The sequence below is a fragment of the Thamnophis sirtalis genome, unplaced genomic scaffold (genome assembly GCF_051295495.1).
Source record: "Thamnophis sirtalis isolate CommonGarterSnake01/CBP01778 unplaced genomic scaffold, rThaSir2_p1.2 scaffold_1, whole genome shotgun sequence".
NCBI classification, from domain to species: domain Eukaryota; kingdom Metazoa; phylum Chordata; class Lepidosauria; order Squamata; family Natricidae; genus Thamnophis; species Thamnophis sirtalis.
This window is the reverse complement of record NW_028261381.1, coordinates 131,952,173-132,024,261: the sequence shown is the minus strand read 5'-3', so window position 1 is coordinate 132,024,261 and position 72,089 is coordinate 131,952,173.

The window sequence follows — 72,089 nt, the reverse complement described above, 5'->3', positions numbered from 1 at the left end:
CAACAACAACAACAACATCATCATCATCATCATCATCATCATCATCATCATCATCATCAATGATAATAATAATAAACCTTTGAAATCTCCAACTCCAGAGAATCAGATTGCTGTATGTTTTTAAAAATAATCAACAAATGATAATGATGTGTGATAGCCATTGTGGATAAAAAACAACAACAAATGAAGTGGAAACAATGATTGAATCATATTCCGAGCATGAAAATGAGCATGTTATGTCAAATGGAAGCTAAATACCCATTATTTATGTCAGAACTAAGGTATGTTTTCCTCATATTCCACACATATATAAAATAATCTTGTCATAACTTTTCAGATTGAAAATTACCCTTAAGGAGCAAAGAATAAGATGAAATAAGGAAAGTTCCCCATTCTCCCCATCCCTCATGCAAGCAATCCATTTTCATTCTTTGGTGTCTTCTTTTCTTCTCCAGGAGATAGTCTCTAGGGCTGTTATTTGGGAACACTTCTGGGAAATGAAAGTTGACGCCCTGCAGGAGTCATCATTTTACATCTGATGTAAGGTAAATATTCTCAAATGTAAGCTGGCAATTGAGCTGGATGATTCAAGACAAGATTTGAAGGATTCAAACTCTTGCATTCTTTTAAAGTAATTTTCAATAACCAGTTGCCTCCTGAAAAATTAAAAATGGAGAAACAAATTTATCAGTGATTGATTAAAGTAGTGTAGTTACTACTGAAAAGACAGAATAATACAGTGGAAATATGATGATTGGAAATGTCCAAGATGAACAGGGATCCATCTACTACTATGACTGCATTTAACCTCGTGAGTCTCAAAGACTTACATAGCTAAGGCATATTCAGTCTCGTTCATCAGTTTCTGTCTTTCCTATATAAAATTTATGATGAAACAATTTTGGTGCTTACATGATCATTCAAATGGAGTGTTCCAAAGAGGGAGACTCTATAGGGAAAGGAGATAAAATGCTATCAGGCTTGCAAGATTGATGTTCAGCTTTCAGGGTAAACCAGATTAGAAAACAGACTTCATACGATGACTAGAACTATATTTTACGGAGCTATCTGGCCAAACCAATGAACTAATATTATATTATATATAGGAAGGAAAAGGAAGGAGATAAATTATTAATTTTCTTCAATATATTTTATCAGTCAGGCTCCATGTTCAATGTCATTTGTGTCCCTTTAGTGTTCTTTGTATGATTCTATTCTGCCTGTCAGGTTTCCTTTTTGCAGCTAAGCATGCCCAGAGGAAGTTTAAGTTACCTTTATTAATAAATCAATGTCTCTTCCTTTCTTTTTTCACTTGTCAATCTCTGTATGAAAGCATGCGGTAAGCCTTTAAAATACTTGTTCAGATGAGATTTTTGCTCTCTGGTGTTTCATGTACAGTTTGACAAATTATAGCTTTGTATTTTTTTTCCTTTTACTGAAAAGATTCCACAATAAGATTTAAAGCCTTATGTATAGTTTGCAGACTATAGTGCTTATGCCTCATTTGATGGATTCTCAAAATAATGGACAATAGGTCTTTGGACAGACCCATCATGACCTTCCTTTCTTAAAAGGAATACTGACAGACCTAGTATGTACTAATTTAATTGCATATTGTTAATTGCTTTACAACTATTACCTTCTAACATAATTGTCATCCCATACAATAAAAGTCATTAAGTTGAAAGAATAAATCACAAACAAATCATGCAGCTGGCCTTAAGATGATTTGTATACTTAAAAATCAATTCAGTGCTATTGTGAATTCTCAGTAATTACTAAGAAAGTCCATTTTTAAAACATATAATCTGTACATTTTTACAAGACCAGAATAGAAACTCTTATGTATGAAAGGAGCTATAACTAGGTTTCTATATTCCTTGGAAACATCCATGAAAACAAAGGGAGGGATGAAGAAAAATGGATTAAAAGACCTTGCTAAACATCACTGTGATCAAGTGATCACGGAATCTGTAACTGAAGATTATTTTATTGACAGAAATGGAGAGAATGTCACAGAAACAATATAGTCCTCTTGTTTCTTAGCCAGTATGAAGCATCAAAGCAATTTTAGTACAGGGGGGGGGGGAACAGCCTTTTCAGGATTGTGGCAGATTTGGAAATATGGAAGCATGTGATAGGTAAAATAACAAAATGGTTACCATGGGATTCTTGCCTACTCTGTTCACAAAATATTTGGCATAATGTGAGTACGCATTTTTAAGAGAATATAAACTAAACCCATGTAATCACTTTTATCAACCTAGTGGGGTCTAGGGTTTTCTGATACCTAAATAAATATGATGCTACAAACTGATACCTTTCTTTCAAGCATATGTATGTATGTATATATGTATGTATGTATGTATGTATGTATGTATGTATGTATGTATGTACGTACGTACGTAATAAATTTATTATGTATTTACTTATGTATTTACTTATGTATTTACTTCTGCTGATTGCTGGCTTTCTGCAATTTGGCAGTTCGAATCTCACAGGGATTAAGGTTGACTCAGCCTTCCATTCTTCCAAGGTGGGTAAAATGAGGACCCAGATTGTTGGATGCAATAGGCTGACTCTGTAAATCCTCTTAGACAGGGCTGTAAAAGCACTATGAAGTAGCATATAAGTCTAAGTGCTGTCTAAGTGCTGTTGTTATTTACAGCTAGTCCTTGAGTAACAACCACAATTGAGTCCAAAATTTATGTTGCTAAGTGAAACATTTGTTAAGTGAATTTTGACCCATTTTTTTACTTTTATTACCACAGGTGTTAAGTGAATCATTGTATTTGTTAAATTAGTAACATGGCTGTTAAATGAATCTGGATTCCCCATTGATTCTGATTGTCACAAGGTTGCAAAAGATGATCACATGACCCGGGGTCAGTGCAACCATCATAAATATGAAGCAGTTGCCAAGCATCTGAATGTTGATCATGTGACCATGGATATGCTGCAACGGTCGTAAGTGTGAAAAATGGTCATAGTTCATGCCGCTGTAACTTTGAACAGTTACTAAATAAACTGTTGTATGTTGAGGACTACCTGTATTTAGGTATTTATTTATATATTTATTTAACATGATTTAGGATCCACCTGGCTCTCGGCGGCTCACAATGCAGCAAAAGTGTAAAGTACAATATAGTTCAACCACAAATCAATGAAAATATAAGAAGGGAGGTTACACAATTTAAAAAGATGGTTAAACAAGAGGCTCTGACCACTTTTGTTCAATGGCTGCCTTCAAAGCACTCCCTAATCCCCTCAGGTTAAGAGCTTTCTGGATTTCAAGGAGAACTTCATGCAACAATATGACAGGGCCGTTTCTCTGACATGTGGACCCAGAAGGTGTCCCTCTTGGGTTCCAAAATATGAACCTCTTTAATTGAAGGGAGTGGAAATGCATCAAACCTATCAGCTGCTGTCTGCCATACAGGTACCAAGTGAGATAGACAGTTCCTCAAACAATTATACCTTTTAAAAGTATATTAAAAGCCAGCAAGAAGTTTTATGGAACTATGGGAAGTATATTAAAACATTATATTGCTTATTCTTATGGTATTTTATGTCTGTTGCCGCTGCCTAAAACATGGAGTCTAACACTAATAGTTAAGAATAGAACCAATTATTTCATTTTCTGCATTTGTGATATCAGGTTTTTGAACAGCTTTTAAAACAAAGAAAAACAACAACACATGAGCAGTGAGAACCACAGGGCATCATTAGAGAAGCAAAATATAATCAGCTTTGTAGTAAACTCTGTATTAACCTTCTTACCATCGGGAAAATAAGCATCAGATTTCAACAAGTAAAGGTTAGAACCTGCACTTTCTTATGTAGCAATTTATCTGGGCAATGTGCCCAGTATTAATTCTGTGGGGATAAGTGTGTTATTATCTACTGAAACAGTAGCATTATTATCTATAGCAACATTAGATTTTAAGGTGGAATTCCACATGAAATATTGACTATTTCTTCTACCTTCTTAGGCTGTCAAGTTAAAATAAGAGCAGAGTTCTAGTGATTGGTATTTTAAAAAAGAAATATCTGGTCTCTCTCTGTCCCTCTTTCTCTTTTCCTGCGCCTTGAGTAAAACATTAAAGTGCACATACAGTACATATGCATGTGTAGGATTATTTTTAATTACCAACCCCCCCCCCCCAAAAAAAAACAAATGCAAAACACTACCAGACAAGAGTAACTATTATAGCTATTCTGAAATACATCTAAATGAGTTTATTGGAACTTAAGCTCATAAATGTATAATTAATAAATTTTTCTGGATTGTTACTTTCTAGTGACGATGGGATTTGTATGTATCAATGATGCTATGTGCTATATATATATTATAAGCATAATCTCCCTGAAAAGTCACTCAATATGGGCCGGCCATAGAAGAGAGGTCAGATTAAATATGAACTGGAACAGGAAACAGAAACCAAGTCCAATATTCTTCCAAGAATATGAAATTGACACTGACAGAACAGAATGAACACAATTCTACAAAATGAATCCTCAGACGGTCAGAAAGGATCCAATAAGAGTGGAAATTTGATCAAGTGGGACAACAGGAACAAAATCCTGTTGCTGCATCAACTCGGATCCCAAATTGCTTAACTAAAACAAAAGAATCAGAGCAACACAATATGATCTTATTCCACATGATTATGTGTTGAGGATAAATAGATTAAATGGATTGGAGTAGATGGATGGATGGATGAATGAATAGATGATAGATAGACAGAAATAGATAAACAGATAGAGCTAGAGATAGAGGGAGATAGATGGATGGATGGATAGATGGCTAGACAGACAGACAGATAGATGATAGACAGACAGATAGTCATAGACAGACAGTAGCTATAGATATATAGATTATAAATATAGATATATGCATTTGTAAGTTAACCTCTAGAGCTCTTTACAAACTTTTAAAAAAGAAAATGTTAGAATTAATTACATCATTGGAGGGTCTGGGGAAAATGTACTCTATATTGTACTCCTAAAGTAATTTCTGGAAAAAGTAATTAGAGCCTAGTTGCAAGTAACACAGCAGGCTAATGACAAGGTCAATAGAATGTGTTCAAGAGCCAGCAGGGTACATAGAATTTGACTTAAAATGGAATTATCACTATTTCTCTTAGGTATTTATAGGAGGGCCTGTGCAAGAAGAAAAGAGATGCCACCAGACTTTGATTATGTTTTATGACTCGTCTGGGGATAGACAGTTTTATGGTGAGGGACAATCTGTCCAAATGGAAACATGCATAAGTGGATAGTTAGATATTTAATAACTGAAAAACAAGATGTAAAAAGTGATCAGCCATTAAAAATTGAATTTCCATATGCCAGTCAACAGAATGTAAACATGTTTTGAAAAAAAATCTCTCTTAATAATAAAGTATAAGTAGTCATGAGTTGCGAGGCAGTTGTAAATAGCTGTTAAAAGAAGAGTTACACTATTCCTTTGTGGTGCCGAGGTTAAACTGCAGTATTGCAGGCTAACTCACTGCTCACTACGAGATTTTCTGAAGTTCATAAAATGAAACGAGGACCCAGATTGTTAGCAGCAATAGGCTGACTCTGTAAACCATTTAAAGAGGGCTACAAAGCACTATGAAATGGTATAGAAGTTTAAGAATTATTGCTATTCATTCATCTATCTATTATTAATTCATTTGTAAAGAGCTTCTTGAACTGGAGTAAGAATTATAGGAATGGATGTTCTACTTACTATAAATAATAATTCATTATCTGAAATATCTTTCAGAAAAGAGATAGGGACACACATTTATTTATTTATTTTATTTGTTTATTAGACTTATATACTGCTTCATAGGGCTTTCAGCCCTCTCTAAGTGGTTTACAATTTTTTTTAGCAAATTGAGTCAGCCCCCACAGTCCAGGTCCTCATTTCATCCACCTCAGAAGGATGGAAGGCTGAGTCGACCTTGAACCGGTGAGATTTGAACCACTGAACTGCAGATCACAGCCAGCTGAAGTGGCCTGCAGTACTGCACCCTAACCACTGCGCCACCTCAGCTCTTTCAATATAACTTTGATCTATAGACAATAAAATTATTTTAAACATTAATATTAATAGAAAGGGATAAAATATCTTATAGCTATTTGCTGGACCTTTCTGCCTTGCTTGCCACACAAACCTCAAGAACTGCTTCTGAATACTCTATTTGGCCATGTATACTGAATAATATTTAATAGTAGTTCTGCTCTACATGGAAGAACCAGTTTATCTTAATCCTCTTGTCTGCATCTAAAAAATCCTGAATTTCCTTAATAATCAAAAAGAGAACCTGTTAGATCTTTAGTTAATAACAATCTGAGAGTTGAGGACATAAAGTAAGAGCTTTAAATTTCAGAAAGGAACATGTAACTGCATTTTACTGGGGGTAATAATGAGAGCAAAGAGATAATAGAACCAATTACTAGGATCAGGGGTAGGATTCAGCCAGTTTGGATTGGTTCGGGCAAACCAGTAGCTCCAATGATCAGCTGGGGAGCAAACCAGTTCACTCCAACTATCAGGTGGGCCCACCCGCCCTCCCCTCTTCTCTACTTACCTATATCCTCTTAGCTGATTCATGCAGCAGAGCAGATTGCTGCACGTCAACTGTGTTACTCTCCAGAAGTAACATGGGAGGTAAGTTTTGTTAAAACTGTAGGCGTGGGCACGTGCACGCATGTGAAGCACACAATTACTGAACCAGTTATTAAACCAGCAGGATCCCACCACTGACTAGGATGGTAACTTCCATTCATCAAGTATATTCAAGTAGAGGTCCATCTATCATAGAAACTTTTATTTGGATTCTCAAGCTGAACAGAGGATAGCCTTTGGCTTACATTTCCCCTTCCAATTCTATCATTCTAAGATTCTACCTAAACTATAGTGACTATACATATAGTCTTGAAGTATTATAATAAAGCTTTTATGATGTGAGCAACTTCTGGCCGGGTCTTGATGTCTGAAAGGAAATATGAGTTTCTGTAGTCCACAACCTCCTCCAAACTGTCCCAAAGAGGTTAATAAGATGGTTGCTGTCTATAGCAACTTCTTCAAATGGTTCTACAGGTAAGAGTTCAAATTGCTTGCTTGTATGATCCCTTTCAGATTTAATCTGAGATTGTTTCTGTGGAGGTCTGACCCGTTACTAAAAATCTAAGAAGTTCTTTTAAGAACTCAGTCCAGGATAGGCAAGGCCATAAAAAGCCTAGCAATAAAAGACAAAAACATAGCAAGACTGCCTAATCCAGTTAATGTGATATATTATTATTTCCTTTTTAAACATTATCTCATTAAAGCAAATATTCAGATTCTCATGATAGACACATCCTTGTATATTTAGATGTTAGTGTCAAAGGATCTGGCATCCACATAAGAACTCTGAAATATATATGGATTGCATATTTTAAGAACAAGCAAATTCAATCTGAGAAGATTCTGAGGCCCAAGTAAGTTATTGTTACTGAATGTTATTCTGTCCTTGGTTATTCATTAGGCATATGGGACCAGGTTATCTGAGGGACTGTCTCTTGATGGTCACATCCACCTGACCCACTACAGCAGAAAGGCAAGAAATGTTGTGGGCCCCATCCCCTAAGGACATACATCTGGTGGGGCCCAGAAGATGGGCCTTCTCTGTGGTGGCTCCCTCTCTCTGGAACATTATTCCTCTGGAAATTAGACTAGCCCTCCCCTTCTAACACTCCTTCAGAAGATCCTGAAGATAGGGTTTTGCCAGCAGACCAGGGAAACCAAAGTGGGATGAAGACCATTAAATGGCTAGTATGAGGTGTGCTGTCAACAGGTGAGGGGTGGGGTGGTTATTATTATATTTATTATTATTTTTAGTTTTTATATTGAAGGTTTTTTTCCCCTTCAAGCTGCCTTGAGTTTTTGTGAGGCAGCAATATAAATTTTCCAAATAAATAAAAACATTATTTTGGCTACTAGGATGGTCAAGGGGGAATAAAATGTAATTAGCTATGTCTCGGGAGGAAGAATGCATTCTGTTGAAATCAGTAATATTAATGGTTTATCATAACCATAAAATGACCATAGATTCAGTTCCACAATGTGGTGCAGATTAAGAGTACCAGTTTATCCAGCAGAAAAACAAGCCAATGCACTTGACCTCGTGGCCACACATGTAGCTTCTCCTGCTTCAAGTTGTTTTTACACTGATCTAATATTGAATGAAATGACAATTGTGCAGTCCATACAAACAATATATCTATAACAATAAAAATAAATGATGATGAAAAAATGGGGGAAGGAGGGAGAAGGATGTGCAGACAGGAGATGAGATCTGCTATTAGTCCATCAGTCACATCCATATTGAAACACTTCCATTAGGGCTCTGTCAACTGGCGGAGCCATGTCTTCAGGCCCTTACTGAAGGTCAGCATGGTGGGAGCAGACCTTATTCCTCTTATCTACCTATCCTGGCCCATGGACTGTCTTTAGATCACTAGTATTAGAAACACAGAAACTGCCAATGGTACTTCTGCCAATGAGAAAGATCTTCAAGAAAAGAATACCCAAAAGTCATATAAAAGTGTGCCCTGAAATAGCTTTGTGGGTTACCTGAAATCATACAAGGGATCAGGACAAGTCATCTGTCAATTTCCTTTTATTTTTTAATTATGCATAGTCATATTATCATTCCCACATCATTCCCACTGGCATAAAAAGAGTTAGCATGTTTCTTGATGCTTTGGATATACTTAATGGTCTTTTAAAGATTCTGATATTTTCCTTCTAGGATTACAGTATTGGTCATATTACTAGAGGTTTGTAGAATAAAAGAGTCTTTGGGGAGTTTTAAAACCATTTCATGATTGTGTCTTTAAGCATTTTATGATGGATACTTATGATGCTTATGATGGATGAAGGACAGTGCCATTAATGTATGAGCACACTAGCCAGCCTATACAAACAGCACTTTTTATTTCCTTAATTTTCAAGAGCATTTGCATGTGCCTGCTTTTCCTCAAGTGTTCCAAAGCTCACTTCTAAGGTTTTGCTGGGAAACAGAGCAATTAAAAATGAAAACATCTTGAAACACTCTGGCACACAGGTTTCTGAGTTTCACATTGCTAACTGCAATTACACAAATCATAAGATGCACAAGAATTTTCAGTTTTGTGGGGAGCGGATAGGATAAGAAGGGATTTTTTTTTGTTCTCTGTTGTCACTTAATGGCCCACACAGAAGGATCTGGAATTGCTCTAGGGAGTACATAATGTTTGAACATAGACAACATGCCAAGATAGGATGAATTGCTGTAATTCTCTGTGGATTACACTGTTTGAAGAAAACAGATCTTTTCTCACCGCTGCATTCCAAATGTGTTGCTACAATAGCAGCGGAACAGAAATTATTTGTGCATGGAGATAAGCAAAAATGAAATGCAGTGTAAAAATGAAGGTAGACTTACTGTATAATAGGAAAAAAGAGAAGAATTTTTAAAAAAAATCATTTTTGATGAACAAAAAAGCTTCTATTTTATTAAATGTATGAATAAAAAACCAGGATGGTTTGTACCTGGTAAGAAGACATTTGATTACAGATAATCCTCAATTTATTATCACAATTTAGCCCCAAATTTATGTTGCTAAGTGAGATATTTGTTAAACAAATTTTTCCTCATCTTGCCACAATTGTTAAGTGAATCATTCTAGTTTTTAAATTAGTAACATGGTTGTTAAGTGAGTCTGACTTCCCCATTGACTTTGCTTGTCAGAAGATCACAAGCTGTTCACATGACCCTGGGATACTTCATCCATCATAAATATGAATCAGTTGCAAAAGCATCTGAATTTTGGTAATGTGTCCCTAGGGAATGCTGAAATGGTCTAAGTGTGGAAAATCATCAAAAGTCACTTTTTTCAATGCCATTGTAACTTTGAATGGTCCCTAAATGAACTGTTATAAGTTGAGGACTATCTGTATCTCTTTATTTAGAATATTTTCATGGGTACAACTCAGTGTTAATGGTAATCAGAAACTAAGCAGGCCTTCAATCTCACCAAATAGTAATTTTACTTATATTGACCCATGCACTAGGGAAAAAGACAGATTTTAACTGTCTTTTAAAGGCTTGCAGAGTTGGGCTAAGATTGTTACAAAAAGCAAGAATGGCCACTGAGAAGATATACTTTCTAGGTCCCGCAAGGTGGCATTTCTTTAAAGAAGGGATCTGGAATGTGTGTTTCCAGCTCGAGTTGTGGGATGGGCAGAGTCCACTGGCAAAATGCAGTCCTGAAGGTAACAGAACAGAGGTGGCATTCAGCAGGTCCTGACCAGTTCTGAAGAACTGGTAGTGGAAATTTTGAGTAGTTCAGAGAACCAGTAAATACCACCTCTGACTGCCCCTGCCCCTATCTATTCTCTGCCTCCCGAGTCCCAGCTGATGGGCAGGAAATGGGAATTTTGCAGTAACCTTCCCCTGGAATGGGGGAGGGAATGGAGATTTTACAGTATCCTTCTCCTGCCATGCCCACCAAGCCATGCCCACTGAACCAGTAGTAAAAAAAAATGAATCCCACCACTGTAACACAGCCCTGGAACAGATTATCTACAAACTTTTTTAGGGTTTGTATATACTTCCCTTCTTCCCTGAAGGTTTGTTAACCTGGAAGCACCTGCATATTAGTATTGGGGCAAAAGCAATAGATGGCCGAGATCCCTGAAGGGGTGTGTGTGTGTGTGTGTTATAATTAATAAACTGTTAAAATCTTAGAGACAGAAATCAAGATTTGGACAAAAGAATTAGATACACACCCATAATGAAGAAAGTATATGAGGAATTATCTGACAATGGGGTAGCTAGAATGAGTAATATATAACAAATAATATTTAGGTCTGCTTACAGTATTATCCTGTATCACACCAATCACAAGCCTATTTGCAAATGAATTCACAATGTGATGTCCCAGCAGGGATCCTAATTTCAGGCAAATATCAATTTCAGGCAAATAACCTTGGTTTAATTAGTTTACATTTCCCCATATCTGTTCTGGTTGGGTAATATGTTTGTCCCACAGGGAGTGACATTCATCCTCCATGAGGCACTATGTGTGTACAAATGTCCATCTCCACAAAATTAGGAATGAAAAACAAGTGTTCTCTATAACTTCCTGAACCACAATTGCCATCATCCTTCCCACACAACTGGAGTATTCTATAATTGAAGTCCACATCTTAGATTTGCCAAGTTTGAAAAACACTGCAATTGTCTCTTTCTAGCAACAAAGAAGAAATTAAGGATTTTTAAGTTTATATGGTAACCTTCTGAGTAGGAGCTACAGCTTATGTTAAGAGAACCATTGACAAAATCACTATTAAGTCTTCAGTTCCTAACAATGTTTCATAAGTGTTCAAGTTCATAAGTTGAAGACTGCAGAACTCTCAGAAGCTACATTCCCTGGAATATAACTAGAAAGATTCAAAAGTTTGTAGTGCTGATTTCTAGGAGCAGAAACATTGTTAATGCTTATTGGAACACCTCCTACTATGCTTGAAGAGTTCTGCCTTTCTTCTTCACAACCATTTCACTTTGTCTATTCACCAAATCCGCAGATTTAAATTGCTTCTCTAGAAGAAAACTGCTGATACAAAGAGCAATGAAACTAAAATATATGCAAAATCCTTAGTGGGTTTAATTGAACAAGGAGGAGGCAAAAAGTCACTTCCTTGTTCCTTTCATGGAGGCAGCAAAAGTCCCGTGTCAACTCTGAAGTGAAAAATTGGCCGTGTATGGCTATCTCTCAGGCTGGGGGGTGAAATTTTACGCCCCTCAGACAGGGTTCGCAATTTGGGAGTCCTTCTGGACCCACAGCTGACTTTAGAACATCATCTGTTGGCTGTGACCAGGGGGCCATTTGCCCAGGTTCGCCTGGTGCACCAATTGCGTCCCTACCTGAACCGGGAGGCTCTCGCAACAGTCACTCACGCCCTTGTGACCTCAAGACTGGACTACTGCAATGCGCTCTACATGGGGCAGCCCCTGAAGAGCATTCGGAGACTTCAGCTTGTCCAGAATGCAGCCACGCGAGCGATTGTGGGTGCACCTCGGTACACCCACGTTACACCTATCCTCTGCAAGCTGCACTGGCTGCCTATTGGTCTCTGGATACGCTTCAAGGTGCTAGTCGTCACTTATAAAGCCCTTCATGGTATTGGACCTGGGTACTTGAGAGACCGCCTGCTGCCAATCACCTCCCACAGACCCATCAGATCCCACAGACTTGGCATCCTCCAAATTCCATCTGCCGGCCAATGCCGGTTGTCGACCACCCGGAGGAGGGCCTTCTCTGTGGCTGCTCCGGTCCTTTGGAATGAGCTCCCCGCGGAGATCTGGACCCTGACCACCCTCCAGGCTTTCCGTAAAGCCATTAAAACCTGGCTGTTCCGACAGGCCTGGGGTTGACGAGTTCCCTTCCTCGCTCGAATTGGGTGACTGTTGATCGTTTTTAAACCCTTTTTGTATCTTGTCTGTTGGTTGCTTTTTGTTTTGTATTACTCCCTCCCTTGGGTTTGTTAGCCGCCCTGAGTCCCTCCGAGGAATAGGGCGGCATATAAATGTAATAAACCTAAACCTATAACCTATAACCTGGCTGAAGCCATCTTGCCCTGCCTCACGTTTGCCATGAAGCCTGAGAAAAAAAGGGGAGGGGAGAAGTAGATAGCCCAGCTTACAGTCAAAATAAAAAGTTTTCCTGTGGGAACCAAGGTCATCGTAATAGGTGGCTGGTGAAGGAGGAAAAAAGCCTGTCAGCCATTTTCATTGGACAATGCTACTGATGATCCTGGGGGAGAGGGAAGTATTAATCTTTTAATTAGGTGAAAACCGTGGGAACTTTCAGAGTTGGTTTTCACTGGCTGTGCAATATGATGTATCTAATAAACTTGTTCTTAGAGGAATCTATCTGACACGGAGTTCTGCTTTCAATGGGTGCATTACTCGGAACGCTTACTAGATAGTAACAAAGAGATGCTCCATTTCTTTAAAGTCGTCTTTTTTTCCCCAAATCAGATTTGTAGTTTCTGTAACTGTGACAAAACTGAAAATGAACATATTATTTATAAAAAGTTGGAAAAAGGATTGAATTGCTATGTCACAGTGTTGAGAACTTTATAAGGCATGCCTTTTAAAAAGATCCACTTGCTAGGAATAGAATCATGTGTTGTATAGAAGTTTCTCAGTTGCAAAGGTGGTGGCTTCAAAGGAACAATTTTATAGTAGGCAGATCCTGTGGGCTAATACATCTATAGGAATGGAAGGAAGATGGGGGGGGGGGAGAGAATAAAAACACAAACAAATCAAAGCAGGAAAAAGTGAACCAGAATTCTTCATCCATTATGAGCTACTTTTCTTATGGTAATTAGAATGAGAAAAATGACTAAGTAAGCCAACAGTATAGACAATGCCTGACACTAAACTATTTTCATGGTGTGTGTAGAGGAAAATAAAGCAAGACACAGAGGGATGGACGGGGCTGTACCCTGCACAGATATGCAGAAGGATAAAGAGATTATGACAGGTTTCATGAGTTTCATCCCATATCCAGTCCAGACTCTGCAAGCACCACCATCCAATGGGACCATTTATATTAATACTGCTGTGAGTTTTGGACAAATTCCCCTTAATTATTTTATTTTATTTTAAAGTTTAAATTAAACTCTAAAAGAATCATCAAACAGAGCAGCCACAACAGGAAGTTGTTGTCTTGACACTTACAAATTCCAGAAACAGCCAAATTTATCAGTTTGCATTTTTAAGGAACACAGGCAACATAACTATCCAAGCAATAGATAGCAAAGGGATTGATTAGAATGCACCATGGAGATATCTCTGTTCAAGACCAAAAAAATTTCCCAAACCTGGAACTTATTCTGGACAATTATGTAGTGCTTTTAAAAAGTTGGCTAGATTTTTGCTTGCCACAGGAACTGTCTACCACGTTATATGAACTATTCATATATATTTTTTTTGCAGATAAGGAAATATTGCACTTCATACTAAGCAGCAAGCTTGTACTAAAAAAGCCATCAAGTTATCTACAGATTTAAATCACACCAAGTCATTAAATCTGACAGTTAAATATATTATCCCATGCTTTCTGTTGCCGATATCCTGCCGGATCTTTGTAAAATTCAAATTTTCACTAATTGTGATGCCAGCAATGTCTTCCATGTGAAGTGGAATGAAAAATCAAATTAATAAAATTTCTGTACTTTATCTACACTACAGATAGTTACATCTTCCAATGTATCTGAAGTATTTCAGAGAAAACTAAACCAGGCACTTAAGAGTTTGCCTGGTGTGAGGATAATTGTAGTTGAAATCCTGCTTACTGGAGAAGCAGCAACTGATACGGAAATGAAAAAGGCTATGACATTAAATCCAAAGAAAATGAAACTTGAACAAAAAGATATCATATTTAGGTCATGTACTCTCAGCTGACAGGACAAGCACCTGATCCTAGCAAGTCAGTTCAAATAAGCCTCCAGCCAAGACTGGATCCAAGGTACAGGACTTTAAGAGAGTCAGAAATGCCTTTGATAAATTCTAGCAACATTTAGCAACAAGTCTGAGTGTACGAGTCAACAAAAATGGTGGAAAAGTGGTCCTGACCATGGCTTAAGGCATTTAAGGAATTAAAGCAGTTTATCACCGATATTCTTGTACTGCAAATACTATCAGAGAAAGCAGCAGCTGATTCTACAGTATGATGAATAGGGTGGAGGAATAGCCAATTCAGAAAATAAGCAGAATATTTTAGAACACAGCTATGAATGGGGGGGGGGACGTTTTTAGTAGTGGTGTTTGAAGCAGCATGTTTAATGTTTTTGACCATAATAATAGTGTTCTAATCACAACCATTAAAGGCAATTCTAAAACATAGCACTCTGTCTGCCAATAACAAACCAAAATCAGGTACTGTATTACCCAAGAAAAGTACTAGTGCTGGCAGCCATATTAAATTGTGCCAATCTCCTAGTGCTGAGGAAACTATCCAGAGAGATGAGGACATTAAGTCAATTAACATGCTGTACTAACTCCCAATTAAAACAGCAAAGATGCAGGAAATTAAGTAGGCTATATAACAGGATGCACAGCTTCAAGTGTTCGAGTGAGTAATTTTGGAAGGCTTGCCTGAAAATCACAGGCCAACTGCCTGTGGAATGAGAAACATATTTTCAGTTTAAAAATGAACTCAATGTCCAAGGATAGACTTACATATTTTAGGCAGATAATTATTTCACCCCAATTGCATAAGATAGTTATGGAAAAGACTCAATGCTCACATATGGAAACTGATGACTGCTTGCAATGGACTCAATAATATGCATGTGGGCCTGAGATGAAGAAAGCATATATAGAACAATGTAATTTCTTTACATTTTATGATAACTATCAACAAAAAACAGGTCTTGCCATATGACCTGCCCATAAGGCCATGAAAAAACATTCAGTTTCTTACCAGGTCACTTCTACATCCTTGAAATATCCAAGGAGGCATGTTGAAGATAGTATCTCTCCAGATGTCATAGCCCATTGGAGGGCAGTTCAGAGCTGGAGAGCTGGAATTGGGACTATCAAACAGGGATGGCATGCCTGCCTTGACATTTTGGAGAGACCAGGGGCTGATACTGATGCTGTCCCAGGCCCCACAGGCATTGGAGGAGGTGGTCGACCAGACTAAGAGCTGCCTGCCTGCATAGACACAGTGGAAGATCTGTTGCTGACAGGCAGTGGTGCTGATAGGCAGCAGATTTCCTCTGATGAGGAACAGCTGCCTCCTCCACTAATCCAAGGGCATGGAGACCAAAGTGTAAGCAAGCCCAGAGAAGTATTGCAAGGCTACTCAGGAGGAGGTAACTTCACCCCTCCTCACAAAAAATACCTGGAGGAACTTAAGGAGAAGCCCTGGGGAGTTAGTCTTTGCCAGGAACAATTGTTTGCTTGGACATACCTTCCCTTGGCTTCAACTCATGCCTATTGCTGTTTGCCTTGCCTTGCTTCAAAAATTGCACTATGCCTTTTGTCCTATGGAATTGTTTCTTGCCTTGGACCTTTTCATTGCCCCGAGGACTGCCATTGTCTTGTGCCTGGACTTTGCCTTGTGGACTAAACTTGGAATCTTGGATCTTGCCCTATGAGCATGCTCCTACTCTGAGGGCTTTATTGGCACAGTAGGGGCTGATGTTTGTAGGATTGAGGGTGTCTGCCTTCATGGTAGCATGGGGTGGAGACTTACTAGTTGTTGGAGGGCCATTTTGTGGACTATTTGTTAAGAGAAATAAAGTATTCTCCGGAAGCATGCCTTACCTTGACCACCTGAGTTGTAACATCAGTACTTACTGTCCTGGAGTTGATTTTCAGGAGCTTCGGGTTGCTAATTATATTAATGCTACAAAATGGGAAGAATGTATGTTCCTTGTAGCAATGCCCTCATAGCATTCCCTTCATGCACCTCTGAATTTAGGACAATAGAAAACCAGCAGTTCTCTGCTGTTGTTGCTCTCAGGGAAGAAGTACAGTCAAGTGGAGGCAACCCTTTTCTGCTGGTTACCCCTGTTCTCCTCATCAGGCCAAGCACAATTTTTCTGCTTTTCCTGGTTCTCTCGCCTTTGCTGCCCTTCATTTATCTCCATGCTTGTTAGAGAGCACCAACACCTGCTGTGATAGCCTAAACAGCAGCATCAGGTCAGCATTGCACCTATGCCAAGCATGGCTCCTTATTGGGTGATATATAATTGCTGCTATCAGGGATGGTGAGTTATCTGCAGCAAGTGAGGACATAGACAAAGAATCAGTGAAGAGAAAAAAGCAGAGAAGCAGCAAACAGAGGCTCAGTTTTGAGACAATAAACCTCCTTAAAGACTGTAAGGAGGTTATCTTGCTGTGGGGACAAGGAAGGGGGTGAAGTCATAAGCACTATGACTATTCAATATTGATAAAGTTAACCTTTGCCTATTACATTTAACATATTAATTTCTTTTTATGTATTTAATAATGTATTTATATAATTGTATATTATGTAAGATGAGAAAACCTTGTAAGATGAGAAAACTTTTAAATATATTGCATATATTTTATCAGGAACCTGTTTTCCATTTCTTTCTTATGCATTTCTGCACTCTCTTTTAATCAGTTTGTTTTCGAGCAATATAGTGCATTATGCAAACAATTGTCTACTAGAAAGAAATTTTCATTAACATGGCCTCAAAGTGTGCTAGCAAAAAAAGGCAACCTTTTGAGGAATTAGCATAAATGATTACTATTAAAGGAATAAGGTCATCCATTGATAGCATGTGATTCCCTACATGCTTGCCCAGATACTCATATACAAAGCTTATTCAATCCATTAACAAACAAATATACGTACGTTTATGTAATGTAGCAGGTTAAATATGAATCATACAAGCATATACGTAGATACAATCACTCCCTTGATTTTTTTGATGCCAATAGTCCACTGGGCTTGAGAAGCTTTTCTTTCTTAAGACAATCACCATTTTAGATCTGAAACATCCTCTTTATCACTTGACCGCCACACTCTAAGTTGCCTAGCTTTATTTAAGCTGATATCCGCAGAGCAGGAGGAACCTTGACTGCCTCATTCATAGTCAAGCAGCTTCAGAGGTTTAAAAATCAGAAGAATTAATAAGCGCAAACCTTGGGCAGTCAGTTTTCTTCCATATACTTTATAGGATGGAAAAACTTGCAAGTTGACGTGGGAAATTTGTCAATGTGAAAATTTGTCAGTGCTGTTATCATGATGCACGGGTGTCCCTGACCTCGGTGAATGTTTAACGGAAATGAATGCAGAAAGACAAGGCTGTGCATAATTGTCCATTCTTTTCACACTAATCAGCAACTGATTTACAAGACAGAGACCAAGAAACAGGAAAAGGAATGTTAGAATAGAACTACCCTCAACCCTGACTACTGTAAGTTAATAAGTAATTTAAAAAGGGGGCGGGGGGAAAGTGGAAGATTGAATATGGATAAAATACTTATTATTAAAGGACATTTCTATGATACAGAAGATAAAATATATGAGATGGGGGGTGAAAAAGACTGAGAAATGCAAATTTGAAGTCTGACATTTGTGGTCTGTGAAGTGAAGGTGGCTGTAATAGCAATAAGATTTGCAGAAGCAAATACCAACATTGGAGGATGAGTAGCACGCTGACCAAGAGAATATTTCATATTAATCTAAAGATTGGATTATATCATAAAACTATATGAATGTATCATCATATAAAGCAGAGATTGGCTAGCTGACAATGGGAAATTATATATACATATATACATATACACATATATACATATACATATGCATATAAGCATATCAGCATATCAGCATATCAGCATATCAGCATATCAGCATATCAGCATATCAGCATATCAGCATATCAGCATATCAGCATATCAGCATATAAGCATATAAGCATATAAGCATATAAGCATATAAGCATATGCACATATACACATATACACATATACACATATACATACATGCTTGTATGCATGCATGAATGCTACAAAGTGGGAGATTTTGAATTCTAGCCCCTTAGAATTAGAACTCTGATGGGTCCTTGGTGCTCTCTGAGCTTGTTTGTTTTCTTGAAGATATCTCATTACCCAAAGTAGGTAATATCATCAGTGCATTGATGATGTTATCTAGTTTGGGTATTGAAAAGTCTTCAAGAAAAGAAGCAAGCCCAGAGTGCACCAAGCACTCCTCATATCAACTGTGAGCTAAAAATATTTTCCTCTATTAATTAGAGCTCTGTCAAAGAGTGACTCTGTCTAAAGCAGGTTGAATTTCTGTCCTTATTTCCCCAAAAGTTTAATTAATATTTATTTTCAATCTGCATAGAGTTCATGATCATTGTTAAGTTTAAACTTATTCATAATTATAATGTAAATAATGTAAATAAATTTATAGTGTCTCCAGACAAAAGAATGGGGGGAAATTAATAAGGTTTTTTATTATATATTTTTATTATTATACTTTTTAGAATAGAATAGAATAGAATAGAATAACAGAGTTGGAAGGGACCTTGGAGGACTTCTAATCCAACATGCTGCTTAGGCAGGAAACCCCACACCACTTAGATAGTAAGGTATCTAAATACTTTTTGAATATAATTTTCTTTTTCTTTCAAATTTGGGAAGGCAAGGGAAACATTCAACTACCAAATATTGATGTTCTTTACATTTAATTGGCAGCTTGTTAGATTTAGCTTATTCTTCCTTTTTACTCCAACTCTTTCTATTTTTAGTCAGCTGGAAAAAAAAGCATGTGGGCAATACTCTTCCTCTTATCCCAGCACTGAAATGTTTTTACTGCTGTTTTATTTAGCTCTGTTCATTTTCCTCTTTCCAGGTAACATTTCAAACTATGGAACATCTTTCTCCTACATATTCTCCTCAGAGATGGTATTCAGCAGGTTCTGGCCAGAACCGGTCATGGAAACTTTGAATAGTTCAGAGAACAAGTAAATACACCTCTGACTAACCCCGCCCCCATCTATTCTCTGCCTCCCGAATCCAAGCTGATCCGGAGAGAATGGGGATTTTGCAGTAACCTTCCTCTGGAGTGGGGAGAGAATGGAGATTTTAGAGTATTCTTCCCCTTCCATGCCCACCAAGCCACATCCACCAAGCCACACCATGCCCGTCAAGCCATTCCCACAGAACCAGTAATAAAAATTTTTGAATCCCACCACTGATTCTCCTACCCAGCAATCATATTCGTTCATGATTCACACTGTTCTTTTTATGCCTTTCTTTCCATTACAAAGGCTAGCATAACAAAAAATTTCATCAAGTAGTATAAACATTTCATGGTTTGCATTTTTCTCCTCATAATATAAATATAGTCCCACTCGTACAGTATATTAATCTCCTGTTGGCCAGAAACAAAAATTTGCAAGCGTATACTGCAAATGAGTTCAATTAGCTATCTTTCAACACTCTTTCCTACCCTAGAGACATAAGTTAAAAGAAAACTGTCTTTAGAATAATGGAGGATGAAAAAGGTTTTCATACTTCTCAGTTAGAAGTAAAAACGTCACTTTCAAGCAAGTTCATGCAGTCAGTAATAATACAATTACATTGTGTGGATCTTTCTGAGAAACAAGGAGGGATTCGCTCTTGATGTGTACTACTGGCTAGACAAGGCCACCTCTAACAGATAACAGAGATTCTACAGTTACATTGAGGAATAGAAGAAGAATAAGCAAACACTCTTGTGTTGAAATAGCTTAAATACAATTTTTTAGATGCAAAAACTTCGGAAATGCCATCTCACTGATTATGCCTTCCATCACAATTAGTTCAGTCTGTTGTTTGTATATTTTATTCTATTTTCATAACTGTAGCTTTATAAACAAGGAATCAAGAAAAATATATTTATCTATCTGCCTATGCCTCTGTGTGTCATTGGTGCATTCAGCTATCTAATTTTCACACTAAACATTGACCATTTACATTTTAAACTGTCAATAATAATAACAATTCCCTCCATCAATACCCTCTTGTCAAGGGGCAGATTTTTGTGATGCTCTTATGTGGGTGAATATATGCTACCAGAAGGGTTATCCATGGCAGACAGATCTTAGCAGAAGAGCCACAGTAAGTGTATCCATCAATCCATTTTTATATGGTAAGAAACAGGAAAAGAATCCTATATCAGATTGGTCATTGCCCAGGTCAACAAAGACCATGTCAGGAGAGTTCCTGGGCATCTGCTGAGAAGTAAGCAATGGAATTCGAGAACTGTGGTTGGGCAATGGCTAGAACAACAACCAAAGGGGGGGGGGGTATTTTATTTGAAATTTGTGCATTTCAATCTGTCAATTTCTACCAAAGATTGAGGGGAAAGTAGATAAAGATAAAACCTGTTAATGCCTTACCACTGGAACATTTAAAAAAAAAAAGATCTGAAGGCTTGAATTTGGTTGCTCAAAATGTTTCCCCATGTTTGCTATTCTCATGCATTGTTCTAAACTACAGTGTTCATACTTAAGCAGGGGCTGTCAAAACATGTGGAGCAGAGATATATTAAGTATGTATATAAAGCGGCCAGGGTTTCTAAATGTGGTCACAGCCATATCACTTCCTGCAGGCACAGAAAAGAAGCCTTGCAGGCACAATGTTTCTAGGGTCTTGCATGGCTTTTGATAATATTTCTAAAATTGTGCTTGTTGGCTGACAGCCAACATGTGCTTTCTCCAAAGAAGCAAGCCTCAGTCCAACATATTGTGAAATTTATCTTTAAGTTGAACTTGAAACATTTGTGTAATGCTTTCCTCAGGCAGAGGGGATTGTTATAAAGAAATAAGATAAGCCATTCAATTTACTTATTTCTTTCTTTTAAATTAAAGTTTCAATGGGGAATAAATTAAAAAAAAATAATAAAGCCTCCCATGTATCCTTAGCAGAGCAAAGGGAAAGCAGAAGAATGTTTTGCTTGCATGGTGTATTCTGCAGCTTTCACCATGAAAAAAAAAAACTGGTTTCCAGCAGTTACCAGTAAGTTACCCATCTCATTACTTGCCTTTTGTGCAACCTTTAATCCTTCAACATTTTGTCCTCTAAGAGAATTCTGAATTTGTTGGTTGAGTAGTTAGTTGTTGTTTTAAAGAATAAATCTCACATACTGATACGACTTTGCTCACATACTGAAAACCTTGCTCCAAGATTAGTTTAAAATAAAGCATAAGTATTTCATATGGCACCATTTGAAGCATTACAATTTTTCCAAATTCAGGGAATTGCCTTTTGGTTACCTTTTTCTAAAGTTTACAATTCATGTAGGTTCCATGTGTATGGTCTTTTGTATGCAAATAGTGCAAAGTTGCTGTATATTGTGTGTGTGCAACAAACACAGACAAGCATTATGTCAACACACTCTATGCTTATACCTTAAATCCTTGGTAGCAGCATCCCTCTTCCTTTGAGAGATTTCCCATTCTGATTTCCTTGAAGGCTGCATGTTGTCTGCCAAACATCCCCTTGTTCTTTTCTTAAGATCTATTTTCTGTTAGTTCCTCCCACTTATTTTTAAGTTGTGAGGATTCTATTTTCTATACTTCTGATTTTTTCCAATTACCAATGTGGCAATGGTGGGATTGAAATAATGCAACAACCGGTTCACTGCCCTAATGAACAGCAGGGCTTGGTGGTCATGTGACTGGGTGGGCGTGGCCAACTCAACATCACTCATGTCGATGGGCACTTCACCATAGCTGTTACAATGTAATAAGGGTTAACTGGAGAGACAGCTTCTGTAAGTAGGGCAATAAAGATTAGGCTAAGAACAACACCAGAATATTTTCTTCCTGCCTTTCTTACAGGATTAGCCCTATAAAGTGGGGAAAAAATAAAATGAGATTTCTTCCAACAACCAGCTCTCCGAACTGCTTAGTAAGTTAACAGCCGGTTCTTCCGAATAGGTGTGAACTGGCTGAATCCCACCACTGCAATGTGGGCACCCACATTTCTATTTTTTTTAAAAAAAAAAATAGAAGAACCCCCCCCCCCCCCAAGGTCCCTTCCAACTCTGTTATCCTGTATTAAGTTACTAGTGTTTCATGATAAATACCTATTCAGTAACGACAGAGGAAGGGAAACAAGGGGAGGCAAATAATGAAACTGCATTGTGATGATATGATGCAAACTATTCCTTTTTTGAATGTGCATGCAGTAGTGGAGCTTGTGTTCCACTGGTGTCACACTATTTGCATCACCTGTCAAAAGTGGTGGATCTTGGCGCTACCATAATGAACTAAAGTTATTCCACACCCCAATTTTACTGCAGCATTCTGGGTTGTATAACCAGATACAAACCTACATCTGGTGATGCCCCTGGTTGAACTGATTTTCCCCATTTAGGGCAAGTTGAATCACAAAGTAAATCTTTTCATTCACCCTAACTCTTTTTTTTCCAGACTATTTGCTTTCAGTTTAGCTTCTCCTTTCCCTAGAGTCTAGCTTCTTGCAATTTTCCTTTCAATTAAATGGCTACTTGTCAACTTCACTTATGTATGTTTTTCCCAATCCCACTGCCCACTTATTAAACAGCTAAAAATACAGATAGCAAGTTCAATGGTTCTCACCTGGATCCAAACTAGTGGAAAACAAAATATTGAAAACCTTTCCTCCCAATCCTTCTCTCAAATCCCAAGCTGTATCAACCCCTCCTCTGTGTCTGCCAAGTATTTAATATCCAGAAATTATGAAGTTTTGATGACTTAACAACCATGTTACTAGTGGTTAGAGTGCAGTACTGCAGGCTACTTCTGCTGACTGCCTGAAATATGACAGTTCTAATCTCACCAGGCTTAAGGTTAACTCAGCCTTCCATCCTTCTGAGGTGGGTAAAATGAGGACCCACATTGTTGGGGGCAATATGTTGATTCTGTAAACTGCTTAGAGATGGCTGTAAAGCACTATGAAGCAGTATATAAGTCTTAATGCTATTGCTATTGTTAGGGTACTAACTTAACAACTGCAGTGATTCACTCAACAACTGTGAGAAAAAAGATTGTAAAATAGGGCAAAACTCACTTAACAAATACCTCACATAGCAGCAGAAATTTAGGGCTCAACTGTGATCGTAAGTCAAGGACTACATGTAGAGGTACAGTATGAGTCAGCAAAGCATGCATCATGATTCATAATGCAAGTTTCTTCATTACGAATTCACTGTGATTAGATACAGAACCTATGAATTAAAATCCAAATCTCACTTTAAATGATATGATGTTATATGATTATTGCAAGTTGGTTTTTAACACATCCATCACAAGGATATCCATTTTCTCACCATTAGTTGCATGATTTGAGTGTAAACATACATTTATTTATTTATTAGATTTTTATCCCAGCTTTATTTTTTATGAATAAATTCAAGCAGCAAAAATACATAAATTAAATAAATAAATATAAATATAATTTGGTGCTTTTAAAAGTAATATTTTTGTATGTTAATGTTAATGGAAAGCAATGAGGATAGAGGAGGAGGAGATCTTTCTGTGCATTTGTAGAAGAAAGAATGGCTTTTTAAATGTATACCATTTAAGTGTATCCATCTGGAATATAGATGGAGAGTAGAACACAACTCTCTTATAAAATTGTTTACAGAACAGTAGACCTCTCATAAATGGTTAGGATGGACTTTTACAAGATCTTCATGCCTAGAAGAAAAGTGAATCTGGCATTTTCCAAGGATGTGCATTATTGTCTTTTGCTTGCTGTACTATATTAATACAAAAAAGTCCAGGCTAAAAATTCAGACCCAATCTCAAAATAATTTTCCTCTGGTCAGAATTATTGCCCAACTGCTCATTTTATTGCTTATGAGCAAACATTAGCAAATTATGAAACCAGTTTATTTGCTGCAAAACCTACATAAATAAACCAAAACTGCTGTTTTTATGGTAAGTATGGTGTCAGTCACACTAATGATAAATTGGCACACTCATTGGCAATAAAACCTGATGTTCTGAAACTATATAGCTATTTCTCTTATACTGTCATTGCTTGTCTGTCAGGTTTAAGAGTATGAGAGTTGAGAATGAACGAAAGTTGTCACTTTACATGAATGGAAGAGAAAAAGATTCTGGCACTGATTCCATCAGAACCTTTATTGAATGACAGATTTTTAATATCAAGAAAGAGGAATGATATATCTGCTCAGGTTTCGCTGCTTAAGAATTCCATAATCATATTGAAATGATACATAGCATTATACATGTAATATCAACTAATCTTTAGAGGGTTTTTTCTTTTAATAAAAGTATACATTCATAAAGGGAGAAGTCTTTATGGGCTGGAGTCAAACTTTCTTTTGCAATGGCTTAGTTTTGGATGTCTCTTTCAGCCAAACTACACCCAAATAAAAAGTAGGAATTAGTACTATGAGTGCTGGCCATAAAACCAGTTATTGTTTGTTAAAATTTAAAGGTAAATTGGAAGAATAAATTCTGAAATGATAAGAATGGGGAGAAGGTTTGAACTAATTTATGCCTATTTAAATTATCTTGGACTTAAATAAGACCTCATGGTTAATTAACAATGAAAATAATGTACTCTATAATTCAACCTTAAAAAATAATTTACTCTACAAATCAACCTTAAGAGCTGTGGTAGTGCAGTGGTTAGAATGCAGTACTCCCAGGGACATGCAGTCACTAGAGGCAGGGGAGGCATGGCCTCACCAGTCATGAGGAAAAGGAAAGAATTTTAAAAATTTTTAAAAAAATAATTAAAGCCAAGGTAGTTGCTGCCAGATTCCAAGTCACAGTGACTTGGAGTCTGATTAGTGTTAACTATAGGAGGAGGTGAGAAAACTATGGGCCTCCAGTGCATAAGCAATTTTTCGTCTTTTAAGAGTTAAGCAAGGGTTAAAAAGTGAAAAAATTCATATGCAAAGGAGGCACGTGTTCTCTCGCCTCCTGTAGAGGGCATTTTAAGAGGCTTTTTAGAGTTCTCTGGGAGCAACTAGCTCAGTCTGATTCAGAGCTCTGGCCTTTCATGAGGGCAGGCAAAAGCAGAGTTGAAATCCTCTCTGAAACAGCTGGAAAAGGTACGTGTGTGGGGAGGGGGGAGGAATTCAAAAAGTTTGATTGCATGCAGAACCACGTTGCTTTTTCAAACACACACACACACACACAGCTGTATAAAAGTATATGCAATCAAAGGCTCTGATTGGAAGGCAGCAGGGGAAGGGAGGGTATGGCAGAGGAGCTGCTTTCAAGCCTTTGGAAAATATATCCAATCCAACTTCTGTGTTTGTGTTTGTTTGAGAGTGAGTGAGTGAGAGAGGGATCCAATTTCTCTGTGTGCGTGTGTCTGTTTGAGAGAGGGAGGAGGGAGGGAGAGAGGGAGGAAGGAGAGGGAGGGAGAAGAAAAAGAATGGGAAAACCTATTTTGCAAGGGGGGGAAATGCTGTTGCTTTAAATCGGAACTGAGCATGCCTGGCTGTGGAATTCTGGGATCTGAAGTCCACAAGTCTAAAAAAATTGCTGCCTCACCAGCCATAAAGCTCACCGCACATCACTGAGTACTCCGGACTACTTTTGTTGATCAATGGCTGCCAGCAGTTTGGCAGTTCGGGTCTCATCAGCTCAAGGTTGACTCAGCTTTCTATCCTTCCAGGGTTAGTAAAATGAGGACCCAGACTATTGGGGGCAAGATGCTGACTCTGTAAACTGCTTAGAGAGGGCTGTAAGGCACTATGAAGTGGTATATAAGTCTAAGTATATTGCTATTGTTTACATGGAAGTTGAATTTACAGTTGTTAGAATTTAGTAGCCCATGATTCCTTACATTCAGGCCATATTCTAGAGCCTTTGGAAAATCCTCCTAAATCTTGCTGTCCCCATAGCATTCCCAATACCAAATAGCCAGAATGAGGTTTGTGCTTTAATGTGCAACATTCCAAGAGTTATGAGTGGTATTTCCTTCAGCTGAAATCCCAGCCCTACACAATGTCATCTACCACATTAAAAAGCCTCCTCTAATTGGAATGTGCAATCCTATGTGGCATTCTGAAATAGATATTGCAGAGGTAGGTAGGATTCAAAACATAGGCAGGGTAAGTTAAAGATATCCTCTTGATTTTGGGTGCATTAAAAGAACTCTAAATTACCCCCTAAAGATCAAGGCATTGGTTTAGATCATGATGGAACACAGTTCTAGTAATGCATGACAGTCATTGTCATTATCAATAGCAATCTATAGCACTTATATACCACTTTACAATGCTTTACAGCTCTCTCTAAGCAGTTTAAAGAGTCAGCATATTGTCCCCAATAATCTGGGCCCTCATTTTACCCACCTTGGAAGGATGGAAGGCTGAGTCAACCTTGAGCCTGGTGAGATTTGAACTTCCAAATTGCAGTCAGCCAGTAGTCAGCACAAATAGCCTGCAGTACTGCATTCTAACCACTGCGCCACCATGGCTCATGTGGGCCAATTTTGTCATTGTTATTGTGCGACGAGTCAGGCTGTCAACTGGAGAGTAGACCTTCACAGGCTTTGACCTTACGACTCAGGAGATAGATGGTATTTCAGACATCTGGAGATGAAACACAGAAAGAGAAGGACCTGTTGCAGGATGAGTCTACAGATCAGCAACAATAAGATAATCGGCCATCTGCTGCAGAAGGATAACAGTAGACTAAGCCGCTTTAGACCTCTGACCTGAGGAGGAAAAGATTCTCAGACCTTTTATAGACTAAAATAGAAAGTGAATACAACAGATATGTTTAATGAGAACCCTTGAAATAAAGAGACATGTCTCAGCAAAATTGGCATATCTGAGTGAATGCTATAAAGTGGGTGGGCATCTTTCTCTTAGCTAGCAACTTTCTAACCTGGGCTATGATATCTGAATATTAATAATAATTTTTCCATAAATGTGTACTGCTTCTGATTTCTTGGCCGAACTCTCAATTAGTACAAGACTACACTCAGTTTTGATGTATGGATCTTGGATTTGGCTGCCGGGAACTTCAGTTTCTGAAATATGACCCCTTCTATGCCTATACCACAGTGGGATTTACAGCTGACATAAATATCTGTATCTATATTTGACCTCTGCACTTGCAATTGCTGGCAGTGATTACAAGTAATTAAGAAAAATCCTGAATAAATACATTTGACCTGAGAGTTTCAAATGGTAGGAGATGATCAATAATAAGTGTTCCATGACCTATGGACAAATAATTAAGCTACAGCTTCAAGGTACCCTCCCCTGCCAGGTAAATATACAATAAGCTTTAAACTACAAGTAGACAAAAAACATGTCAGGGTCTTCTGGAAGAGATTTTTCTGAAACAGGTATCTAGTTTTCAATATTATACAACAACTGAGATGCTTATTTGGTCCAAAAATTGTCCTCCGTCCAGCATGATTTATAAATGAAAACAGTTTCAATAAATTTAAAACAGCATAGGAAAAGAGAAAATTACAAACTATACAAAAACGCTATGTTAGAAAAATCTAAGCCTGATAACTTAACTACAGAAAATCAAATTGTAATTTTAAAATATTTTCATCTTGTTGCTAATTTTATGCTAATCTTTGAGCACTCAGCTTCTGTGATCCTCAATTATAAAATATGGATGTTATTAAGGTTGCATTTAACAAGAACTCTGTGCTGCTCTTTTTGTTAATATGGGGGGGGGGGTGTCAGAATTTCCAATCATCTCCCTTCTGAATTCAAAGTGATGGATGCTCATTCAGCATGAAACTGAATTTTTTATTTCTCTCTTTCTCATATGTTGGTCCTAACTTCAGTTAGGCAGCTGAGGAAAAGACAAGGAAATCAACTCTCTGTCTTCCATGATTATTTCATGCTCTGAAAAACAGCAAGTGTCAAAGCAACTTCAGGACCAATTGTTCGAAAAATCTGTAGTATTTTCTATAAACTTGTTTAAAGTACAGCTTTTCACATGATTGGTTCCAAAGGAATGCAGTTGTTTAGTGTCTTCTGTTGGCAGGTGAAAATCAGAAAAGAATAGCAGAATGTTTTAGTAGCCTGTTTAGGCATCTCGTCAAACAAGTCCTGCTTCCTCAGTATGGCATACCTTCAACCCCCAAGTTGAGTCAATCAAATGTCAGTTCAGCAGTGTACCAGCTTCATACAGTAGGATTAACAAAGATGACACAGCTCAGAAATCTTTGGGGACAAATGTGGACTTGGTTTTCAACTGAATGCAAGTTTTAAAACATGTAAATTAAAAGAAAGCTGGCACATTCCTTCTATCAGAGCTTCTGGGAAAGGAGAAGGAAGGGGCACCAAATATGCAAATGCAAACCTGGTTTTTAAATTGCCTTTTGTCGCCTGTTGCAAAGAGTGAATAAAATCTGGTAATTATGTTATATTGATAGGCACACTCAAATAGCAAGAGTTATTTTCAGAAGGTTAATTATTTACATAACCTCTTTCTCTCCAGCTCATCATACCCTAACTCTGCAAAGAAAATGGCATTATCTTTGCTTGTTTTTCCGGTGCAGAAAGATTATTACCCCCACCCAAGGTCTGGTAGAATAGCTAAAAAGTTTCATTTATGAATCTCATTCTGAATATCTATCTATTGTGACTATTGCGTTGTGTATGTTTTAAATTTTTAACAATAGATTTTTAAACTTGACATTTAAATAAAAGCCCTAAACATACATTATACCCTCTTTTCCTACATTAAGCCTAGTTTAAACATGTGAAGAAGCAATAAAACTAGAAATGCATACAAATGTTCTGTCTCTGACTAGTTCAGTTAGTTTTGGAGACCCAAAGCAACATTTGTTGTGTAAAACGCCAGAAACAATTTCTTCTTGGAACATTTTATATGCTTAGTTTGCCACCATTTCCATTCTTTTTCACTTTTTATGGATAGATAAAAATTGGAGCAATTCTTATTGTGCTTTCAGCATGGATATAGAAATGAACTGATGTGAGAGAAAATTCTAAAACCCTTCAGATAGTTACCAAGATAAAGCAGAAGCAAAGTTAGGAGGAACATGGGCTTCGCTGATGAAGGATTGGTAAAGCACAAAAATTCACTCTTCCAGAAAAGCACATAACCCAGAAAGGGCCTAGGCAAAGAATAGCTAAATAACAAATCCACGTCTTGAGTCATTGTTAATTAATGGGGGAAGGGCAAATATACTCTATATATGAAATTACCTCCCTAATGTTTAAAAACTAGCAATACTATACAGGTAGTCCTCAACTTACAACAGTTCATTTAGTGACTGTTCTGTTGTGGCCTGCCACCAACCAGCAGATTTGGCAGCAGATATGGACAGTGGGGAAGTTGGGGAGACTTGGGAGTAAAGTCATAGGTGGACGGTGAATGGCCTCTCCCATAGGGAATAAAGGGGAATGAAAGGGAGTGGAGTTTGCAGGAGACAATTAGTTCAATTCATTAGAGTGAAGATCTGTTCTTGACTTCTTGCCAAATATTGTCTGCTACAGAATAGCATTTGGAAAATATTGGCTTGGCACCTCTCCAAGCCTGATAAAGGTCTGTAGTTGTGAAATCTCTTGAAAAATTGTTAGCCAAGACTTCGCTGGAGAGGAATTCACTTTAAACTAATAAAAGGAGTTTTATCAGGACGAGAAGTCGGCTTTGTGCTTTTGGAAAGCTTAGGTCAGAATACATTCAAAGTTACAATGGCACTGAATAAAGTGGCTTATGACCATTTTTCACAGTTGCAACTTTTGCAGTATTCCCATGGTCATGTGACTCAGGGTGTTTTGTGATCTTCTGACAAGCAAAGGTAATCAGGAAGCCAGATTAATTTAATAACTGGGTTATACTAACCTAACATCTTCCGTGACTGACTTAACAACAGTGGCAAGAAATGTCATAAAATGGGACAACACTCACTTAACAAATGTCTCACTTAAGAACAAAATTTGTGACCTCAATTGTGGCTGTAAGTCAAGGACTATACCTGTAGTGCATTCTTTTTTTCCAATTTCTTGGACATCTCTTCTATGCAATAAAAAAGTTCTTCAAACTACTTTTACTTAGAGAACATTTTTGAGCTAACGTTGCATTACAAAAAAAGAGATTTTCTTCTTCCTTGTACTTTTCACTATCATCAAAATTGCTCTGCTTCCTAATCTTAAAAAAGAAAGGGGGCAAGGAGAATCTCTCTCAACATCTTCCCCTGAGGTTTGTTGAATGAAGAGAATTTTTTTAAAAAAAGCTTCAGAATGCTAAAGGGATGATACAAAACACTAAAATACATCCCTCAATATCTTTGTACTGAAAATGAAGGTGGTATGAGAACCTAACTATGCTTTCCATCTGGGTTTCCTTTTTATTTCCTCTTTTGCAAAAAGAAAACAAAACAAAAATGTTTTTCATTAAAGCAAATGAGAATGGGTGAGAGAGAGAAAAAATATTTCCAGCACGATGCTTAAAATAAAACATTATTTTGGATTTGTTGAAATCACTATGGTTGACGTTATTGTTGTAGTCTGTGTGCAACAGAGGCTGTATTCTCCTTCATCCTCTTCTACTGAAGTGGAACTAACTACCATAGTGTCATCCCTTTTTTTAATGCTATTAGAAGATTCAACCTACAGAGGTCAACTCTATCTTTGTAAGCACTTTTAGCTGTAAACCTGTCCAGATAGTGATTTCCCTCGGCATCAATCTGTATTTAGTTATAGCTTGTTTTAGTTTGTTGTTTGATTATAATCAAGTATTCCTTAAATTGGAGTTATGATTCACTAATTATATCTAGAGATGCTGCAAATATCCATGATTTCCTGTTCTTATAAAAAAACAACCTTGTCTATAATAAACATATTGCTTTTAAGTTCCTTGGCCTTGGGATTTTCATTGTCCTGCAGCAACAAATTTCATGGCTAGCAGTTTGAAGCTCTGAATTTATTGTTATTCATAATTGTGATGAACAGAGAGATGATTGGGGGAGTATGTATAAATATGTACATTATAGATATATCATGTATCAAATTATGTTCTTGTATTTATTTATTTAAAACATTTGTATGGCCATTTTATATTGAACTCTGGGGAGCCAGATTTAAAACATCACTAATAAAACCAAATGACACATATAACTACTAAAACCTTAAACATTAGAAACATGGCACCAAAGTGAAGGTTCCTTGTGCATTTCTTGTTAAATCTTCTCTTCCACCTCACCCTATCTCTTCAGAGGTGGAAAATAGAAATAGAACATTTATTTGGATGTCCCTGCTATATAGGCTGCAGTTAAATAAAGTACAGGTTGCAACTGTTATACATTACCTTTAGATTATCTGGACTGGTAGTTTAAAATGTCCATTAAAAGTATCAGAAGAATCATGGAGACTATCTGCTCCACTACTCTGTGCCAAAGATGAGGGGTGTCAAACTCAAGGCCCCCGGGGCCAGATCCAGCCCTTGAGGTACTTAGATCTAGCTGGCAGGGTTGCCCTGGAAGCAGCAAAGGCCTGGCCCGTGGTGCTTCTGCCAGTGGAAATGGGCTCCTGAGCTCTGTTTTCGGCTGCCAAGGCCTCCTGCAACACTCTGCCCATGAAAATGGAGCTCGGGAGGGCCACAGGCACCCCTGACATGTGTGATGTTGACCTAGTCATGCCCATCCCGGCCCCCCAAGGTCCCCCTGATGTGGCCCTCAAAGAAATCGAGTTTGACAGCCCTGCCATAGATGATAGGAAACTCATAAGCAGGATTCAATAAAGTAGCACAATCTCACGGAGTTTCTTGAATAATTGGATGTATTCCTTTCATAACTAATAGCCTTAATTCTAGGAATTTGTCCAATCTCTTTTTGAAATTGTACCTGTTGGTGTAAATCTGTATTTTAGCTGCCATTATTTGACTTCGCTGGATGAACCTGAGTGTTTGTATTAAAGAAAAGAAGAATCAGTATTCTCTGTGAATTTTCTCCTTAATCTGTGATCTAATATACAGTAAACATCTCATGTCCCTTGTTGCTCATATTTTAAGATGAAATAGTGTCAAATCTTGTAAACTTTCCATATAGAATAGAATAACAGAGTTGGAAGGGACCTTGGAAGTCTTCTAGTCCAACCCCCTGCTTGGGCAGGAAATCCTACACCACTTTAGACAAATGGTTATCTAATCTCTTCTTAAAAACTTCCAGTTTGGAGCATTTACAACTTCTGGAGGCAAGTTGAATTGTAGTAGAACTTCAATCATTCTGATTGTTCTTATCTACTCTGTTTCCAATTTAAAATATATGTATTTTTGAATGTGTACAATTTAGCTATCATTAGATGAATCCACAAGTACTTTTTTCAGTAATGAAAATATATATGTATAAAATTTAATATATGCCCCAAAACACTGAAAGGAAATCAAAGGACATAAAACAAGCATTTAAAAACATAGTGAAAAGAGCCATTTACTTTCATCATGTTCAATTATTATGACTTCCTTGTGTGAAGCTGCTGTAAAACATATTAGCCCACAAAAGGCAAATTCTTCTTTTCATCCAAGAGAGCAGGAAAAAATGTATCTTATTTAGTTTGAAACTCCATCTGAAGTTATTTCAAAAAGAGCACCTGGTGCTTCCCCAACATACAATTCCTCTTTAAAGCAGTCTCCAAAAAGCTTTTAGGCATGTGCAGAAAACAGTTCTGCCAAAACTGCTGCTGAAAAGAAACAATCTACTTCATCTGAGATATCCAGGTGGAACACTTCACTTTTCGTCAAGTCAGTCTGCCTGGAGCAGTTCTGCAGCGCAAATTGGTGCTATTTTGCATAGCATAATAATTGATGATAGATAGATAGATATAGATGATAGATAGATAGATAGATAGATAGATAGATGGATGGATGGATGGATGGATGGATGGATGGATGGATGGATGGATGGATGGATGGATGGATGGATGATAGGTAGGTAGGTAGGTAGGTAGGTAGGTAGGTAGATAGATAGATAGGTAGATTTATTTTTAAAATAAGATATATATATATATATATATATGTGTGTGTGTGTGTGTGTGTGTGTGTGTGTGTGTGTGTGTGTGTGTAAAAATCTAATAGATACCTTTCACCCTGGCTTCGCTGATAAACGGATAAGAGCCTGTGGCCTAATGGCTAAGATCTCCGCCTAGTGTGCCTAGTATGCCATATAGCCCAGGTTCAAATCCCAGTAAGGGTGTGGCTAGCTGATGAGAGCTAAATAGCTTGAAATAGATCTATACTAGTCTCCCTTTATTTATTTATCAGCCCAAATTTAAAAAAACACAAATATAACAAAGGCAACAGTAAAAATATTGGGTTTCTGTCGTGATGGACTCTTGTGACGAGCCGAAGGACAGATGATGGAAGCAGTTAGCTTCCTCCCATAATTGGGGCTTACCAGGGGTTGTAAAAATCTAATAGATACCTTTCACCCTGGCTTCGCTGATAAATGGATAAGAGCCTGTGGCCTAATGGCTAAGATCTCCGCCTAGTGTGCCTAGTATGCCATATAGCCCAGGTTCAAATCCCAGTAAGGGTGTGGCTAGCTGATGAGAGCTAAATAGCTTGAAATAGATCTATACTAGTCTCCCTTTATTTATTTATCAGCCCAAATTTAAAAAAACACAAATATAACAAAGGCAACAGTAAAAATATTGGGTTTCTGTCGTGATGGACTCTTGTGACGAGCCGAAGGACAGATGATGGAAGCAGTTAGCTTCCTCCCATAATTGGGGCTTACCAGGGGTTGTAAAAATCTAATAGATACCTTTCACCCTGGCTTCGCTGATAAACGGATAAGAGCCTGTGGCCTAATGGCTAAGATCTCCGCCTAGTGTGACTAGTATGCCATATAGCCCAGGTTCAAATCCCAGTAAGGGTGTGGCTAGCTGATGAGAGCTAAATAGCTTGAAATAGATCTATACTAGTCTCCCTTTATTTATTTATCAGCCCAAATTTAAAAAAACACAAATATAACAAAGGCAACAGTAAAAATATTGGGTTTCTGTCGTGATGGACTCTTGTGACGAGCCGAAGGACAGATGATGGAAGCAGTTAGCTTCCTCCCATAATTGGGGCTTACCAGGGGTTGTAAAAATCTAATAGATACCTTTCACCCTGGCTTCGCTGATAAACGGATAAGAGCCTGTGGCCTAATGGCTAAGATCTCCGCCTAGTGTGCCTCGTATGCCATATAGCCCAGGTTCAAATCCCAGTAAGGGTGTGGCTAGCTGATGAGAGCTAAATAGCTTGAAATAGATCTATACTAGTCTCCCTTTATTTATTTATCAGCCCAAATTTAAAAAAACACAAATATAACAAAGGCAACAGTAAAAATATTGGGTTTCTGTCGTGATGGACTCTTGTGACGAGCCGAAGGACAGATGATGGAAGCAGTTAGCTTCCTCCCATAATTGGGGCTTACCAGGGGTTGTAAAAATCTAATAGATACCTTTCACCCTGGCTTCGCTGATAAACGGATAAGAGCCTGTGGCCTAATGGCTAAGATCTCCGCCTAGTGTGACTAGTATGCCATATAGCCCAGGTTCAAATCCCAGTAAGGGTGTGGCTAGCTGATGAGAGCTAAACAGCTTGAAATAGATCTATACTAGTCTCCCTTTATTTATTTATCAGCCCAAATTTAAAAAAAACACAAATATAACAAAGGCAACAGTAAAAATATTGGGTTTCTGTCGTGATGGACTCTTGTGACGAGCCGAAGGACAGATGATGGAAGCAGTTAGCTTCCTCCCATAATTGGGGCTTACCAGGGGTTGTAAAAATCTAATAGATACCTTTCACCCTGGCTTCGCTGATAAACGGATAAGAGCCTGTGGCCTAATGGCTAAGATCTCCGCCTAGTGTGCCTAGTATGCCATATAGCCCAGGTTCAAATCCCAGTAAGGGTGTGGCTAGCTGATGAGAGCTAAATAGCTTGAAATAGATCTATACTAGTCTCCCTTTATTTATTTATCAGCCCAAATTTAAAAAAACACAAATATAACAAAGGCAACAGTAAAAATATTGGGTTTCTGTCGTGATGGACTCTTGTGACGAGCCGAAGGACAGATGATGGAAGCAGTTAGCTTCCTCCCATAATTGGGGCTTACCAGGGGTTGTAAAAATCTAATAGATACCTTTCACCCTGGCTTCGCTGATAAACGGATAAGAGCCTGTGGCCTAATGGCTAAGATCTCCGCCTAGTGTGACTAGTATGCCATATAGCCCAGGTTCAAATCCCAGTAAGGGTGTGGCTAGCTGATGAGAGCTAAATAGCTTGAAATAGATCTATACTAGTCTCCCTTTATTTATTTATCAGCCCAAATTTAAAAAAACACAAATATAACAAAGGCAACAGTAAAAATATTGGGTTTCTGTCGTGATGGACTCTTGTGACGAGCCGAAGGACAGATGATGGAAGCAGTTAGCTTCCTCCCATAATTGGGGCTTACCAGGGGTTGTAAAAATCTAATAGATACCTTTCACCCTGGCTTCGCTGATAAACGGATAAGAGCCTGTGGCCTAATGGCTAAGATCTCCGCCTAGTGTGCCTCGTATGCCATATAGCCCAGGTTCAAATCCCAGTAAGGGTGTGGCTAGCTGATGAGAGCTAAATAGCTTGAAATAGATCTATACTAGTCTCCCTTTATTTATTTATCAGCCCAAATTTAAAAAAACACAAATATAACAAAGGCAACAGTAAAAATATTGGGTTTCTGTCGTGATGGACTCTTGTGACGAGCCGAAGGACAGATGATGGAAGCAGTTAGCTTCCTCCCATAATTGGGGCTTACCAGGGGTTGTAAAAATCTAATAGATACCTTTCACCCTGGCTTCGCTGATAAACGGATAAGAGCCTGTGGCCTAATGGCTAAGATCTCCGCCTAGTGTGACTAGTATGCCATATAGCCCAGGTTCAAATCCCAGTAAGGGTGTGGCTAGCTGATGAGAGCTAAACAGCTTGAAATAGATCTATACTAGTCTCCCTTTATTTATTTATCAGCCCAAATTTAAAAAAAACACAAATATAACAAAGGCAACAGTAAAAATATTGGGTTTCTGTCGTGATGGACTCTTGTGACGAGCCGAAGGACAGATGATGGAAGCAGTTAGCTTCCTCCCATAATTGGGGCTTACCAGGGGTTGTAAAAATCTAATAGATACCTTTCACCCTGGCTTCGCTGATAAACGGATAAGAGCCTGTGGCCTAATGGCTAAGATCTCCGCCTAGTGTGCCTAGTATGCCATATAGCCCAGGTTCAAATCCCAGTAAGGGTGTGGCTAGCTGATGAGAGCTAAATAGCTTGAAATAGATCTATACTAGTCTCCCTTTATTTATTTATCAGCCCAAATTTAAAAAAACACAAATATAACAAAGGCAACAGTAAAAATATTGGGTTTCTGTCGTGATGGACTCTTGTGACGAGCCGAAGGACAGATGATGGAAGCAGTTAGCTTCCTCCCATAATTGGGGCTTACCAGGGGTTGTAAAAATCTAATAGATACCTTTCACCCTGGCTTCGCTGATAAACGGATAAGAGCCTGTGGCCTAATGGCTAAGATCTCCGCCTAGTGTGACTAGTATGCCATATAGCCCAGGTTCAAATCCCAGTAAGGGTGTGGCTAGCTGATGAGAGCTAAATAGCTTGAAATAGATCTATACTAGTCTCCCTTTATTTATTTATCAGCCCAAATTTAAAAAAACACAAATATAACAAAGGCAACAGTAAAAATATTGGGTTTCTGTCGTGATGGACTCTTGTGACGAGCCGAAGGACAGATGATGGAAGCAGTTAGCTTCCTCCCATAATTGGGGCTTACCAGGGGTTGTAAAAATCTAATAGATACCTTTCACCCTGGCTTCGCTGATAAACGGATAAGAGCCTGTGGCCTAATGGCTAAGATCTCCGCCTAGTGTGCCTCGTATGCCATATAGCCCAGGTTCAAATCCCAGTAAGGGTGTGGCTAGCTGATGAGAGCTAAATAGCTTGAAATAGATCTATACTAGTCTCCCTTTATTTATTTATCAGCCCAAATTTAAAAAAACACAAATATAACAAAGGCAACAGTAAAAATATTGGGTTTCTGTCGTGATGGACTCTTGTGACGAGCCGAAGGACAGATGATGGAAGCAGTTAGCTTCCTCCCATAATTGGGGCTTACCAGGGGTTGTAAAAATCTAATAGATACCTTTCACCCTGGCTTCGCTGATAAACGGATAAGAGCCTGTGGCCTAATGGCTAAGATCTCCGCCTAGTGTGACTAGTATGCCATATAGCCCAGGTTCAAATCCCAGTAAGGGTGTGGCTAGCTGATGAGAGCTAAACAGCTTGAAATAGATCTATACTAGTCTCCCTTTATTTATTTATCAGCCCAAATTTAAAAAAAACACAAATATAACAAAGGCAACAGTAAAAATATTGGGTTTCTGTCGTGATGGACTCTTGTGACGAGCCGAAGGACAGATGATGGAAGCAGTTAGCTTCCTCCCATAATTGGGGCTTACCAGGGGTTGTAAAAATCTTATATATATATATATATATATATATATATATATATATATATATATATATATATATATATATATATATATATATATATATATATATATATATATATATATATATATATATATATATATATATAATTTTCAAAGAGAAAATAGTCTTATTCAGTGCCTCCTTCATCCAGGTTTAACTAAAGATATTTGGCAGATATTTCACATTGAAAAGTGGAATATTTACCAGATATGCCACACTGAACACAATGAGAATAGTTTACTTATGTCTGGGGGGAACGTTAGAATACAATTTGTTTTCCATTGTATACGGAAAGAAAGAATAAGAGTGAGAGTGAGAAAGTAAGAGTGAGAATGAGGGTGTGTGTATGTGTGTGAGAGAAACAGAGAGTTACTTACTTCAAGGTATGTTTGGCCAATTTCTTAGAAGACATACTTAGGGAATAGTAATCATTGCTATGCCTGCAATCAATATAGGAAAAGCCATTTTTCCCATCTTGCTTTGGAGGGAACGAAGCTCAGTAAATCATGACAATAAGAACAAAGGAAAATCAAATATCAAAATCAACCAGTAGCTCAAAATATTTTAAAAGAGCCTTTGTACTACTATTTCTCTACAAGGAGAAACATAATTTTGTTCAAGAACCAACAATGCTTTCATTTCCACAAAGATCTCAGTTCATCTCACACTTTTTCTCTCCCCCCAATTTCTTTGAAGAAAAAAATAATAATGGAACGTAATACAGGCAATAAAAAGTCATTACAAAAGTTATTACATAGGCTTAACTCCCCCAAGTATATTGAAGCTGGGAGAATATGAGGACTGCATTTGTGAACACAAGTAAGAATCTGAAGGAACATCTAGTATATTGACTTTGTGCAATCCCTGCATTTTATATTACTGTCTGGTTCCTGGAAGCAATCTCAAACCTAGGTTATCACAAATTGCTTGTAACCGCAGAGTCATATCAGTGCCTAGCTAAGGGACAGAGCTCATGCTTTACATACAAAAAGGTCCTTAGCTTGATGTTGGCCAGGATTATGAGGGACATCTGAAATTTAAAGCAAAGTTGCTAAACACCGCAGCCTTGTTTCCCATTGGGCCAGCTCTGGAAATATAGAATTTGCCACATGGGAATAACTACAGCATTATTAAGCCTGAAGCAAATGATACTATAACAGTGATGGTGAATCTTTTACACACTGAGTGCCTAAACTGAAAGGTGCATGCATGTGCAAACACATGCATGCAGTAACATGCATATGCGTGGATATATGCACACGAGCACAGGCAGGCACACATGCACAGCAAAGACCCAATGATCAACTGACCAGTGGGAGACAGGGCATCCCAACAACACCAGCAGCGCAGTAAGAGATAATATCTTTTTCTTTCGTGAGCTTCTGTTTCGGCTTTTGCAGGGAAACAGAAGCTCATGAAAGAAATACCACAGAGATCTTACCTAGGACAACAGTGCGCGTGCCAGCAGAGTGGGCTCTGTGTGCCACCTCTGCCACATGTGTCATAGGTTCAGCAATACGGTATTATATCAATCAATAGCTTGACCTATTATAAGATAGTTTTTAGTTTTTTATGATCCTTTTCTGCATTATGTCATATATTTTCTCTCCATGTGTTGCCTTTTATTTCAATAGTGAAAGGAGGAAGTGTTAATAAAAATGTTTTATACCAAAAAGATAGGGTACAAAGCAGAAATATTGAGAAACTAAGTACTGCTTACTTAGGTAAAGCTGCCCACAGGTTTTTCATATGAATATGGCTGGTTCAGAATGGCCTCCAGAAGCTAATGCAGGCAGCTTAATTGTCCCATCCCAAATTTGGAGAAGGGTGTTTGAGAGAATGGAAGACATTAATTCATTCTTTCTTCCATGAAAATCCTTCAGGCTTTCTGCACTTGTAAAAGCTGTTCCTTCTTATTCATTTCCCTCAGCCAACAAAAAGGACAAATGGTGTGATTCCTAAAAATATATACACAGAGGAAACTAGAGTAATAAAAGTGTTTATTATTTGGCAGCATGAGGAATGAATGTAAAAAGATCTCTGTTCAAGCATAACTGCATTCCCGAGTGAACAGCTATGGCGAATCTAGGGATGAAATGAAAAATTAATTGACTATGATTGCTGTTGGACAACCACAAGTTACTGCTGATTGGCCAGGCTGATAATAGCATTTGGGTTTTTATGAGTTTTATAGACAATCAAGCCCCTTATACACATGGAAATCCCACACTCAACCATTCACATATACAGAATTCAGATACTAAAGTGGTGACAGATTCAGCCATATCACAATATCTGGTTTGGGGCCTGGAATAAAAGACATCCAGATTATATCTTGCATGTACTGTATACTCTTCTTTTTTGGGAAAAGATAAAATCTTCATTGGGCATTATGTTTTTTTCCCCTCTAGGTAACCCTAAGGGCTCTATGTAGAAATTCTCAGTCATACAGGTTATCCCAAAGGTGCTTTTTCAGAAGGCAACTGGACTTTCTTGTTTTTTCTTTGAAGACATTTCGCTTCTCACCCAGAAAGCTTCTTCAGCTCGACAGGATAGTGGGGAATGGAAGGATTTATACTCCTTGCAGGCAGCTGGTCATTTGGATCTTTTTAAAGGGTCATTGAAGGACTTGGAGGTTTATCTGGGGTCACCTGAGTAGTGTTCCTGGTTCCTGTAGTCTGCAATTTTTCCCCTCTGGAAATCCTAAGGTCTGTAAAGTTGGGAAGAGAAGAGAATGGCCTGAAATGGATGGATTCAGTTACAGTGGCCATGAATGCACCATTGGGAGATCTGAAAGAAGTTGCTAGGAATCAAAAATGGCCTGATGACATATAATTAATTACCACTCCAAATGATTAACTTTTGAAATCTCTCCCCACCTCAACTTTCTGTAGCTGTTTAGACACATTTGTTTCCTCAAGGATCAGCCATTTTTTCCCTTCCTTTATTAGGCCTAGCAGCAGAATAATGTGGGTATCTCTTTAGTCTCATTTAACTGGATCTGTATGTAGCAGAGATATTGCAAAAGCAGAATTTGTATAATTTTCTTAAACTATTATTTAACTGAATTGATGAGCAAATGGGGAATGTCTATATGATTGGGCTTTCTCACACTGATCCTATAGTGATTATGGCCCATGTAATCGAATTCTATGAAATTAAATGCCACTATTAAAGCCATGTATGAGGCATGCTCCTCATTTGGGTAAGAAAATAAAAAAATAAAAAGGAAAACCAGTATTAAGCAACTCTGTCTTTCAGGTTGCCTTCAGAGGTTATGGCTGCTCCATCACTGGAGGTTTTTAAGAAGGGACTGGACAACCACTTGTCTGGAATGATATAGTCTCCTTGAGCAGAGGATTGGAGTAGCAGACCTCCAAGGTCCCTTCCAACTCTGTTATTCTATCCCCTTTGAACCTCAAATGGTTGTATTTGAAGATACTACAAATAGCATGCAAAAAAAATTGTTGGATAAGCAAAAGAAAGGAAAACCAAAAAGTCTGCAAACAGCTTTTTACTGCCTTCCTCTTGTTCTTGAAGAACATTGTACAGACTGCTAAAGGGTCTTCCTGCTTCAGAGAATGTGCAGAGCTGATAAACACTGGAGGTGAAAGTGTAATTAGAAGATGCAAAGCAAAAGGTTATGGAGTTAAAGCCATTTCAATTCCTTCTGTCTGAGAAGATTAAGGAAATCGCACAGAATTTTTCAAAAAGGTTTTGAAGAGGAGAAGATTAGCCTGGGCACTTGACTTGTTTCTCTTCAATTTATTTAGTGGCATGAAATTATTGGTTCCTTTTCTTTGAGAATTGGTCCAATGTCAACAACACTCTAATAGACAGGAACATGCTTTGCTTTCTTTCATCTTTTACCATTTTGATTTTCCTGACTCAGAAGGGGATGATCTGACAGATCGTTTAATAGTGTGCTTCCTCATTTTCTGGCAGCAGCATAAGGAGGGGCAACTTGCAGTGTTTTCTTCCATTCAGCTCTGCTGCCTAGCCCCAAAGAATGTGACTATTCTGGCAGGTTGAGTGATTAAAACCCCGTGAAATAAATCAAAGAAGGACTGACTTCCTATTCTTAAGATCAAGTTTCTTAAGATCAATCCTTCATATATTTCTGTATCCTCTCTGTCATCTTTAAGTTAGTGCTCCACATGCTGGCCTATTTAGTGTGCTGTAAGCAATAAATTGTTTGAGAACTCACAAGGTTTCATAATGGATCCATGGTGCTCATTCATCTGTCTAAACAAGTGATTTCCATGCATCAAAAAAACTTTACTGCTCTTTGGCTAAAAAAAAAAAAGTAAAAATCATAATGTTTTATAATTTCTGCTATTTTCCATTGCTTACCCTTGTGGGAGAAACATTTACATTGTTGTTGACTTATCTTTCGGTAAACTACTGCTGAATTTTTCATTAGCTAATGATATCATGAATAATAATAATAGACTATTCATAACTTGGGTTGTAGATTTAGGCAGAGGTTTGTCTTCTGAGCATGTTGCTTGGCTCCTGGATGTTTCATTACCAAACTCAGTAACATCTTCAAGTGGAAGTTGGGTGAAGTGTCTTCTTCATTGAAATAAGTCCTGGGTGGTTGGGTGGTCTTGTGACTAGTTGAATTACAAGACTGGTTCAACAAGGCACGTTATCCAAAACTCCACTGAAATTGTTACCTAGTTTGGTAATGGTCTGGAAACCAAGCTGCAAGCTTGGATAACAAACCTCTGCCTAAATAATAATGATTTTCTTTTCTTTTTTTTAATAAATGTTTTTTTAATTTTAATTAAAACAAGTACAACATCTTTCTTTACATCTGTAGAAAATGTATCAATCGATTACAGATCCTCCACAATCAACAAACATAACTCATATTACCTCAAGCATTATTATATATCCATTTTCATTTGACTGTAATTATTATTTAAAAATATTAATACAAGTAATAATCTTAATAATAATGATTTTCCTTGACATTGTTGACAATTAAATGTTTTTGATATGAAGGAATTAATTATTTTTCAAATATAATCAGTTCAATTCTTGGTTATGATGTTTTTCTAAGTTTTATTTCTTTATGGTGCCATAATCTTCCTTCATTTTGAAAACCTTATTCTGTGTATATCATTCTGTTTTTAGTAGTTAGGACATCATTTTAATTATATAAATGAAAGATTCCTTTAAAGCTAACTTTTAGGGAGGGATAAATAGATACATAGATTTAAAAGGCTACTTGATTCCAAAATTATTTTGAGCAACTGATCATGATCTGTCTATATCCTACTCAAACTCTCATTATCAAGTCTAACTGGGCAAACCAGTGTGACATAGAGCAACAATTTTTGAAGCAAGGTACGTCAAATCAGCTAACTTACAGAATATGTTCATTCTCTCCATAATTCCCAGGGAAATGAAATTTGGGGAAATTGTGACTGTTTCAATGCTAGTGGCTACTGCTGTTCTGTTGTGGTCAGTTTATTTTTATTTTCAACATTCCATGACAGTTTCCCAGCCAGTCTTGCAATCCTCTGCTCCTTCCCCCACCCAGTAGCAGTCACTTATCTACCTACTGGGAAGGGAAGGGAAGGGAAGGGAGGAAAGAAGCCCCCACACACCCTTCTTGACCTATGCAACTTCCACCCCCAACATTCCCACGACCTGTGTTGCCACCTGTTTACTTTCCTTGGTCTGTGCTGCCACCCCATGGAGCACTCTTGCATACCCCGATACACCTTCCCGACTGATATCATCACCTTCCTTGACCTATGCAGCGCTTCTTGTATGCCTCCTTCCCAATTTGTGCCATTTCTCATATGCCTTCCCCAACCCCAACTTCTACGTAATGGAACTGAAAATTCCTCTAGTAGTCAGAATTCCTCTTCTTGATCATAGTGGAATAATTAAAGCCAGTGACAGAAGATTTAGCTGAGGGAGTGAGGCAAAGCACATTTCTTTAATTAATGACATTTATTATTTAAAATTAACTGCCCTTCTTCCCATTTAATAACTTTCCTTTTGCCTTAATTGTTTCTGATCAGCATGTTCTTTTCTATCTTCCTGACACACACAGCCAGTTCTGTCAGAGATGTCAGGCATTTCTCTACAGTGCAAAAGCCTGAAAACAGACACTAATGCTATTTCCTCTCTCCCTTCAATGGCCTGCTATTTAGAAATGATATAGTCTCTACTCCCGAGATGGCATCAGAATAATTTGGACAATGATTGCAAAGTCAAGGCTGATCAAGTGATTTCACTCCAAAATAATTTTCCCTCAGCTGAAATGAGAAAGCTTACAAGTGTGACCATGGAACTGCATTCTCTCTGGCCCCATTCAGCCAATGAGGAGAAGACCATCCCGCTGGCAAACTATTTTAATTCATCTGCAGCAATTTAATTATGTTTCACTGCAAAGCCACCTGTGACCTGCTACTGACTAATAAAATTCTCTCCAGAAGAGCATACGTCTGAGGAGAGGACAGTTTATCCCTGGAGGACAGTGAGAGGAAGATGAAATTATTTAGATATTTACACCAAGAAGTAGATTTTTTTGCTCTTTACTAACCACACATTTGTCAGTCTTCCTTGTATTTCACAGCATGGCTTCACTTTTCATTTTAATGAACAAAAGGGTATCTGGCTTATTTCATTGATTTTGAATGATCCGAAGATGTTGGGAGCATAAATTAAAATGTATTCATAAGCAAAGGAATAGCTGGAAGCTAGATGCAATATTAATTGGATGAATGCAGTGATCACATATGTTGTTATGAAAACACAAGACCACAGGGGTTGGTGTGGAGCAGAGAGGGAGGAAGGGAGGGAATGGGTTTGGCCTTGTTCCTTTACTGTTAAAATCATTCTAAAACCATTTTAATTTTGAAGGAATGTTCTATTGCTTCCTTAACTTGTCGGAAAACTTCCAAGCATGATGGAAATCATGGTGTGTCTTCCCTTGATTCACCTTGAATACTACTGAATATACAAGTTCTATAATTCTCAACATTCTTACCAGTGGTGGGATTACAAATATTTTCCTACCGATTCTATGACAATGTGTTTTGCGCGCATGTGCGCAGCACTCAAATACCACCCACGGTGTCAGTGCTGGTGAGCTGAGCTGTTTTGTAGCTCAGCTGATGCGTGGCAATTCACTCTGCCATGTGAATCAGCTGAGCTAAAAAACAAGGGAATATAGGACAGGTAATGGGGGGGGGGGCAACCAGAGGTGGTATTTGCCAGTTCTCAAAACTACTCAAAATTTCTGCTACTGATTCGCCTAAACTGATCCGAACTGGCTGAATACCACCTCTGGATGGGTTGTTTTGCTTTTATCTGGTTTTCCCCAAGAAATCAAAGATGGCATATGTTGTTCTTCTATATCTATCTTATCTTCAGGGGAACCCTACTAGTTTTGTCATTGACTTAGCTTGTGGGAAGCCAGAAAGGAACTCAGAAATCAGGATCATGTGATTGCAACTCACTATGATGCCATAATTGTAAATTGGGTACCAAAAACCTGGATCACAATCACACAATTGTGGGGACATTGCAATGGCCAGAAATTCAAGAAATCCATAGCTTATTTAAGCACCCTCACAACTTTGAATAGTTGCTAATCAGATGGTCATAGTCTAAAGATTACTTGCATAACAGAATAATGGAACTAATGCAAACAATGATTACCCAAAGGGTATTTCAAAGACTATTAAATTCATATAGATGCCCTACAAGGTCACTCCCAACTGTGATATCATTTTTAAAGAAACAAATTAAAATAGTTACTTTGCATCTAGTTTCCATAGTCTTTATATTTTTTTCCCCTAGATGAACCTGGTTTTCTTGGTGTTTGTGTTTCTGTGGGTCTGTGCTTAACCCAGTATATAGATAGCTCACGAAAATTGCTATCTTCTCTGAGGAAAAAAAAACACCAGACAAGACAAAATGGAACAGCTTCATTCTCTGTTTTTTGAAATCATTTGAGAGGGACAGTTTGCTTCTGAAAAATTAGAAGGTTTCTTTTCAGATATTTGAGTCAGAATTTGATTTTACCAGATATTAAAGGTCTCAGCTCACTATGGAGACTGACAGTTTTTAGATATACATTCAGATTTATGTTTTCACGTAATTCTTTTATTCAGTAACTTCTTGAATTGGATTTTCTCCCCCAATACCCTTCTTCCTCAAAACCTGATTTTTTTTTAAATTAAAAGTATTGTTAATATGTTCATCAAGAATACTTTCTAAACATTGTTATGATAATGTAATAGCCAAATTGTGCTGAAAAACATTGTCATTATGATTGGAATGTTCCTCATATACAACCTTATCATGGTATGTTAGTAAATGAATGGGTGTATATACAAAGAGCAAATTACTTTTTGATGCATTGTATAAAACATTTAGATAGAGTTTTCAAGTGACATTTTCCTAACAGATGCTTCTTTAATCTGGAGTCTAGCAGTGATATGTTTACCCCATTATTGTTTATTTCATTGGAATGAGGCATCAAATCTATGTAACTTTGTTCAGCTATAGAAAATATATTTTTCAGGTGCATTATGAGCTCATGATTTAAACTTAGCAAACTTGGAGTCAGCTTTCAAATGTGTAGTTTTGACAGAATGAGGTGGCTGGATGGAGTCACGGAAGAAATAGGCATGAGCTTAAATGGACTCCAGAGGATGGTAGAGGACACAAAGGCCTCAAAGAACATTGTCCATGGGGTTGTGATGGGTTGGACATGACTTTGACAATAACAACAACAACAACAACAACAACAACAACAAACCCACATATATTTATTTCATTAATTAATGAGTATAGAGAATTATTTATTAAGACGATGAATTCCATAAGTCTTCATTCTAAATCATGGGGGGGGGGGGGGAATAATGGACTTATCTTGAAGGGAAAAACAGGTCTTACAGTGTCCTGAATTTCATACATTGCAAAGTTTCTGCTCTATTGTGTGGAGAATATTTTTCTAGACCAAGCTTTTTTTAGAAGTACCGGATGAAGGAAAGAAAACGAATGAAAAAGAAATAAGAGACTGGCTGTTTGTTTAAGGTGGCAAAGTACCTAACATGCAAACTTGGAATGGAATTTCCTAACCTATATTTATACCAATGAATTTTGTCTTGGAGAGTCAGCTTGAATTGGCTGAGTAGAATGGGTGCATGCTAGCAAATTGAGTGCAGAAGAAAATGACTTTATACTGTCAATGCATATCTGAAGTTCTCACAGTCCTATATACCAAGAGATTAAGCCTCTCCTTATTAATACTATCCAATTAGAGTAATTCATGCATTAAGTCTTCCTATTGTGTCTTTCTCAAGACACTAATTAGACTTCCAGAGCAAAATACAGTACCTGGCTATTTATCATTAATTAGTTATGGGAGGTGTGACAAGAACTAAAAATCATGAGTACCAAACAAACCATGTGATTTACCATGTGATCCTTCATTTAATCTGGGAAAAACTTCCAGTCTACTCTCTATTACCATCCCACTTTTCCTATGTCATCAATCTTCCCAGCATGGTCAACACCCTGTTTGCGCACTGCAGTTGCCCCCACTTCCTTTTGCAATGACCTTCACAGCATGGTTAACTCTGTGTCCATTCTTCACAGCTGTTCCTTCTTCCTATCACAGTGTATTGAATATCAAACAAATGATAAGTATTGGGACAACTTTTTAATATCAAAATGCAGTATCAAATTTGACAAGTTTTGAAGTTGTCAACTACCGAGGGACCACTGTAGAATTAAGTAGAAAAGAAGGTGTTAGTAGACAATTTCTGTGGTAGAAACTAAGTTGCCTCAAAAACTGCATTTGAACAAATTACTGGATAAATATATTTTCAGAGTTCTTATAATTCATTTAACAGTTGGATTGGATTGGATTTATTGGATTTATATGCCGCCCTTCTCCCAAGGACTCAGGGCAGCGTACAACATTAAAAAAAAACACATAATACAAAAGTTTTTTAAAAATTAAATAGAATATCCCAAACAAACCCAATTAGAATTAACAATAACATTTTTTTTAAAAAAATCGAATTAAAATTAACAATGATCAATAATTTATTTTGTTTTGTTCAGGCCAGGCTGGCTTGCTGGAAAAGCCAACTTTTTAGGGTGCATCGGAAGGACTGGAGGTCGGGGATTATACAAAGCTCCGGGGGCAGCTCATTCCAGAAGGAAGGTGCTCCCACAGAGAAGGCTCTCCCCCTGTGGGTCGCTAGCCAACACTGTCTGGCCGATGGCACCCTGAGGAGGCCAACTCTGTGGGATCACACTGGACGATGGGAGGCTACCAGTGGAAGTAGGTGGTCTCACAGGTATCCTGGGCCTAAGCCATGGAGCGCTTTAAAGGTCATAATTAGTACTTGAAGTTACTCAACCAAATGGGCTGAGTTCATGCAATATATTAAGACAGAAAAGTGCAAATAAGATAAAAATGAACATTATGTGTCATAATATACTGCTTATAATCCCAAAGATAAGAGTAAGTTAATAATAAAATAACAAATATAAAAAATTAAATAAATTAAAATTAAAATTAAAACTAAATAAAAATATAAATTAAAATTAAATAAAGCTAAATAAAAATATAAATTAAATAAAAATAAAATAGTAAAAAGTTAAATAAAAATTATCTTCCAAGTTAAATATTTCAAAGTAATTTACCCCTCCATTTATGATACACATTTATATATCTTTGTGTTCATGGTTTCACCTGTTTTCTTCCTTGTTGTAATTGTTTTCCTATTGGCTTTTCACTGTGTTTCTAGCATTACAAAATTGTTTCTAACAATTTTCACTAACTTTCCAAGGAAGCCTCTTTCCTACCAGCCTGAGAGAGAGGAGAAAGAACAATGAATTTTGAAATGCATATGTTGTTTTTTCTGTACCATGAGAAGTTGGCATGTTACCAGAAATGTTTAAATCTCTCTCCCAGGGTAACTAGGATAATTTGACCAGCTGCACTCAAACTGCATTGAGAATAGATATTAAACAAATTGTTCTTTAGCATAAAAGTTTAAATTATAAGAAAAAATAGCAATTTAACTGGGTATATCTTATGTAGAAATGCTGTTCCATTTTCATATAAACTTCATTTCCTTTTTTAATTATACAGAGCTAAAAGGCATTCATTTGCCTTTTGATTATGAGCCGGCCTTGCCAAACACCTGTGACTGCTACAAATTCCAATTTGTTATTTATTTACTTCAAAGCAATCTTATTATCTAAATGATACGAAGCATCAAGGGCCTTAATTATTAATAGTCAATTTGCTTAGCTATGCTTTCTGTGTCCTTGGGATGGCTACATAGCTTTCAGGTCCCTTTACTCAAGTATAAACTTCATGGGAGAAAATGTCATTGTTTCTCAGGATTACAATTAATCAGGATTAAAGCATGGCAGAGGACAAAATTGGCCTCTGCTGTAGGACAATCCAGATGGCTAGATGTCAGCAAAGAGTCAAGGTTGCCTATGTAGTATCTGTTCATTCTCTGCTAGTGGCAATTCATAATTTTACAGTCCAAATCTGGTTATCTTATTTATGGTATTAATGAAAACTCTCATATGTGGGACCATTGCACATTAGTGCTTTATTCCAGGACTCTGGTATCTCACTTAATCACAAACCAATAACACACTGCCTTATTGCCTTGGCAATATTACACTCCCCCCAAATCCATATTGTTTCTTTCCTAGAATTCCCAGAATCTATTTAATCATATTGTTTATACACCCCTGATTAATTACTATTATATACTGCTGAATATAATAAGAGTATTGGAGTATTGAGTGGATACTATTTGAATTTCTAGGGAAGCCCATTGCACCAGCGGTAGTTTTCAGTTTAATTCCATGCAAAGCATATTATAATGGTCAAATTTAGTGGGATGAATAATTATTACCAGCCAAAGGTTGCTCTATTAACAATAAATCCCATGGATCAACTGTCCTGATCGTTGCTAGAGTAGACTGTTCTTTCAATCTCAGGTGGGTGGGGGTGACTGAGATGCTACTCCTTGTAGTATTGCAACTGTAATATTTAGAAAGCCAGAATGATTTCTGGAAAAACAGCACCTCTGTCTTGCAATGATACAACTTCAGCTTGTTCTTTCCAATTTGGCCCATCCTAGCCTTTAGTTACTAGATTAAAACTTTCACATCTCTAGCTTCATATAGGGAGATATATTTAACAAAGTTTCATCACTGTACTAAAGATGGTATATCTGTTGGAAGTGGAGAAAGCATCAAGATTAACTTTGTGTGGTTCAGGTCTGATTTGTTTCCTTACTTTTTATTAAAATTCTACATGAGGCTGCTGAGTGAGATCTTCACTGGCAGAAGGTCAGGCATCCTAAATATGTAAATGACACACCACTTTACATCCTGATCAAACAAACAATGCTGTTGAGGCACTACCAAAGTGCCCGGAGGTGCCTGGAGAATGTTAGGATCTGAAAGGGTAGGAGCATCATCAGGCTCAATCTTAGCAAGACAGGATTAATTTTGAATTCCCCACATCAGGGAAATAGTAAAATCTACTATAAAACCATACCAACCTATTCAGAAAGCAAAATCACAATTCATCCTGTCCCTTTACCAGTGGAAAAATTAAGCTTTCAAGGCTTTATAAAGTCAAAACACAATATTCAGGTTTTTACATTAAAATAATCAATCTAGCATTCTCATATGAAGATTCAGGGTATACAGCATTCACCCTAAATTGCTTGCACACTTTCTGAATATTTAAATAATGAACAACTAATTAACTGAATAAAAGGGTCAAGAAAGTAATGGAGAGTATTGATACAACAATGGAAACATTGTTTTATTTCTGTTAATCTAGAAGAGAAACTATGTGGCCAGATAATTCAACATCAAGGATAACAAATTGTTATTAGGTAGAGACAATACATTTAGATTGGTAGGTGTGTTTTATGTACCTCCATAGTTCAGTGTTAGAATAAAGGTCCTGCATGTTTAATGTTTCAGATCCATTGCTGACATTTCAAGGTACTTACATGCAAACATCCTTGTCTGACTCAATTTCATGAATATTCCTCATGTTGTAAGCTTTATTGTTAGCTTTAAGCTGAAACAGAACTGTACATGTTACTTTTGGTTGCACTGCTATTAATTGTTATTAATGAAAAAAGAATAATTTGCATGGTGAATCTGAATAAAACATTCATAATTTAGGCTCAAATGAAGTTTGGTAAACACCCAACTATTGGTGAGATCCAATCCAATCCATTCATTCATTTCAGCATTTATATTTTGCCTCATGTATGCTGCCAAATTTGGCTTATTTCATACTAATGTGAAGACAAGTACTCAAATCAAGTTCCAATATAGTTGTCCCTTTACATATTTGCTATACAACAAATGTGCACAATCACTCTGTCTTTTCAGTGAGGTAAACAGGATTAATCTTCTCAGAGAGAATATGAATGTCTCTTATTGTCCTTCCATTAAAGGAAACTTACATGCTCAGTTTAATGTAGGTTACTTTAAACACAGAAATTCAACCCAGAATAATTGATGAATAGAGTTATTAAATCTTCTTCATTCACATTGTGAGACTTTCTCTACATAGTGTTAGGCAAACATAATTAGCCCAAAGTTTGAAATGAAAGAATGAGCAATAATACCATTGCTGTCGTTGGACGATTATACTGCAGAGTCAGAATAGGAAAGTAAACTATTATCTGTTATCTACGCAGAAAGGATTTGTGGCAAATCCTCTGGCACGAAATATATCTTGTGTACTTTTTCATGCTGAATTTCTTACTGAATTTTAATATCTAGAATGTTGGCTTATTTGCTAAAGTTGCTCTAATTCTTCCCTCATAAGCAGCACCATTCACACAAGCAAAACAAGAGTTGTTTACTTCACAATTGATCAGTTACAAGTTATATACATGGAGAAAAAACAGATTTATAGTCTGCCTAATTGTTTCCACTCAAAAAATAAATAAAAATAGCTAAATCTATAAAGGTAATTTATCCATTTAATACGGTGCATGTATGTGCATTTCTTACACAAAATGAAACCTGACTGGGGGATATTAGGAATTAGTTTTGTTGAAAAGAAAACTCAATGAAGATCTGAATGAATTAGTTTTTTCCCCCTTATCTTCTTATAATCCAAAGCAAAACAATGTGTTGAATTCTAATCAACAATTTTTCAGTTAGCCAAAATTTAGGTACTATTACAATTTTTAGTCTGCTTTTGGAAGACAGACGTTGAAACATGTGTTTTACTATCCTCAGGAACATAAACTTCAAAAAGGGCACTTCAGCTCCTGATCCTTGATCTTGTTCATCATGTCTTACTAACTGCTTATGACTATCTTTGATAAACTACTGCTACACTTATTTCATTAGTTCTATTTGCATACTCCTGGAGCTTCTTAATATGACTTTTAATTAAGTTGATTATTAGTCCTGCAATAATCAAAAATTGAGACTATAGTCAAAAGTTATTTTCAGCTTAAACATAGGTGTATTCTCAGGTTTGCTCAAATTCTGTGTCCTTTCCTGTTTTGTTACACAGTAGTTGAAGAGCTAAACCATCACAGCTCATTCTCTAAATGAAATGAGAAGCCTCTCCTGCCAGCAATAGCTATTTCTGTCACTGTCAGTTTACAGTTGTCACTGAGGATGGAGTCATTCAGCTATCAGGGACAGAGGGAGGAAGTAAGAGAATGAAGGAAGGGAAGAAGGACATGAAGTATACATTTAAGGGAAACACCAGTACTTGCATTTGCCTTTCATCCAAGTTCTGCAGAGCTGTGGGGGACATGTAATACTTGAAATGTGATGACAAGCAATAAAGGCAGTTTGTCTAGTGCTAATTATGGATATTTTGTGCCTGACTATGCCCATAATGTCATCATTATGGGAACATGAAATGGATAACTTCACAGAAACAGCTTTCCTATGTGATGGAAAATAGTCCTATCAAATATCAAAGTAAATATAGTATCCTAATATGTTTGCATTCCATAATGTCATCTCTTATCACCCAAGAAATATTTAAAAGTCTAAAAATTATTATTCATTATTTATCCCATCTTCCTCCAGGTTCTTCCATTATTTATAAAGGATGCTGTAAAATAAAGGTTAATGTAAAGAGTCTATATTACAAGACAGTTTGTCCATCATTATGTTACATTGGTAACAATACATTGGTGCGCCAGTTGCGACCCTACCTGAATCGGGAGGCTCTCACAACAGTCACTCGGGCCCTTGTGATCTCTAGGCTGGAATACTGCAATGTGCTCTACATGGGGCTGCCCTTGAAGAGCATCCGGCGGCTTCAGCTAGTGCAGAACGCAGCCGCGCGAGTGATCGCGGGTGCACCTCGATTCACCCGCATAACACCCATCCTCCGCGAGCTGCGCTGGCTGCCTGTCGATCTCCGGATGCGCTTCAAGGTGCTATTAATCACCCATAAAGCCCTACATGGCAGTGGATCTGGATACTTGAGAGACCGCCTTCTGCCAATTACCTCCCTGCGACCAATAAGATCCCATAGACTAGGCCTCCTCCGTATCCCATCGGCCAGCCAGTGTCGGCTGGCAACCACAAGGAGGAGGGCCTTCTCAGCAGTAGCCCCGGCCCTTTGGAACGAGCTCCCCGTGGAGATTCGTACCCTCTCCACCGTCCAAGCCTTCCGCATAGCCTTGAAGAACTGGCTCGCCCGTCAGGCCTGGGGATAAGGATAGTTACCCCTCCCGAATGATGAATGTATGTTGCCTACTATTTTATTATATGTCTTCTATCTTGATGTTTGTGTTCCCCCCTTCCCAGTTTTATGTGAGCCGCCCTGAGTCCCCTCAGGGAAAAGGGCGGCCTACAAATTCTAATAAAACTAAACTAAACTAAAAACTAACATTATTATTCTACTTTTAAGGATGATAATACAATAGGGAGAGGAAAGGAGACATGAGATTAGTGAAAATCCCATCCCATTAGCATTTTATGAAGCACATAATGCATGTGTGGGTGTGTATGTGAATGTATATATGTATATGTATGTGTGTGAATGTGTGTATGTGTGTATGTGTGTGTATGTATGTTTGTGTGTATGTATGTATGTATGTACATGTATGTATGTATACATGCATGCATACATACATACATACATACATACATAGACATAAAAACACTCGAAAGAAAAGATAATCAATTAGACCACTAACCTGAAGTCTAATAATAACATGACTGCACAAAGTGATCTGAAATAACATTCACTGCATCTAAACTTTCCATTAGCAGAAGAGGGATGACAAAATGAATCATACCCTAACATTCAAACACTAACAATCCCCTTACTTGAATTTAAATGTTCTGACAGATGCCATAACCCTGAGAAACAGCATAGTGAATGATTGCTTTGTAGTTTGCTGAACACACCAATAATGCAGTAATTAACATTTACATAAGACACATGAAGTCCAAAATGAGAAGAAGAGAGGGCCAACATTCTGATTTTTAAAAGGATGTTTGTGGTCTAAGCTGATGAACTAAAGTTGAGTTTCTAAAGAAAATGTTATGTTATACATTTTTTAAAAAAACATTCTATGTGTGTTTTGTAACCAAACCAATGTTTGTCCGTGTTATACATATCTATTAGACAGAATCTTAATATCAACTCTGAAGCTGACCTGACCAGAACCAATTGGCTATGGATGTATTACTTGGAACACTGACACTTCACCATCCTAAAATGATGCCATTCAGGCCAGTGGTGGGTTGCTGGAGGTGCGCTCTGGTATGGATGTACCAGTGCTTGCTGGGGGCACCAGGTACTGTTCCAGTACAGTGCTCCAGAGGGCCCACCCGCCTGCTCTTGCTCCTTACCAGTATTTGAAGTTTTCGGGGCTTCCACTCACGCACACGGAGTAGCTGGAGTGTCGCGCAGGCGCATCACAGGCGGTAAGTGCGTATGTACGCACTGCACACATGTGCACGTATACTGCACATATTCATGTGGTGGACGCCCTTCATTGGAACCCAGCACTGATTCAAGCCCATCACTTCTGAGGTAATACTGAAAATGTTAACAAATGTATTCATTCATTCATTCATTCATTCATTCATTCATTCATTCAATTTGCATGGCCTATCTCAATAAGTGTCTCTTTATGGTACACAGTTTTAAAATAAATTTTTAAAAAATTCCAACACGAATAAAATAAATAAAATATACAAGAACCAAGGAAGATATCATAATAGTAGCTAGCACCAAATAGGATCCTTCACACATTCAGTGCCCCAGGCCCCAAACCAGGTCTTTAGGATCTTTTAAGGGATCAGCAGGCCAGGCCAATCCTAAATCAAATTTGAGTCCAAAGGAGGATGGGGAAAGAATCTCAGAAGAGACTCTTCCTAGTACTCTGGAAAGAAAAAGGCAGGTGAGAGGAAAGTGCTTTGACAGTTTCAAGATTCTGTAACTGTATAATAAAGGTCATATTTGTACTTTCATGTTTAATGTCTGGAGTATCTCAAAAGAATTACACTATGGGATGCCTACATGCATTATGCATTATATAACATATTTGCCACTTACAACTCTAAAAGCAACAACATTCTAGATGAAAACTCCATGCAATTTTACCTGAAAACTATGCCAATGCATTCTCTTTCTGTGTCAGACACAATATGGCACAGACCTTAGTTAAAATTATTTAAACTAGAATAAATCTGCATGATCCTTTTTAAAGGAGGTGGTACTCAGTCATTATAAAATGAGTAGCAATGCTACTATACATCTTGCAATTGCTTAAAAACTGATTATTTAAGGTTCTATCTGCAATCATCTGCAAATCAATGAAATGCTTTATTGATACTCATTCAGTGCTTTCGCTTGTCAGTGCTAATCTCTTGTTGTGCATCATAGAATGCTGATAAGAAGGATAAAACATGGCATTCAATTAACCAGCCATGCTAGTTAACAGACATTGGCTGAATCGTTTTGTCGGGCATATGGCTCTCAGTTGCAGATGGACACATTTCATTAAAGCTGTTTACCATATGTTTACACTTTCAGAGAAGCTTTGCAGTACTCCCATAGGAACAAACCAAGTGCAATAAGGCAAGAAACTTCAGGCTTCATTATTTTCTTCAGTCTAATCTCAGATCCTTTCCTCTCCTCTCCTCTCCCCTCCTTTCCTTCTTTCCATATCTGTTGCAGTTACCATTTTCATATTGCCTTTCTATTTAAAATATCCTGATTGTAACTGATATACGGGTCCACGTTTAAGTGAAATGGATACAATGACAAAGCACTACTGAACAGGTTGAGGGATTGTCTATCCTTTTAGTGAGTTCCTTTGAAAAGTAGCTGCTGTCTTTCTATAAATCTTGGTGTGTGGGGGGGTGGAGTGCTGGCTCTGTTTCAGTAAGTGGAATGATTGGTTGTGTGGTTGTATCATGATTGGTAGATTGGTGCTGATTGGTGCTGGTGCTGTGTCTATTGTTGTTTCGTGTTGTAACGGCATGGGTGGTGGGTGGGGCTTGTTTGGTGACTACGGCTGGTTTCCAGATGTCTGGTAGGCGGGAGGTATCATCACGTTTATTCATGTTGTCGGGGTGTTTCTCTATTTCAATAATTTTCATAATTATTCTCTTGTTGAAATGTTCTGTTTTGGAGATTAATTTGGTTCCTTCAAAATTAATTTCATGTCCTGTAGCTTTAAGGTGCTGGAAAAGGGAGGAAGTTTTTTTTTCTTTTTTTCTTACTGCGTTCTTGTGTTCTGCAATGTGTGCATTTATTCTCCTGTTCGTTTGTCCTATGTATGTTGCAGGGCAGATTTTGCATGGTATTTCTTAGACTCCTTGGTTTTCTAACTGGATTTTGTCTTTGGGGTTTTCTTAAGATGTGACTATTTTTTGGTCAGTGTTGAAGGCTGTCTTGATATTGTGTTTGTGGAGAATTTTGTTGATTTTGTCTGTGGTGCCTTTGATGTAAGGGAGGAGAGCGATGCCATTGTCCTGTTCTGTGTCTTGGTTTTTTGGGGGAGTCTCCCTTTGGATTAGGTTGGTAATTGTTTTTCTTTGGAATCCGTTGGAGATTAATACATTTGTAAGAGTGTGTAATTCAGTTTTTAGGTGGTCTTTGTCGGCTAGGCATTTGGTTCTGGAGATGAGGGTCTTGGCTACAGAGTTGATCTGTGCAGGGTGGTGATGGGATTGTAGGTTTAAGTAGCGGTTGGTGTGTGTTTTTTCCGGTGGATGCTGTGTCCTACGGAGCCATTGGGTTTTTTGTAGATTAGGACGTCCAGAAAGGGAAGTTGGTTGTTTGCTTCTATTTCCATAGTGAATTGTATTTTGGGGTGTAGGCTGTTGAGATGTGTGAGGAAGTTGTTCAGTTTTTCTTTCCCGTGTGGCCAAATCATGAAAGTGTCATCAACATATCTAAGACAGAGTTTGTGTTTGTGTTCAGATTTATCTAAGGTGTTAGTTTCAAAATGTTCCATGTATAAGTTTGTGATGACGGGTGAGAGACGTGCTCCTCATATCTGTTTGTATCTTTGTCCATTATGGATAAAGTATGTCTTGGTTAGGCAGTGGTTGGTTAGGTCCAGGATGTGTTTAGGGGGGTTGTATTTGTTCTGGATAGTTGTCAAGGCTTCTTTTATAGGCACTTGGGTGAAGAGGGATATGACATCGAAACTCACAAGTAGGTCGCTGGGTTGTAGGTTTTGTTTCATTATTGTTTCTATGAAGTGGAGTGAGTTTTGTACGTATGAGGTGATGGATTCTGCATAAGGTTGGAGTTGTTTGGCGAGGAATTTGGCAAGATTCTGTAGAGGTGAGCCTATGGAGCTGACTATGGGTCTGAGTGGTGTTCCTTCTTTGTGTATCTTGGGGAGGCCATAGAGTTTGGGGCATCTGGAAGATTTCTCTCTGGGGATGATTCTTTGCTGGATCTCTTCACTGATGGGAGAGGCTTTTATTTTGGATTTGGTGGTTTTTTTTCCAGGTAGGTGGTGGGGTCTGTGTTTAGAGGTTTGTAAGTGGGGTATTGGAGTAGGTTGGATAGTTTGGCTTGGTAGTCAGACATGTTCATCACCACTGTGGTGTTACCTTTGTCTGCTGGGAGAATGATTATGTTGTTGTTTTTCCTCAGGTTGGTGAGTGCTATTTCTTCTTCTTGCTGTAAGTTGCTTCTGGGTGGATTACTGGAGCAAAGGACGTTGATGACTGCAAGCCTGATTTTCTTGGCTTCATCTGGGTTGATTTTGTTGAGTGTAGCTTCAACTCCACATATGATGTCTTCAGTGGGGATGCGTTTAGGGGCAACTGCAAAGTTGAGGGTTCTGTCAGTTGTGTACTGTTTGTTTCATGAGTTGCTGTGGAGCGGGGTTGGGCTTCGTGGTTTTTCTTATGTTGTTTTTGCTGTGTGTGTGTGTGTGTATTTGTTAATGGAATTTTAAGCTAATAAATATTTCATGAATGGGTACTGGTGAACTCTGTGTGCTACATATTCATTCATAATTCAACAGATCATAGTCTGGCAAAGCTCACCATTTTGCTTGAAAATAAACTTGTGATGGATTCTCTTATGTCCCTAGTTTCAGAAATTTATCAGGAGAACATGCATAACATGCATATATGAATTTACAATTCCAAACTTTCCTTGATCCATGCCAGTGTGACACCCAAATATTCCACTTTTTGCTGGTCCTGCCATCAAAGTGTCTGAACAGAATAGCAAGAATGGACGGTTCTACAAAAGTATTGTGACCTTAATGTTATGTTTTTCCCCCAAGATCCATCCTCAGAGAGGTAAGGAAATTTTATATACCTTCAATACAAACAAAATAAAGTGAGAAATAATGATAATTGGCTACATTCTTTTTTCAGACATCATGTAAAGAGATAAATTCTAGCCTTTCACCCAATTTATTGAAGTTAATGAAACAATTTTAGCAAAGGTATACAGTTGCTGCTGATTTTATTCTAAGGGATAAGCAGGGCTCCTATATATGTCTTTGTTTTCCTCAAGAATGCCATTAAAATGTCCTTATATTTTACATCTCTGCATTTTTTTCTCCAAAGTTTGTTTCTTCACTTTTACTTTATAGCTCTAGATTTACGTCAAAAGAAGTTATCATTTCCTTTGTTCAGTATGTTATTTATGTCAGAAATTTATAGCCAGTTGGTTTTATGGTGTCCAATACATTAATAGAAATACGGCTTTATTTCCATTATTCAACACATGAGTATTATAAAAAGGGAAGTGTATGGAATGGAAGCAGAATCTACAACTTAGATCAAGCTCCTTTCAGTGAATCTTTGGAAATACTATCAAAATTTAGCTGTGGTTCCCCCCCCCGCCCCCCAATATTCATCATTAAAAGAAAAGAAGTGTTAAATCGAACATAGACAAATCCAAACCTCATTAAATACATTCATTTTCATATATAATGATTTTATATGTACTCTTTATAACAATCCTGCTCTTATGAACCTTGAAGTTGTTTGCAATTAAGAACTAAAATATAGATATTTTTAAAAAATTAAAAAAATACTTGTTTGATTTAAAAGAAAAATAAAAAAATGAAAACAATGAATGAAGTAGAGTAGAGGCCTGACTAAAAAGGAGTTCTTCAAGAGATATCATCAAACATATGTAATTGAAAGAACCTCATGAAATTGGAGGGTGAACATTCCAAAGTATTGATGTTACAGGCAAAAAGGTAAGTGATTCCCAAAGTCATATACAATGACTGATCCCTTTCTCAGTTATTGAGAAACTCCCATGAATCTTGCAAATTTACTCCTTTATGGGGTTAGATGAAACCTATTTTATAAACAAATGTAATTGCCCTTCCAATCTGTAACTACAGATAGTCCTGGACTTACAACAGTTCATTAGCATTAGCAGTTATGACAAGACTGAAAAAAGTGACTTATGACCATCTTTCACACTTATGAATGTTGCACGATCACCATGGTCATGTGATTTACATTTGGATGCTTGACGGACTCACATTTACAATGGTTGCAGTGTCCTGGAGTCGTGATCCCCTTTTGCAACCTTCTGACAAGCAAAGTCAATAGGGAAATCAGATTCACTTAATATCTGTGTTACTAATTTAAGAACTGCACTGATTCACTTAATAAATGTGGCAAGAAAAGTTGTAAATGGGGCAAAACTCACTTAACAAACTTCTCACTTAACAAACTTCTCACTTAACAACATAAAGTTTGCATTTAATTGTGATTGTAAGTTGAGGACTACCTGTACTTTCCAATGAAGGGAAGTTAAATGAAAAATTAAATATAAAATTTAGCTTTTATTTGGTCTCAATCCATTTTTTTTCTTTTTTTATTTATTGAGTTATTGAGATGTATTCTGTGTTTTCAGGGGGGCTGCACCAAGGGAGGCTCATTCAATTTCATTGTACATAAGTTGTGCATGGACAATAAAGATTTGATTTGATTCTTTCTCCTAGCCCTGGCATTGAAAGACAAATGTGTCATTCACAGTCCCCAAAGAGGTAGCTCTGGTGGAACGGGAGACAAAATTCATCCAATTATCCTGATGGGGACACCAAGACAAGCTAAAGGAGTCTGACAGCCTCAAACATTTGCTTTTCCATTCTCATCTGGTTTAATTTTGTCATGAAGTAAAGATCTTCATCCAAACCTTAGGCGCTGTAGATCGGTCTTTATCTACTTTCTGTTTACATTGTATTTTGCGTTTATTACTCAATGTTTTACCGTTTGAGCTAATAGTACTCATCCTGAAATCTACTAATATAGGTGGGATTATCTCAGGAATTGTATCATTTAACCATCCCTGAAATGTACCTTTGTTTTCCCATGATGTGTTTGCAATATGGATTTTTATTTGCATTTTTGACAATAAAGTAAAGACTGTTAGGAAGTTTTTTTTAAAAATAATATCAACTGTTGAGACAATGGGAATAATTCAGAGCCCTTAATAACAGACTCCTGGCTACGATGTAAAAATATGCAGGCTATTGTCTTATGCAAACTATCAGTGCTAAGCTACCCGTTCCCCAAACAAATTTCATCTATCTCATTGATAACAGATTACAGGTTCCTAAATTCCTCTCTATCTTTCCATCCATTACTTCCAAATCACAAGTTAAAATGAATATAAGGAGGAGTCAACCATGAAACATATGTGAAAATCCAGGATTACTAAAATTTTGAATATACTTCTCTAGCCCTCAGCTAGAAAAAGACACGACTCCATTCTTAATCTGGATCTCAGAGATATTTGGAAAACAGAAGTTTTACTGCTTCCTGGGTATCTCCAAGGTTGAGAGTGAACTTAAAATGGGAAAATTCTCTACTTCTAAATCATGGAGGTAGGAGGGGAAGAAGCAAAGTGTCACCTTTATCTATTCCTGGTCATCTAAAACAGGAATTTGAAATTACTTGTATCTAAACATAGTTTAACAATCTTAATTTTCCCATCCATTTAACAAAGTATCAGAGTCGTATTTCTATAAAAATATTGAAAATTCAGGTTTGTTCACAACAGTTTAGTACAACTATAGATTGTGTGCATGTGCGTGAGAATATGTGTAGAACATTTTTAGCCCTTTTAAAAATGTAATTCTCTTATTTCTCCTAGTTGAGCTAGTACCAACTTTCTTTTTAAAAAACAATTTTTATTTGTTTTTAAACAAAGACAAACAAACATAAAAATTAAAATTAAAAAAACGCATCTTCCATTACAAATTGTAGAAAGTGTGTCAGTTGGTTACAATATTTCCATGCATCTCTTCCATAGTCACCACCTGCTTTTCATATCAAATCGCATATTTTAAATTTAGCTATATTCATGTATATCACAATTATTATATCTCAACCTTAATTTGACTATAATTGTTTTTATGTCCTTTTATATATAATATTTATATATAATATTCAAAATCTAGAAATAGGATTATATAATAATATTCCATTAAATCATCCTAAAATCATCCAATCACAATACATCTTTATAACATATTCTAGATAAAGCTTTTAAACCTCCTCTCATAATCTCCATATATTGTTTATATAAAATTTCATATTATCAAACTGATATATCTATATTTATTGTTATCATTATTAATCATTATTTACCTATAGCTATTATCACTTCATTTTATACATACTACTAGTAAACTAAATTTAGCTTAATTTTTATTATACATTTTCATTGCATCAACCTGTATCCCTCCAGCAATAATATGGTCTTATATCTCTTTCCATTTACATCATTAATGTTCTAGTTACTTTCTTAATAAATCTTATATAAACCTCCCTTGGCAACATGCTGTTCCTTTCGTATTTCACAAAAGCTTGAAACCCAATATCTGCTCTTTCCATCAGCTTATCTTTGGTTATCACTAGTGCTTCTATTAAGATTTCTCTCCTTATCTCCGTCAATTTTTCTTTGTTTTCTTCTTCTGTGCTTTGAAGTCTGGGGTAGAGTTCCAATCCATCCATCTCCCCTTTCCATATTCCACTCTTGCCATTACCAACCATGCTCACTTTGTTGTCAATATCCACAGTTTTCTTATCTCTTTGCTCATTTTTTTCCTTCCATCTTTTGAACTCTGTCCTCCACTTTCTTCATTTGGTAAACATCCTCAGTTTCTCCATCCGATTTTTCTGTTTTGTATTCCATATTATCCAACTTTCATTGCATGATCATTTGTGGTTTTGTTGTTCTTTTGTATAAAATTTGAATAAAACATTTGTCTTTAAAAAAAAATCTTTTAGTTGTTCAGAAATGTTACTATTAAATAGCAAAATGTTCTACGCACTTCACTGGTTCTTCTCTCTCCAGAAAGTGAGGCTATTACATTTGTGAAGAAAACTAATATAGAAGTCTTAAAAAACATACAATGTGTGAATGATTTGACTCTGCAAATAAAAACAATATCAGTGACAGTGGAGATAATAAAAAAGAATCAAATTGAGACAAATAATTCATAGGATCAAGTGAAGCTCAAACTATTAACACAAGCTAGTTTTACAAACTCAGAGATATGGGTCTTTCGTGCTCTCTGAGCTTGGTTGTTTTCTTGCAGACATTTCATTGCCTAAACTAAGTAACATCATCAGTCTAGCAATGAATTGTCTGCAAGAAAACAATCATGATCACAGACCAACAAGAACCTCTCATTTCAACCCTGAGCTACAAATATTCTCCTTTATTGAAACTCAGAGATATCATAACATTGCAAGAGACTTTCTTAAATTAAGTCTGCTTCTTTATAAAATAAAACCAAGTTGAATTAAAAGAACATTAAATATAATAATGAAGAGAATAAATAAATTATTCAGAGGGTAGGAAACGTTTGCATCTTACTGATTGCATATCATTAAATATCACAAGTCATTTCGTGGGGGGGGGAATGGTTTAAATGAGAGAAGTGAGAATACTCTAAAACACTGTTCTGCAGAATAAATATCTGGCTTATTTTCTTAAATGGAGACTTTGCAGTCATGCATGAGGTTAAGGACAAACTCACTGTCCTATGACAGGAAATATACGTTTAGTAAATTTGTATTAACTCTGCAGAGTTCAATCTGTAGGCTTCATTTTGTCTTAGTTCTAGAATAAATGTGAACTTAAAAGGACCCTTGTTTAATTTCTCTTCACCCTTCTGTTTGTCCTGACAGTAGGAAAGAAAAGAAGTCAAGATATATATAAAAGGAAACCTCCAATTGCCTTTATCATCAAGGTCAATAAGCAAGAAAACTATGAAAAAATAATTAATTCCAAAGTTACAAAAGAAAAACAGAGTATTTCCTAATGATGTAATGTAAAAATAGAATTTCTTATGAAGTTACTGTCAACTCTTGAAACGATTCTAGCTGAAGCCATACTTTACTTTGCTTCATTTCTAAGTTGGCATGCATATGGGAGGGAGGGGCTTTTGAAAAATGTAGAACAGGAGTGTGAAACTTGCCACCCACAGGTCAGATAAATCAAGCATAGGCCATCCCCACTCCAGCTCCGCAAAGGGGAAAAACATAGTGATACATCACATGATGGCAACATGATGCTGCAAGTTTGACAGCTGTGATGTAGAATGTTTTCCTCTACAGTACCAGACATAACAGTGATAAGGCTCATGAAAACAAAAGCCAGCTCAATGTGCCCTAGCAATGGCAGAAGGGAGTATGAGAAGTTTATTACCTCCTTGGTTGTTTAACATGACCTGTGACACAAGGGGTGGTGGACAATATGGATTCTTTAATTGTACCAAACCACAGGAAATATTCAGAGTTAGTTTCACATTTGAATGTGCCAATATGATGTACCCAATAAAATGGATCTCTGAGAAAAACCACAGCCTCAGAGTCCTTAATTGATTGGGTCCATTACTCAGAACCATGACAGTTACATTATGAAGCTATTGTGTAAAATATAAACTATATAGGCTAGTGTTGATTCAAGAATATTCAAACATTTATAGTTTTATATGCATTTCAGAAAACTAATGGGGTGTGTTTATTTCTTTAAAAAACACAAGACTTGGAGAAAAAGAAATATAAAAAGTTATGAGATTAACATGCAAATGGAAAAAAAATACATTACATTAACAGAAAGGAATTACCAGAAATGCCCCCGATTCTTTTTTTACTGCTTATTTCTGATATGCACAGCATACTCAACTAGCCACTACATATCTTTGATAACAAATATCCATTTAAACATATCCAGAGGAACACAGTCTATTATGGGGATTCAACTTGCTCACAGGAAAGAGATGCTTGGAGATCAATCTGAAGTGGGGTGAATGTAGATTAATAATATATATTTTTTCCACTGAAAGTTTAAATGCAGTAAATTAGAAAGTAGGGGAATCATGCATTTTAAAATTGATAGCATAAGTCTCTACACTCATAGTACCCAGTTCACATTCAGTTGTGTTTAAAAATAGATTCCCTATTGCAGATAAAAATGTTGCAAGCATGGAAACCATCACTTGTTAATTATATCAACAGCACATAGCAGAGGTGAGGATTTTTTTACTGTTCCTTGTATGCTGGGTTGCAGTCACAAAATAATAACTAAATAGCTGAAAAAGTATATTATATAGTTAAACATCTGAGGTTCAAGATTCACTCCAAACATCGTCATCTGTATTTAAAAGGTTTCAGATGGCAACTCCTTTTGATTCTTTTTTATAGTGCTCCAAGGGCAAATGTGTGAAGAGTTTCATTATAAGGTTTAGTGACCAGGTGACATTGAACCTAATTGTATTTGAGTGCAGTCAGGAGCATTAAATGGTTGATGGGTTCCTGTTGTAGAGGAGACAATAAATAAGCATGGTCCTGTTTCCTAAAACATATGCCTTCTAAACTTTCCCTGAGACCAAGAAGAGGAATTAAAGAAAAAGATTTACTCTCTGATACAAAATGCATTCTTAAAAATCCAAATTGAAATAGTTATACAAATTAATATTGGATAAAGTTTTAGTAATTCAAGCTAGAAGCAGGATATCCAGACTCCATTTCAGTTTAGAAAGCCTCTATCCTTTCCAAAAGCAAACAAACAAAACCTTGAGTTTCTCATCATCACCATCCTCATCCACATCATCTTTAAAGGGATTGATTTTGACTCTTGATTACACTTCAACCTTCTCTCTTCAGATAGTGTAGCAGTCTCATCATGTTACAACTTATAAAGTTCCCAGTACTTAACTGTAGCAACAACCTCAGTAAGTTTTAAAATTATCCCATGATTTCCTAAACTATACTTTAAAAAGGGAGGGAAACAGCATTTTCTGGTGGTATTGCTTAAAAGAAACTAACTGCCACCAAGAAGCTGCCAATTTACCCTCACTTTATATTTGACATAGCATGAAGACATGCTGTCTGGAAATGCCTTTTCCCATTCTTCATAAGCATAACTCTCACTGCAGTTCAACTGAGAAAGCAAGAGACAGATGGAAGAAAAAAGCTGAAAAACCTTGCCAATAATGTTCAACAAGATCAAAATACAAGACAGTGTGCAGCAAAGAATTGACATACTTCAGCTGATAAAAGGGATGAAGATTTAACATTAGTTCAAAGAACAATAGAACATGCTGTAAAAACTGATAGAGGAAGCAATTTTCTGGCCATGAAGACACAGACAGAGTAATGACCCAAAAAAAGGATATATACTGATATCTTGCATCAGTAGAAGTTAAAGACAGCTTTTAGGTCCTTGAAGAAGAAACAGTCTCTGAACCTTCAAAAGAAAGACAAAACAAGACATCATGAAAAAGACTGATGACATTAGATCCCTGAAAGGTGGAGGGGGTGTAGTTGAACCTTGGAAGAAACAGAAAAATAGAGAAGAGTCTTCGTAGCAGATGACTCACTAAAATAGATATGTGAAGTCCACTGGTATGTGAAATATGCTGTCCATTAGAAGTAAAGATCCTGCAGAAGGACCTCCAGGATTTAGCAAGTCCACTAACAATGATTTCCATATCCATATGACCATGGACCTTAAAATTTTAGAAAGCTCAAGAAATTGGGAAATCAAATACAACTATATAATATTTCTAAACCACTGCAGATAGTCCAAGGATATAATGGTTGATAATATCAAAAGCTGCCAAAAAAAATCCATTAGGACCAGAAAGGTTGTGTTTCCCCTATTTGAAGTCCTACCATAGGTAGATGAATGACCCATGAGTGACCAATAGAGTTTCCATATCAGGCATAATTGAACCCTAATTGAAATAGCTGCAAAAAATCCATTTACATTAGAGCCAATAATATCAGCCTTAAAAGGCAGGTTGGGTGATAGTTCCTGGATCTAAGGTTTTATGCTTTTAGGAATGGCACTTTTAAGGATCCTTTTCAGGGTTCCTGGCTTCTCTTTCTTCTGGAGAGAGGCAGTAACTAGGATCTGTATCAGTCCCATGAAACCTCTGCCAGCATGTACAAGCACATAGGGTCCACAACACAGGGGATAGAATTCACCAAAGACTCCATCTACTTCCTCTGAAGTAACAGCATCAAACTACCCCCAGTTTATCTCACAACCTATCAGGTCCTTGGAGTCTGTCCATCTGGCTTCCAAGTCTGAGGGAATGCAATTGATTTTATCTGCACAGGGTTCCACTACCAACTCAAAGCTTCCCACAATAGTTACTCTGACCCATATTTCCCTAAAATAGTCTATATCCATTTTTAAAGGATATAGAATAATGGAAAAGAAGTAAGTCTACCTTGCCCACTTATTGACTTTTCTATACCACCATTGCTTCTCTAAGCATGTCTTCTGACATTTATTTCCTGGAGTATTTCAAAAATGAAAGAACTTCCCAAGATCAATATATAGAAGAGAACTTTTAGTGTAAACCTATCAAGAATCCTCACAACCTTCTTGTTCCAAAGGTTGACTAAGCTTTCCACAGAATTAGGTTTCTGGGCAATTCCCCAAGTGCCCTCTAAAATCCAGTTCAGTCATAAGATGCTTAGGGTTTACCATTCAAAAAGGTATAACCTCTTCAAGAATCATGATAGTATTCAACTGATCTGTCATGAAAAAGTTATCAATCTTATACTCACCACTACCACTCAAATGCTCCAGGTTATAAGTGAAAGATTCCAGGTGTGAACTTCATTCTGCTTTATGATCACCTGGGACAATCCTATAATTGTTGTGTCATGAGTAACTTCTGATTCCATTCCTAGCATCTCTGGAAATTATCAATCCCCAAGCAGTGAAGTTCCTAGATATCGCAGTGGACTCAAAAAGAGTTATTTTGCTCTCTTTCATCATTCTCTTTATAGAAAAAGTCTGTATAACAAAGAAGCAAATGTAAAGTTAAATTGTCTAGAGAAGGAATTAACATAATAAAGCCCAGTGATTAAGTTTGGTGACTATGTGGATAAAGATGAGGGAGAAAAGGAGAGAAAGAAGTTGGAAGAGCAGCAAGGGAGCTTTGTAGATAAATGCATGTTAGATTTGTTAATTTAAGCTGGTAATTAAGAACTCAACAAGCTGACACACTCATCAAGTTGATAGGAATATAGATTTGTAAATTATTTATTGTATTGGACTTCGTATAAGAATAAACTTTAACTTAGATCTATATTTGTCTATTTTTTCTATTTTTCCTATTCACTATTATAGACTCTTTAAACAAAGAATAATATGTAAACATAAGACCTATTACTAAAAGATTCTCTACTGTATATACTACTAAAAATCTCATGTCTTCAGTTGGGGAAGATGGTGCATCATAAGGCAACAATTTTTGAATCAATGTACTTCAAATGGACTAACCTACAGAATGTTAGATCCATCACTCCCATGGGATGCAATAGCATTTAGCACTTAGACATTAATGTTTATTATTATTAAACTGTTATGCCACTCATTTTGTCAAGGTGACTCTAAGTGGCTTATAGTCATTAATAAGGATTAACTATGTAACAGGGTGCTTGCTATGATAAAAGAATTAAATAGTTATATGACTGGGGTTAGAACAAAAAGTTGTTCTCATACAATATGCAAGACTAAATAGGAAGACCGAGCTTGTCTAAGCAGTCTCTCTTTCAGGTGTTAATTGAATCAGATCAATCTGCAGGACAAGGACACATAAGATGGATGGGAAGATATAATGAATCAGAATAGGATTCAAAGTTAAAAAAAGCAGAGCAGTCTTTAAACATAAAAACATAAAAATGCAAAAGAATCTTAATTACAATTAAGAAGTTTGATAGAGATGGATGGATGGATGGATGGATGGATGGATGGATGGATGGATGGATGGATAGATTAGATAGATAGATAGATAGATAGATAGATAGATAGATAGATAGATAGATAGATAGATAGATAGATAGATAGATAGATAGATAGATAGATAGTTCGTTCTGCTTCAAGCGTTGTAGGCTTGCTTGGGCAGTTGTAGGCTTGCTCAGGGCATGCAGTTAATTCCACGCTTAGGAATCTTATTCAGATCAAGTTTATTATCAGGCATTCTTAGTAGCAAAACTTCAGTTCAGTGTTAAGATACTTAAGATACTTCTGACTTTTCATAATCTGTCCTATCACGTGGTGTAAAAAGATGATGATTTCACTCCCATGCTGAGTGGAGATACAAACACTACTCTTTCGGTTCACAAAGGCATTTAAAATGACTGGCTATAAACTTTGCATGCAGGCAGAATGCCCCAGTGGCCAATCAGAAACAGAGATGTAATCACATGTCATGGAACTACATTTTCCATAAGGCAGTCTCTGTCTACATTTCCCATGAGGTAGTTTCTTAAACAGCTCTTAATTACTACACTAGCTATATACTGCTGAGGCAGCACATAGATGATGGATGGATGGACAGATAGACCGACAGATAATACGACTAATAAAGATTGGGACAGGTAATAATCCTATCTGAAAGAACTAAAGGGAAGGATATTGTGGGAGTTAAACTACTAGAGTTTCAGCTGGGTTTATAAGAATGATGTATTCTGTGGGCTACCTGATACCATTCTGCTAAATGTCTATGGAGATTCTCAGTCATCCAGGTTATGGTTGTCCCAAAGGTGTTTTTCAAGAGGCAATTGGACTTTCTGGTTTTTCTTTGAAGATGTTTCACTTCTGAAGCAAGAAACTTCTTCAGCTTTGACTGGATGGTGGGGAATGGAAGGATTTATACTCCTTGGAAAGAGCTGGCCATTTGTATTCTTTTAGCTAGTCGTTGGAAAAAGATGATGTTGTATTCCACCCCCTCTGTTGAGAGAGGGGTATTAAATTTCAAATTAAGAGACCATCTATGTCAAAATTAAACAGCCTTCTCTCAACCAAGGGGGAGGGATAAAAAGTCATCTATCTCCAATCTACAACACAGTCTTTTCAACAGTTCCAAGAAGGCTCCACACCCATTTGCACCACTCAAGTAAACTTCCAAGTAACCTTAATGACTTGCTAAATGAATACAAATGACCAGTTTTCTGCAAGGAGTATAAATCCTTCCATTCCCCACCATCCAGGCAGAGCTGAAGAAGCTTCTTGGTTGAGAAGCAAAATGCCTTAAAAGAAAAGTCAGAAATTCCAGTTGCCTCTTGAAAAAGTACTTTTGAGATTACCATTGTGCTAGTGAAATGGATTCCTGCTTTTCTGAAGTTTCCTCTAATTGTATGTAACTCTTGTACATAATAAACCTTGTTATTATGGTCAAAAGTCATGTGTGAATATTCTGTCATTTACTGCTGAGCCATTTCTCCTGGTTTCATGGACATCAGTTCAATCAGTAGAGAAGACACAATCTCCCACAGGACATTTTTTTTGAGTGGAAATGTAGGTAGCTAAGGAGACTTTAAAGTGGTGGAAAGATCTGTGATGAAATAACAGTCACAATAATAGCATCTCTTGTCATTTCTATCACTAAAGTAATTTCAAAATATTACTACAGAGATCAGAAAGAAATACTCAAAGATTTTAATATCAGGTATGAAAAATAGAATTCTATTCTGTAGGCATATTTCTATCTTTTGTATCTCAAATGTATATTGTAAGATATTTCATATTTCAAGTGTGTATTTGGACATTTCATATCTCAAACGTAAGTCACATGCAAAGTGGAGCACATACAAAGTGGGATGTGGCAAGGATGAATAGCAGTAGGAAGCCACATTGCACATAAAGTAGTTCTAGATTTGGGCAAGAAGATTCTTCTATGCATTGAAGCTTCACAGAACTTCAATTCAAAGCTAGTCTTCACCTCAGAACACCCTGTTGCTTCATGTCTTATAAGAGAGGACAGCTATGTTTTTATGTTATCCTTAGCCAAAATAATGTGGTTTTTTTTCCCCATGACTGTTAAGATCAGAACACTGCTAATGGTGGTAGTTGTTGTTGTTTTTTATTTCTCATTCTGAGAGCAGAAAGAAAACTGATGCCATAAAGAAAACCCAAACAGAATAGTGTCAAGGTACACCCACCACTTGCTGTCTGGTTAATGCATAACTCCAGGAAATAAGCAGAGTCATTTCAGTCACGCTCTTCATTGGAACAGTAATAACCCATGAGTCCATTTTCCCTAAAAGCCCTGGAGGCAGAACAAAATATCCTGTCAAAATGTATCAACACAGTAGAACAAAGAAAGAGAGAGAGAGACTCTATGTAATCAGATGATCAGCTAAAAATGTTCGCACTATGAATGCTGTTGTTCTCTACAATCAATGTTCAGCAATTTTTAATAAAGATGTTTTTCTCCAAGTTTTGTTTATCTTTTTATGCCACTATTTTACTTGTACAATCTACAAACCAGTGCAGATTTCAGAAGAATAGAAAGCAAATGACACTACATCCTGGAATAAAGAGGCAAGACAAAGTAAGCTGATTGAATTTCTTAAGCAATAAGAATATTTGCAGTGATGATGAGTTTTTCAGGACCGTCACTACTGAAGGATCTGCTGAGCAATTGCATTTGCTTATAATTTGGCCGAATTTGTCCCTGATGTGTGTTAGAAGTAAAAGGAGACAGCCCTTCTTTCAGTGGATTTTACCTCTTCAAATTTTGACAAAACGTCACTGAGCAACTTCTCTCAGCCCTAGAATTCAGGTCAGGGGAGAATAAGTGCAATAAATTTAGGACACAGTAGAATGCCTCATGACGCTTGACTAAGATCTACCACTGTAATGTTTCCACTGCCAATTGTGAGTTTGAAAAAACAACTAGCATTATATATACTTTAAAATATAAATAAGACTAGGTAAAGCAGTCTTATGCTCCAGTTCTCATTTTGTTTGGTTACGTATATGCCATCAGGTTGTTGCCAACTTTTCACGACTACACAGATTTTCTCCATGATGATTTGCCCTTAGTCTGATCTTTCAGGTCTTCCAATGGTGTATCCGTTGCTACTCTGAGACTATCCACCTTGCTATGGGTCAACATTTCTTCTTTCCGTCCATTTCTCCCAGCATGAAGGCCTTCTCCAGAGAGCTGAATCTTTCCATAATCTGCATGAAGTAG